We start from the raw sequence: 72,089 nt of genomic DNA, 5'->3' as shown, positions 1-72,089 counted from the left end.
AGGTATGATCATGTATATAGGCATCACGTCTGTGACAAGTAGACCGACTCCTGCCTGCATCTTCTACTATTACTCCACACATCGACCGCTATCCAGCATGCATCTAGAGTATTAAGTTCATAAGAACGGAGTAACGCTTTAAGCAAGATGACATGATGTAGAGGGATAAACTCATGCAATATGATATAAACCCCATCCTTTTATCCTCGATGGCAACAATACAATATGTGTCGTTTCCCCTATTGTCACTGGGATCGAGCACCGCTAGATTGAACCCAAAGCTAAGCACTTCTCCCATTGCAAGAAAGATCAATCTAGTAGGCCAAACCAAACTGATAATTCGAAGAGACTTGCAAAGATAACCAATCATACATAAAAGAATTCAGAGGAGATTCAAATATTGTTCATAGATAAACTTGATCATAAACCCACAATTCATCGGATCTCGACAAACACCGCAAAAGAAGATTACATCGAATAGATCTCCAAGAGAATCGATTGAGATCCAAAGAGAGAGAAGAAGCCATCTAGCTAATAACTATGGACCCGAAGGTCTGAGGTAAACTACTCACACATCATCGGAGAGGCTATGGTGTTGATGTAGAAGCCCTCCGTGATCGATGCCCCCTCCGGCAGGACGCCGGAAAAGGCCCCAAGATGGGATCTCACGGGTACAGAGAGTTGCGGCGGTGGAAATAGGGTTTTGGCTCTTGTTCTGATGGTTTGGGGTACGTAGGTATATATAGGAGGAAGAAGTAGGTCGGTGGAGCCACGAGGGGCCCCCGAGGGTGGAGGGCACGCCCCCCTACCTCGTGGCCTCCTCGTGTGTTGCTTGACATCCACTCCAAGTCCTCTGGATCACGTTTGTTCCAAAAATCACGTTCCCGAAGGTTTCATTCAGTTTGGACTCCGTTTGGTATTCCTTTTCTACGAAACACTGAAATAGGCAAAAAAACAGCAATTTGGGCTGGGCCTCCGGTTAATAGGTTAGACCCAAAAATAATATAAAAGTGTATAAATAAGCTCATTAAACATCCAAAATAGAATATAATATAGCATGGAACAATCAAAAATTATAGATACGTTGGAGACGTATCAAGCATCCCCAAGCTTAATTCCTGCTCGTCCTCGAGTAGGTAAATGACAAAAACAGAATTTTTGATGTGGAATGCTACTTGGCATAATTTTCAATGTAATTCTCTTATTTATGGTATGAATATTCAGATCCGAAAGATTCAAGATAAAATCTTAATATTGACATAAAAATAATAATACTTCAAGCATACTAATAAAGCAATCATGTCTTCTCAAAATAACATGGCCAAAGAAAGTTATCCCTACAAAATCATATAGTCTGGCTATGCTCTATCTTCACCACACAAAATATTTAAATCATGCACAACCCCGATGACAAGCCAAGCAATTGTTTCATACTTTTGGTGTTCTCAAACTTTTCAATCTTCACGCAATACATGAGCGTGAGCCATGGATATAGCACTATAAGTGCAATAGAATGGTGGTTGTGGAGAAGACAAAAAGGAGAAGATAGTCTCACATCAACTAGGCGTATCAACGGGCTATGGAGATGCCCATTAATAGATATCAATGTGAGTGAGTAGGGATTGCCATGCAATGGATGCACTAGAGCTATAAGTGTATGAAAGCTAAACAATGAAAACTAAGTGGGTGTGCATCCAACTCGCTTGCTCACGAAGACCTAGGGCAATTTGAGGAAGCCCATCATTGGAATATACAAGCCAAGTTATATAATGAAAAATTCCCACTAGTATATGAAAGTGATATCATAGGAGACTCTCTATCATGAAGATCATGGTGCTACTTTGAAGCACAAGTGTGGAAAAAGGATAGTAGCATTGTCCCTTCTCTCTTTTTCTCTCATTTTTTTTCTTTTTTTGGGGCCTTCTTTTTTCTTTTCTTTTGGCCTTCTCCCCTATTTTTTCAGTCCGGAATCTCATCCCGACTTGTGGGGGAATCATAGTCTCCATCATCCTTTCCTCACATGGGACAATGCTCTAATAATGATGATCATCACACTTTTATTTACTTACAACTCAAGAATTACAACTCAATACTTAGAACAAAATATGACTCTATGTGAATGCCTCCAGTAGTGTACCGGGATATGCAATGAATCAAGAGTGACATGTATGAAAGTATTATGAACGGTGGCTTTGGCACAAATACAATGTCAACTACATGATCACGCAAAGCAATATGACAATGATGAAGCGTGTCATAGTAATTGAAATGGTGGTAAGTTGCATGGCAATATATCTCGGAATGGCTATGGAAATTCCATGATAGGTGGGTATGATGGCTGTTTTGAGGAAGGTATATGGTGGGTGTATGATACCGGCGAAAAGTGCACGGTATTAGACAGGCTAGCAATGGTGGAAGGATGAGAGTGCGTATAATCCATGGACTCGACATTAGTCATAAAGAACTCATATACTTGTTGTAAAAATCTACAAGTCATCAAAGCAAAGTATTACGCACATGCTCCTAGGGGGATAGATTGGTAGGAAAAGACCATCGCTCGTCCCCGACCACCACTCATAAGGAAGACAATCAATAAATAAATCATGATCCGACTTCATCACATAACGGTTCACCATACATGCATGCTACGGGAATCACAAACTTTAACACAAGTATTTCTCAAATTCATAACCACTCAACAAGCATGACTCTAATATCACCATCTTCATATCTCAAAACAATCATCAAGCATCAAACTTCTCTTAGTATTCAACGCACTTATAAGAAAGTTTTTACTCATCTTGGATGCCTATCATATTAGGACTAATTTCCCAATTTAAGCAAGTTACCATGCTGTTTTGTAGGACTCTCAAAATAATATAAGTGAAGCATGAGAGAACAATAGTTTTTATAAAACAAAACCACCACCGTGCTCTCTAAAAGATATAAGTGAAGCACTAGAGCAAAAACTATATAGCTCAAAAGCTATAAGTGAAGCACAAAGAGTATTCTAATAAATACCGAATCATGTGTGTCTCTCTCAAAAGTGTATTCAGTGAGGATGATTATGGTAAACTAAAAAGAAAAGACTCAAATCATACAAGACGCTCCAAGCAAAACACATATCATGTGGTGAATAAAAATATAGCTCCAAGTAAAGTTACCGATGGACGAAGACGAAAGAGGGGATGCCTTCCGGGGCATCCCCAAGCTTTGGCTTTTTGGTGTCCTTAGATTTACCTTGGGGTGCCTTGGGCATCCCCAAGCTTAGGCTCTTGCCACTCCTTGTTCCATAATCCATCAAATCTTTACCCAAAACTTGAAAACTTCACAACACAAAACTCAACAGAAAATCTCATGAGCTCCGTTAGCGAAAGAAAACAAAACACCACTTTAAGGTACTGTAATTAACTCATTCTTTATTTATATTGGTGTTAAACTTACTGTATTCCAACTTCTCTATGGTTTATAAACTCTTTTACTAGCCATAGATTCATCAAAATAAGCAAACAACACACGAAAAACAGAATCTGTCAAAAACAGAACAGTCTGTAGTAATCTGTAACTAACGCAAACTTCTGGAACTCCAAAAAATCAGCCAAAATAGTACTACCTAGGAAATTTGTTTATTGATCAGCAGCAACTGGAAACAATATTTTATCACGTTCTGGTGATTTTTAACAATTATTTTCGTGAACAGAAAGTTTCTGCAATTTTCAGCAAGATCAAATAACTATCATCCAAGAAGATCCTATAGGTTAAACTTGGTACAAACACTAATTAAAACATAAAAACACATCTAACCAGAGGCTAGAACAAATATTTATTCCTAAACAGAAGCAAAAAGCAAAAAAATAAAAATAAAATTGGGTTGCCTCCCAACAAGCGCTATCGTTTAACGCCCCTAGCTAGGCATAGTAGCAAGGATAGATCTAGGTATTGCCATCTTTGGTAGGCAATTCTTCAATAAGACATCTATCATCCTTTAGAGTTTCTTTCTTTCTATTAATTATCAAACTTTTAGGAACAAGATCGAAAAATTCATTTGTAGCAAATGGTTCCTTAATGATAGCAAAAAGATTGGAATGAATACTTATAGATTTAAGACCCGCAGTTTCTTTACTAGAGGATTCACCCTTATTTTTAGGAACATACATAAGCTTGGCAATTTTAGTTGGAGGACTTGGAGTATTCTTTACGGAAGAAAAAGCGGTTCCCAAGTTGGTAATGATACCCTCAAGTTTATCGATTCTAGTGGAATCTTGGTTTATTCTTTCATTAACTATGGGTTCCTTCTCCTTAATATTTTTCAAAGTGACTCCTACCTTAGATCCATATTGGGTAATTTGGTTGTGGATCTTTTTATCCAGATTTTCAATTAACTCTAAGGTGGCAACTTTATTTTCAATGATTTCAAGTCTTTGCATTACATGCTCCAAAGTTAACATAGTTCCATTAACCAAGAGAGGTGGTGAGCCAAATAAATCTATCATAGCATTATAAGAGTCAAAAGTATGGCTACCCAAGAAATTCCCTCCGGTAATGGTATCAAGAATATAACTATACCAAGGATTAGCGCCTACATAAAAATTGCGGAGAAGAACGGAAGTAGATTGCTTCCTGGTAGATCTATTTTGAGCATTGCAAATTCTATACCAAGCGTCTTTTAGATTTTCTCCCTCCCTTTGTTTAAAATTGAGAACTTCATTTTCGGGAGACAACGGAGAAGATAAAGGACTAGCCATGACGACAAGGCAAGCAAAAGAAAAAGAGGCGAACGAAAAAGAGAGGGCGAATAAAACGGCAAGGGTGAAGTGGGGGAGAGGAAAACGAGAGGCAAATGGCATATATTGTAATGCGGGAGATAAGGGTTTGTGATGGGTACTTGGTATGTTGACTTTTGCGTAGACCTCCCTGGCAACGGCGCCAGAAATCCTTCTTGCTACCTCTTGAGCACTGCGTTGGTTTTCCCTTGAAGAGGAAAGGGTGATGCAGCAAAGTAGCGTAAGTATTTCCCTCAGTTTTTGAGAACCAAGGTATCAATCCAGTAGGAGGCTACGCGCGAGTCCCTCACACCTACACAAACAAATAAATCCTCGCAACCAACGCGATAAGGGGTTGTCAATCCCTACACGGTCACTTACGAGAGTGAGATCTGATAGATATGATAAGATAATATTTTTGGTATTTTTATGATAAAGATTCAAAGTAAAATAAAAGCAACGGAAATAACTAAGTGTTGGAAGATTAATATGATGGAAAATAGACCCGGGGGCCATAGGTTTCACTAGTGGCTTCTCTCAAGAGCATAAGTATTTTACGGTGGGTGAACAAATTACTATTGAGCAATTGACAAAATTAAGCATAGTTATGAGAATATCTAGGTATGATCATGTATATAGGCATCACGTCTGAAACAAGTAGACCGACTCCTGCCTGCATCTACTACTATTACTCCACACATCGACCGCTATCCAGCATGCATCTAGAGTATTAAGTTCATAAGAACAGAGTAAGGCTTTAAGCAAGATGACATGATGTAGACGGATAAATTCATGCAATATGATAAAAAAAACATCTTGTTATCCTCGATGGCAACAATACAATACGTGCCTTGCTGCCCCTACTGTCACTGGGAAAGGACACCGCAAGATTGAACCCAAAGCTAAGCACTTCTCCCATTGCAAGAAAGATCAATCTAGTAGGCCAAACCAAACTGATAATTCGAAGAGACTTGCAAAGATAACCAATCATACATAAAAGAATTCAGAAGATTCAAATATTGTTCATAGATAAACTTCATCATAAACCCACAATTCATCGGTCTCAACAAACACACCGCAAAAGAAGATTACATCGAATAGATCTCCACAAGAGAGGGGGGACATCGTATTGAGATCCAAAAAGAGAGAAGAAGCCATCTAGCTAATAACTATGGACCCGAAGGTCTGTGGTAAACTACTCACACTTCATCAGAGAGGCTATGGTGTTGATGTAGAAGCCCTCTGTGATTGATGCCCCCTCCGGCGGAGCTCCGGAACAGGCCCCAAGATGGGATCTCATGGGTACAGAAGGTTGCGGCGGTGGAATTAGGTTTTTGGCTCCGTATCTGATCGTTTGGGGGTACATAGGTATATATAGGAGGAAGGAGTACGTCGGTGGAGCAACATGGGGCCCACGAGGGTGGAGGGCGCGCCCAGGGGGGTAGGCGCGCCCCCCTACCTCGTGGCTTCCTGGTAGCTTTCTTGACGTAGGGTCCAAGTCCTCTGGATCATGTTCATTCCGAAAATCATGTTCCCGAAGGTTTCATTCCGTTTGGACTCCATTTGATATTCTTTTTCTGCAAAACTCTGAAATAGGCAAAAAAAACAGTAGTTCTGGGCTGGGCCTCCAGTTAATAGGTTAGTCCCAAAAATAATATAAAAGTGAATAATAAAGCCCAATAATGTCCAAAACAGAAGATAATATAGCATGGAGCAATCAAAAATTATAGATACGTTGGAGACGTATCAATTACATCGAATAGATCTCCAAGAGAATCGAGGAGAACTTTGTATTGAGATCCAAAGAGAGAGAAGAAGCCATCTAGCTAATAACTATGGACCCGAAGGTCTGAGGTAAACTACTCACACATCATCGGAGAGGCTATGGTGTTGATGTAGAAGCCCTCCGTGATCGATGCCCCCTCCGGCAAGACGCCGGAAAAGGCCCCAAGATGGGATCTCACGGGTACAGAGAGTTGTGGCGGTGGAAATAGGGTTTTAGCTCTTGTTCTGATGGTTTGGGGGTACGTATGTATATATAGGAGGAAGAAGTAGGTCGGTGGAGCCACGAGGGTGGAGGGTGCGCCCAGGGGGGTAGGCACGCCCCCCTGCCTCGTGGCCTCCTCGTGTGTTGCTTGACGTCCACTCCAAGTCCTCTAGATCACGTTTGTTCCAAAAATCACGTTCCCGAAGGTTTCATTCCGTTTGGACTCCGTTTGATATTCCTTTTCTGCGAAACACTGAAATAGGCAAAAAACAGCAATTTGGGCTGGGCCTCTGGTTAATAGGTTATTCCCAAAAATAATAAAGAAGTGTATAAATAAGCCCATTAAACATCCAAAACAGAATATAATATAGCATGGAACAATCAAAAATTATAGATACGTTGGAGACGTATCACTCGCCTCTGCGTCAGCCTGTGCTGCGGTCACGGCTGCGGTAAGGCTCTTTGCGTGCTCGACGAGGTGCTCCTCCTCCTCCCGTAGGAACTCGATGTAGCGCGCAAGGTCGCTGACGCATGTGCGAGCCTCCACCTCCACCTCCCTCCTTCGGGCGGCGGTGGCGGAGTGGGTGATGATCCCGGCGGTCGATGGTGGGCTGGCGGCCACGGCGGTCGATGATGGGGTTGGGGCCACGACGGCCACCTCCCGCCTTCGGGCCGCGGCGGCGGAGCGGGCGATGGCCCTGGCTTTTGACGGTTGTGTGGCGGCAACGGCGGCCGGTAACAGCTGCCGACGGGCAGTGGTGGCGGAACGTGTGGTGGGTGTTCCGCGCACACCCAACAGGGACGCCATGCGCACTACACTACACCGCGGACTGAGCCTCCGCCGCGGTGTAGCCTCCCAGCTGGAGCTGTCCTCTGATGACGACGGAGTGGCTGAGCGATGACGACGGACCGGTGCCATTGGCGATTGTGGGAGAAGCAAACGAGATAAGCTACAGGGAGGGAGGGGAAAATGCTACGCAGGACTCGCCGGCCGTGAGGGTTTATATAGCAAGCCGGTAAGCATTGGAATTTTGGGGGATTCACTACTAGGAAAAGGCCTACTAGTGGCTCACCAGTTTTGCCTACTAATGGCGCACTACTGGTGTGCCACTAGTACCACGCCACTAGTATTTTTTACTAATGGCACACCACTGGTGCGCCATTAGTATAGGCCACAGTGCGCCATTAGTATTTCTGAATTTTGAAGGCGGGAAAATAGTAGTGGCGCACCGTCTAACCCCCACCGTGCGCCATTGCTATTTTTGAATTTTGAATTTGGATCTGGATCGCGATTTTTTTGCCCATATTTTGCTCGTTTTTTCAAATTTTGTTCTCGTTTTTGGATCTTGTACGTTATTTTGCTTTGCCGGAGAGGAGTTCGCCGGAGAGGAGGGCCGAGGTCACCGGAGAGGCGCTTGCCTACATCGCCGGAGAGGAGGAGGAGGTCACCGGAGAGGAGTTCACCGGAGCATCGGAGAGGAGGAAGGAGAAACCATGAGGGGAGGGGAGGAGAGGAGGGAGGAGGAGCTCACCGGAGAGGAGGGAGGAGGAGCTCACCGGAGAGGAGGGAGGAGGAGCTCACCGGAGAGGAGGGAGGAGAAACCGTGAGGGGAGCGGAGGAGAGGAGGGAGGAGGAGGTCGCCGGAGAGGAGGAGGGTAGTATGGTGGAGGAGAGAAGGGGAGATGGAGTGGAGGAGAGGAGGAGATGGAGTGGAGGAGAAGAATGAAGAGGTAAGGAGGAGAGGACCACGCCCAGCCATATATACGGCATAGTAATGGCGCACCGTGGGCAGGTGCGCCATTACTAACTTTTTTTATTTTTTTTATTTATTTTGAATTTTGAAGGCGGGAAGATAGTAACGGCGCACCATGGGCAGGTGCGCCATTAGTAAGTTTGAATTTTTCTGAATTTTTTTGCCTCTCCAGATCTTAAAAGCCCCGTATCTTTTTCTCTGTTAGGTTTTTGAGGATTTTGAAAATGTTTAACGGGGTTCCCCTAGTTAAATTCGGATGTAACTTTTCGAGTAGATGATTTTTCATATTAAAAACTTTTTCATCCGAGTTCGTATGCAAAAGTTATGCCCAGTTTACAAATTCTCGAGAGATTTTGCAAAAAAGTCGAAAATTCATGTTTGTAAATTTTGCTAACAACTAGACCACATATCACATGGGAATCTTATTTTCTTTTATTTTTTTGACATTTCTATCATTTTTTTAACTGAAAAGGCGGTCCAGGGGGGTGCATTCGGGGGAATGTTTGGGCCAAACTACTAATGGCGCACCGTGGGAGTGGTGCGCCATTACTAGTTCAACTAGTAATGGGGCACCACACCCACGGTGCGCCATTAGTAGTTTAAAAAATAAAATAAAATAAAAATTTGAAAAAAAATTGAAACATATTTACTAATGGCGCGCCGTGGGAGTGGTGCGCCATTACTAGTTGAACTAGTAATGGCGCACTATCCCCTGGTGCGCCATTACTAGTTTAAAAAAAATTACTAATGGCGCACCGTGGATGTGGTGCGCCATTAGTATTTGCACACTAATGGCGCACCAACACATGGTGCACCATTACTATTTAGTAATGGCACACCACATGCACAGTGCGCCATTAGTGTCCACTAGTAGAAGGCCCGTGCGTTGCTACGGGCAAAAGCCGAATTCCCATGCGTTGCCACGGAATAATAAAAATATGAGCACGTTGATCAAACTATTCTTCCAATTTAGAAATACGGGTTAAGCATGGTTACATTCAGATTTCATCATGCAACGACAAATATAAATTCTCTTCACTTTTTTCCTTCTGGCAATCTTCGTATGTCTTTAACTAACCAAATCGATCGCCACCACCACCCAAGAACTCATAACTGAATATATATCATCCATTTTTAAGTAGTATTAGTACTCTCTCTCTCTCTAAAGAAGAAATATAAGAGTGTTTCAATCACTAAAGTAGTGAATCTAAACCCTCTTATATTTCTTTATGGAGGGAGTACCAGTCAACTTCACGCATCCATGTGTCACTATTATAAGGTACACAAAGATTGACAGTCAATATTACAAGGTACATAAAGATTGACAATCACTATTACAAGGTATACAAAGATTGACAAATTCACGTAAGCCTCTTATTTCAGCAATAATAGCACAATCAATGCAACCTTCAAATAATAAGCTCATTGTATATAGGAAAGGTTCCATTTATCTTGAATCAAGATTTTTCAATAATAAGTTGGATATTTATCTAATGTTTTTGAAGCCGGGGGATATGTATACAATTAGTATCTTTATTACAAACACAATGGCCTGGTCGTGGTCACAGCAGCAGGCGTCGAGGTCTTCATGGTGCCACCGCTCTCCTTTCGCCTCTCCGCCAAGTTGAGAGACGGTGCGACGACGGCAAACCTGTCACCGGCCTTTAAGTCCGTCCGCTTTCACGCCGGCCACGGTGGTCAACCTCGCCCCAAGCATCGACTTCTTCAGATGCGCGATGGCAGATGCCTCGCTCTCCCTCGGAAACACCATGATGGACACAATCGACCTTGCCCTGCCCGCCGGCATGGTCGCCATCGCAAGCATCACCTTCCCGTCTAGCCCGCGCTCGCCGACCGCCTCTCCCACAACCCGCTCAACAACTACCCGGCTCCTGCTTCCATGAAAATGCAATATATTTCATAGTCACCAAAAGGCAACAAAAGTAAGATCACCAATTAAATCCTAGTATGATGAAACATTTATGCCGAAATAGATACGAAGCAACTCATAGATTAAAGTTAAATCTAGCAATATAGTACACGTGGCACCAGAGTAAACCCCATATTAAACAATGTGGTAGATAGTGTTTACCTGAATGCTGACAGAGGTATACCAAGTAACAAAGCTAGTCACAGCCAAAGCTCGATGCCTCCAAACCAAAGTTTAACTCCTAACAGGAAATGTCTCCAAATCAAGCTAGCTGCGGCCAAACTTTGAAACCTGAAAAAATGGAGGGGAAAACGAAATCAGGAAAGGCAAGAGAAAGAAAGTCATATAGGATAAAATTATCTCACTGCTCCAAACATATACAGTACTGCTAAGAAATCTCCTTATTAGTTCTTTTATAGAATTAGCCCACTGATGAGATAAGATAGTAAATATAGTTATTTCTTACAACAATCTTTGGAAGATTAGTATTAAACATATACATCGGGAATTCACAAAAAAAACATATACATCGGGAGAAGAAGTGGTTTTTTCCAAAGAACCAACTGAACAAAGAAACTACAATTAATAAAGTAACACATAGTCCGTGATGTAATTCGTAGCAGTACAGGTCCGCTGATGTTACCGCACAAACACAAATTACCTGAAGCCTGCCAATCAAATTGAGTACGGTATGTATTAAAAGAACTACTATGTGAGCTAAGGAAGCAGCATCGAGGACGCAAGGAAATACGATTGTCACTTGTCAATACATTCCCCTAATCTCCCGAATTATACACTACATGCTCATACACTTCTATTTTTGCATCCTATATTATGTTTGATAGCTCAGTTGTTCCTGAATTACACCAAATAGAATATCAATTCTTTTGGAAAAGGTAGACATCCATATAAAAGACATGGTGTTTAAATACTTTTATTAAAAGCCATAACTTAAGTTCACAGAGGCAATAGAACAAATTATCTATAGTTTCCTTGTGCTCTAGATTGTAGGTTCATCACAGGTGCAAGATAAGAAATTAAATTGCTTTGAAGAATATAAATATAGCAAATGAAGAAATCAGCCGCTGCCTACCGGACTCAGGTTTGCAGCATACAAACATATATACAGACCATGAATGTACTATGACTTCAGAAGAATATGCATTAATCCGCCATATTGTAGGGAAACAAATCTGGAGCACAAAGTAGAGAGAAACACCTGTAACACACGTGCATGATATAACACTACCTGAATGTAACAAAATATAATTGTATTTCTAATGGAACAAAATAGAGCTGTGGGCATTAACACTGTATTTGGGCATGGTACTCAAGATGCTTCTTTATTTTTTGTTCTTATTACATCATGTACACTTCAAAGAGAGGCGCCGACTCTACAACTTTTCAAGCATCAAACTATATAAGAGTAATTACCCGTGCATTTTGCCACTGTTTGTTAGAAATACATCACATCAGAGATGCAGAACCCATTTTCTCTTAGGTCAATAACAAACATTAAACCTTGGAGACGGGATTAGCAATTCCGTGGAACATTAACTTCTCCCACTGGTTCAATACACTCTTCAATTTTGATGCTTATTTTAGCAGCATGGTAAATGCCATTTGCTGCTTCAATACACTATATATGCATGGTTATGCAAATCAAAATTGAAAGATGGACTGCTACAGAAGTGTAGAAAACATGCATGGTGGTGTTGTAAGAGTGAATACTTATTTATGAGATAAATCGGCATATGAGCTGATACTGTATAAATTAGGAAGAAAAAATTGAACTATGCACCATTGAAAGACAAATTATGAAGTCCACATTTTTGCTGAGACATATTGCAGATTTATATTAGCATTCAACATCTATTCACAGAAGACAAAAAAGGTCAGTCGATTTGCAAAGCACACATCTGCATGAATATGTCACAAGTTATATGTTTGTCTTAAGGTTACAGAATGATGATCAATTCTCAGGGTAAAACTAACTGTAACATGCCTCTCATTATTATTTTTGTTAGAGAAGAAGTTACATTTGCTACGTACTAAAATTGTTGGGGTTCCAGACCTTGGGTTATCTGAAGTGTGGGTAAGTTGTAGAGGTTAACAGCATGGACATCATTCCAATTTTACGGCATGGGCAAAAACATGTCAGAATGCAAGTATGCAGGTCATGTATCCCATTGTTTCTGCTTCTGCAATGAATATGTTGAAAGGCGAGTTACCTATTAGGGAGAGACTCAGCTCAATGTCCGCAGCTGAAATCAGTGTATCCTCTTTCTGTCAACCTTCTGTATCTTTGAAATCTTCAAGCTCATGTCATGGTATTTGCTTCAAGGACAACAAACAAATCAGGTATGTGATCCAACAAGAGAAAGGCAATTTAACAAATCCATTCAGAAATTGAGAGGTTGATAGCATTTTACTTATGTGATGACTACCTCGACCAAAATCCATATATCTTGGAAGATGCAGGGCACCAATCAGAACCATATTAAAGCAGTAGACAGAGAGGTCCGCGAAGAAGAAATAAATGCAAGAACAGAAAAAGGGAAAAGGAAAAGGAAAGTGAAGTGTATTACTGTATTGATGCCACGACGAACATACGACCTCGACCCCTTATCACCTACAGTGCAACACGGAGGAATGAAGAAACAATTTCTAGTCCCAAGACTGATGCTGGATTCTACATTGTTGAATCTTTAGATGCATTGGTAAGTGGATATATAATGAAACTGCAACAATACAAAGCTAAATAGATTCTTATAAAAGGATTAAATAATCAACTAAAGGAATGTCTAAAGATGAAAATTATTTGCATCAGACCCATCGGAAGTAGCTTTTGCCATGTAGTTTATGAGCTAAAGCTGAGCATTTACTAATCGATAAAAGCATCAAGCATCATCAGCTATAAAACAAACTACATTTTCTAATAAGATGGCACAGGCATGAAATGCCGAAGAAGCAGTCATGAGAAATCTGGACCTTCCTCGAGTTGCCTTTGTGTAAATAGGAGGCATTTTTGTCTATGTAACCCTGAGAGCACAGAACCAAGCATGAGAAATCTGAACCTTCCTCGAGTTTCCTTTGTGTAAACAGGAAAATTGAAATCCTTTGCCACACATCTGAACCTTCCAAGAAGCTGCTATCAGGGTTACACAAAGGCAACAAAAACTACTCTGAAAATTTCATTGATAGCTAGAGATCTTGGTCCTGACAAGCAAAATAGGCAGTCATGTTTTTATTTAACAAAAGAATCTAGCATATTTACTTCAGTTTAATTAAACCTCCAACGGAGACTAACAAATGATGGAGGATGCAGCCATCATTGCAAAAGCTTCGCCAGCATCAAAAGTTGGAGCACCCCGCTGAACGGATAAGGTACTCTTATACTACATGCTCACATTGCCAAACACTCCATAAGAATAATAAACAATAACATTCAAATTTATTTCAAATGGTAGAATATTCATCAAATCAAACAAATCAATATTGCTTGACGTGATCTCACTCCTGCGCAGTGCTTGCTATGTGTTCATCATCTACTTACGCCTCATGGGTGTTTCGCTTCGTGGCTGAGGACTTCGACGATCAAGAGGCGTTTCTTTTGTACTCCCTCCGTTCCTAAATAGAAGTCTTTATATAGATTTCAATATGGACTACTTACGAAGCAAAATGAGTGAATCTACTTACGCCTCATTTTTCACCATGAATGTTATTTCGTGGTGAAAAATTTGCAAGTTGCTAAAACTTTTGATCTAATTTCATGTCTCAAAATTTCATATTTTTTTATTCTATTTTTCATTTTCTTTTAAATTTACTGTTCATGGATGGTGTAGGTGCATCTGGGAGTAGAAAATCCACTCTGTTATATTTTTATATTGCATGGTTTGTTTCATGTCTTGTAAGCTGGTCCTACAGCACCATGTACCTTGTATCGTGTTTCTTTTGCCTTTTCTATTTTTCAGGGTGACATTAATTTAATGTCGGGTCTATGCCTTCTTTCTAAAAAAATCAAGATGTTCATGTAAGCAATGTAGGAGCGATAACCCACCTCTCTTTGCTTCTCTTCTTTTCTCTTGTCCTGCTGCGCATTGAAAATATTCTCTGACTTCTTCGGAGTGACATCCATCCATTCCCAAATTCATGTGCAGACTCATGGCGAAGCTCCACACGGCTTGTTCAGATTTGACTATGCCATGACTTCTCAATTTTCTGACAAGGATTGGTGCAGATCTAAATAGGAAAGGTAACAAAAAATAATCATCAGAGTCATGTTGCACCAAAATCAAACAATTTCTCTATATCTCTGCCACTCAGTCAAAATGTGTATGCACTAAATTAGAGAGCACATGAGAAACTGTTTAAGCAGCATAAATGGATGATTACTACGGTTGTGAGCTCTAATTAAGCTAGGTGTTCAGGCATACAGTAATCAAAACAAATGGCACAACCGAACTAACGATGAGCAATATGATGCACATAGATTACAGGTGCCTGAATCTAACCTAGAGATAGAAGCTTGGTGATGCCTTCGGCAAGTTCAACGACCTCGCCGGCCCGCAGCACAGGGTCAACGGTGCCATGACAACAAAGGACCCTAGCTGAGGCAATCGTCCACGACGTGATCTTCCTCGTCTGCATTGTCGAAGTCTTCTCACCCCAGCCCCCGGTCGAGTTGCCGTCGATCGGGAGTTCCGAGGATTGAGTGGCTGTGCAGATCAAATCGGCGGGCATCAAGACCTGCAGCGCTCAGCAAGGAGCTATGCGGGGCGGCACCATGGGAGCCACACGAGCGACATGCGAGGTTGGGGCGCTCCTTGGCCGCGGGAGGCGAGCAGGGAGAGACAGAAGAGCGGCGGCGTGGTGGCGTGCTTCAATGACGGCGAGGTCGATGGTGGGAAGGCGTGACCAGATCGACCTGTCGCGCAGCCGGCCGCCACCGCTCGCAGACAGAGAGAGAGATGTGAGAGGGGAGGGACTTCCATGGGAGAGAAGAGAGGATGCGTTGACCTGTGGAGCTCGCCGTCGGATGCGTCATGTGTGTCGCCGCCGCCGCAAGGGAGACAGGTCATGGAGGAGACCGCGCGGGCGCGAGCGCCGTTGCGATGCGTGAGTTGTGGGAGAAGACCGGAGCGATGCAGGCGTGGCGGCGCGGGATCCGGCAGGTGGTCGGACGGGTGTGGCTGGAGGTGGGGGAGGGAAGGGAAGGAGGAGGCCGAGCCAAGCGGTGGCGGCGCAACCTCTATGAACCCTAGGCGTGAGAGGGGATCGAGCGCATAGGAGAGGGAGGAGAGGAGCGTCTCGTGGGTGCGGGCTGAATGATAAAAAAACCGGTTGAAAAAAAACCAGTCGAAAAAAACCCAGACGAAAGTGGGGGGACTATTCAACCAACTCGTCCATTAGGAGTAGAGATATTGGCTATAGCTGTTTTTGTAGTAGTGATTTCACCGAGTCGGGCGGGAAGCTTGCGTGGGAACCTGCGAGGTTGTGCGGGAACAGGCTCACCGACGATTCATTGGCGCCACTTTGAGCCACCGTTTGGCCAAAAGAACGCCCTCGCACGCTGCGCAAGCTTGCGCTGTAAGCCGTCTGCGACAGCGGGGTGACAATACGTGCGAGAGGAGGACGAAAGGACACGTACACATACGGTTAATACAAAAAAACGTTTGCGATTTAATTGCCGACTACACCCCGTCCTGGTTTATAAGTAGGATTTAACTAATAAAATACGAATGCATGTCGCCAAAGATTATATCGTTGGATTCGTATTTGAACATAGTTTCCAGTTATACAATTTTTGTAACATGCATTAACACTTTTTTGGTTAAATTTAAGGTTATATACCAGCAAGCGTTTGCCCGCAACACACACGGCTTATTCCATCACAAACAGCTCGGATGGATCAACTGTATGCCACATATTGCACACGCAACTCTAATCTGATTCATGCTTGATGTCTTCGACATCGCTCGCACAGTTTGTCTTATTTGCCACGTATCACTGTGCCGGCCTCTGCTCGCGTCCCTCGGCAAGCTCTGCTCGCCGTTAGGCGCCGCAGCGCGCAGTGCTCGCCCTTAGGCGCCGCGGCGCGTTCTGCTCGCGTCCGTTGGCGTGGATAGCTTTTCCTTGCGTGTTCAACTGCTATATGCATATATATATATATATGGTTGCTCGCCGTTGAGGCGACCACGGAGCGCTCTGCTCGTGTCTCTCCGCGCACGCTCTACCAGCGGTTGGGCGTGCGCACGATCACGTCGGGGCCCCATATGCATGCGGTTGCGCCGCACGCATTGCCACACGATGCAGTTACGTGCGACACGATGGAGTTACGCGCTGCAAATTAGAACTGCCATCAGGGTCTGCCGATATTCCTGGCCGTTCGTCTTCCCATTTAATTCCCGCAGCCATTATAACCTTAGTCTCTTCAACCTTTCGATCGCGCCCCACAACACAACAAGCACACCCATGTCGACACATAGAGAGGGGATGTCTCGCGGCGCTCCAATGGAGTTTGGCGAGCATAGAGTGGAGACCCACGCGAGGGAGACGGATCTCTCAGTGGTGTACACCATCGACCCGGCCATGATGGACGACTACATCAACAGCGTTGAGCAGTTGGTTGCTCGAGACAAGTACAAGGTGGTCGGCATGACCTCCAGTACACCGCTGGTCGTCCCGGCATAGATCACAAGGTTGCCGTCGCCCAGTTGTGCGTGCGCCATCATGTCCTCATCTACCACTACTGCATGGCCACAGAGCCTTGCGACCGTTTCAACAGGTTTGTCGACAGCACCGACTACAAGTTCGCCACGGTGGAAACCACCGATGATGTAAAAGCGCTCAGTGTTACGGGCTTGGCCTGCAAGAGCCTTGTCGAAATCCGTGACCACTACAGGGTCTGGGGCAGCACGAAGAAGGACTCCCTGGTTGAACTCACCTCGGCCATCATCGACCCCTACTACGTAAAGATGAAGCAGGATGCCCAGAGAACAAGTCCCGTATCCCGGCACAGGGCCTAGATGCGGCAACTGGATGAACCTCACCTCAAGTTCGGGGCCAAGAACGTGTACACATGCTACGAGATGCACAGGTGGATCGTTGACATGAGGAAGTGCCTCGTTACCCAAATCGACGAGCCCGGATCGAGCCACAAGCAGAGCAAGCGTCATAAGAAGTAGATGATGATCAGATGGTCGTTTATGCTAGTTAATCATGCATGTAATATATAGTTTACTTTATTGGTGTGTGGAAATATCATGTGTGTAGTAGCCACCTATGTAATTATGCACGTAATAGTTTACTTTGGTGTGTGCAAATGCCATGGTTGTAGTAGCCACCTATGTAAGTGGATGTTTAATTTGGTTATGCAACCATGTCCTTATATATATATATATATATATATATATATATATATACATATATATATGTTGTTGTTCTGTATGTAATCCCATCGCACAACACACACGTCTTATTAGCAGCAACCCTCTGTGTTATGATCGGTCTTCGCACACATTTCTGATTACAGACCTGTTTGTCGCGTATCACACACATCTTGTTAAGTTGAACCGTTTCTATTCTCTTGTCTCAACACAAACAGTTCATCCAAGTGAACCGCATGCCATATATCTCACACACCTTGATCTGGCTGGTCGTTTCTTTTGTGTTGCCTAATCACAAACAGTTCATCCGAGTGAACCATATGCTGTACATTGCACACACCTTCATCTGACTGCCCGTTTCTTTTGTTCCTCCTCATTGCAAACAATTAATTGTACTGAAGTGTATGCCCTGCATCGCACACACAACTACAATATGAACCATGTTTGATGCATCCTCCATCGCAAATGTTTTACACCTTTTTTGATGGTTTTTTACACCATCGTTTACAATTATTGCATCGCACACAGTTTCGTCGAAGGGTCTCTGATCGTAGTGTCGCGTTAGCAGCATCCTGCAGTAGCGTAATGTGAGGAGTGGGGATTTCCATGCAACGGATGCACTAGAGCTGTAAGTGTATGAAAGCTTTCCTAATGCAGCTAGGTGGGTGTGCATCCAACTTGCTTGCTCATGAAGACCTGGAGCATTTGAGGAAGCTCGTCATCAGAATATACAAGCCAAGTTCTATAATGTAAAGATCCCACTAGCATAATCATGAAGTATATGAAAACTCCCTACATGAGGTACATGGTGCTACTTTGAAGCACAAGTATGGTAAAAGGATAGAAGCATGCCCCTTCTCTGTTTTTCTCTCTTTTTTTTTCTTTCCCCTTTTTATGGGTTCTTTTTGGATTCTTTTTTAGAACAGTCGACCTCATTCTCACCTTTTCGAGGACTCATAACTGCACCATTCTTTTCCTCACTGGGACCATGCTCCAATAATGATGATCATCACACTTGTATTTACTTACAACTTCAGGACAGATATAATGAGTCTTATATGTGATAGAGCATATCATATCACGGGATTTGGATGCATCGGCGAAGTTTGCACCGAGTCTAGAGGTGAGAACGGGCAATGCACGGTGTCGAAGAGGCTAGCAAAATATTGATAGGTGGGAGTGCTTAAGTCCACAAACTCACATTCATATACTTATTGTGAAAATTTCAAATCCCTCGAAGCAAATTACTACTCGCATGCCCCTAGGGGGGGTTGCAGGAGTTAACCATTGTGCGCCCCCAATCCAAACAAGACAATGGATTTCAATCAATAATAAATTATGCTCCAACTTCATCGGAAAACTAGAGCTATGCGTGCATGCTTTGGGAATCGCAAACTTCATCATTGATACTTTTACTAAACTACAATCACCCACTAGTACACCCACATATTACAATCTTAATACCGCAAAACTATTGCAAGGAATCATATATACCATTCAATGGTCTACAAGTTTTATGCTGGATTTTATGACTAACTATGTGAATGACCAACTCCTATTAACTCTCTAAGTAGATATAAGTGAATCAAGAGAGTTTAATTATTTCTGCAAAATACTTATCCAAGATCTAGCAAATATAAGTGAAGCAAAAGAGCATTATACAAATAACAGTTTTATTTCCAAATGTAGAGAAATGAGCATCCAAACATCAAATGATATAAGTGAGGCGCATGAAGCATTCTACAAAGTCTTACTCAAAAGATATAAGGGAAGTGCAAAGATCATTCTATAAATCAACCAAGGACTATCTCATGCCAGCATGGTGCATCACTAAAATAAAAATAAAAAGCACATGACGCTTGATATGTCTCCAACGTATCTATAATTTATGAAGTATTCATGCCATGTTTATTATAATTTTGTATGGTTTTGGTGCACTTTTATATGTTTTTTATGGATTAACTTATTAACCTAGTGCCCAGTTCCAGTTGTTGTTTTTGCATGTTTTTTGTTTCGCAGAAATACCATACCAAACGAAGTCCAAATGCGATAAAAATATACGGAGATTTTTTATGGAATCTATGTGCCCGAGGGATCCACAAGACAACAGGGTGCGACCTACCCCCAGGATGCACCCCCTTGCCTTGTGGGCACCTCAAAGGTTGGTTGTAGCCCTTCTTTTGCCACAAGAAAGATAATTTCCAGATAAAATCCCCTCAAAATTTTATCCCAATAGGAGTTACGGATCTCCAAGAATATAAGAAATGGTTTTCGGCCAGAAAATAGTAGTGAGAAACATAAGACAACATAGAGACCCAATCTAGGGGAGAGCTCCCTCTCCCCCCTCCCCCCGGAACACCGCCGGGGACGTCTCCTCCATCAGCATCACCACCAACTTCTCCTCTGTTCCCATGGTGATGTGTGAGTAGTTCACCCCCGAGGCTGAGGGTATGTACCAGTAGCTATGTGTTTGATCTCTCTCTCTCTCTTGTGTTCTTGATTTGGCATGATCTTGATGTATCATGAGCTTTGTTAATATAGTTGGATAATATGGTGTTCTTCCCTCTCTATCTTGTTGTGATGAATTGAGTCTTGCTCTCTGAGGTTTTGTTATGTTGTATTGAATATTGGATTTGAGATCACTTGATGTATGTCTTGCATGTGGATACCCATGGTGACAATGGGGTATTCTACTGAGTTACTTGATGTATGTTTTGGTATTCAGCTTGCGGATTCCTGTGGGACATTAGGTTAATCAATGCATAGGGGTTGACACACGTTTTTGTCCTACGTTCTTCGATAGAAACTTTGGAGTGATTCTTTGTCGTGCATTGAGGTATTGTTATATGATTCAATTATGCTAGCATTGTTGAGAGATTGCACTGGTGAAAGTATGATCCCTAGGCCTTGTTTTCAAGCATTTCAATACTTCTTGTGCTCCATTTTATCACTTGCTACCTTGCTGTTTTTATATTTTCAGATTACAAAAAATCAATACCAAACGGAGTCCAAATGGAACGAAACTTTTTGACGATTTTTCTTGGACCACAAGACACCCTGGAAGCTTCGAGATGAGGCTAGAAGAGCCACGAGGAGACGACAAGCTCAGGGGGCACACCAAAAATACTTTTCCACCACCGCAAGTTTCTATCTCCGTGAGATCCCATCTGGGGACCTTTTTCGGTACTCTGCCGGAGGGGGATTCGATCACAAAGGGCTTCTACATCAACCTTGCTGCCCTTCCAATGATGTGTGAGTAGTTTACCACAGACCTACAGGTCCATAGCTAGTAGCTAGATGGCTTCTTCTCTCTCTTTGATCTTCAATACAATGTTCTCCTCAATGTTCTTGGAGATCTATTCGATGTAATCTTCTTTTGCGGTGCGTTTGTTGAGATCCTATGAATTGTGGGTTTATGATCAGATTATCTATGAATATTATTTGAGTCTTCTCTGAACTCTTTTATGCATGATTTATATAGCTTGTATTTCTCTCTGATCTAATGATTTGGTTTGGCCAACTAGATTGATTTTTCTTGCAATGGGAGAGGTGCTTTGTACTGGGTTCAATCTTGCGGTGCTCAATCCCAATGACAGAAGGGGACATGACACATATTTGTATTGTTGCCATTAAGGATAAAAAGATGGGGTTTCTTCATATTGATTGGATCTATCCCTCTACATCATGTCATCTTGCTTAAGGTGTTACTCCGTTCTTGTTAACTTAATACACTAGATGCATGCTGGATAGCGGTCGATGTGTGGCGTAATAGTAGTAGATGCAGGCCGGAGTCAGTCTACTTTTGACGGACATGATGCCTATATACATGATCATTTCCTTAGATATCGTCATAACTATGCACTTTTCTATCAATTGCTCAACAGTAATTTGTTTACCCACCATATGCTTTCTTTCGAGAGAAAAGCCTCTAGGGAAAACTATGGGCCCCGGGTCTATCTTTATCATATTATTTTCAGATCTATAAAATCAAAAACACAAAAATACCTTGCTGCAATTTATTTACTTTTATTTTATTTCACGCTTTTACTTACTTTTATATCTATCACTATCAGATCTCATCCTTGCAAGTAACCGTGAAGGGATTGACAACCCCTTTATCGCGTTGGGTGCAAGTATTTGTTTGTTTGTGTAGGTGCAATTATTGGAGACTTGTATGTTCCTCCCACTGGATTAATACCTTGGTTCTTAACTGAGGGAAATACTTATCTCTACTTTGATGCATCACCCTTTCCTCTTCAAGGGAAAAACCAATGCAAGCTCAAGAAGTAGCACTCTATCCCAGTGACAGAAAGGGACAAGACACTACTTGTATTGTTGTAATTAAGGGTAAAATGATGGGGTTTATTCATATTAGTTGAGTTTACTTTGTCTACATCATGTCATCTTGCTTAAGACGTTACTCTGTTTTTATTAACTTAATACCCTAGATGCATGCTGGATAGCGGTCGATGGGTGGAGTAATAGTAGTAGATGCAGGCATGAGTCGGTCTACTTATTTCGGACGTGATGCCTATATACATGATCATATATAGCCTTGAATATCGTCATAACTATGTGTTTTTTTATCAATTGCCCAACAGTAATTTGTTCACCCACCGTATGTTATGTGTTTGAGAGACAAGACTCTAGTGAAAACTATGGTTCCCGGGTCTAGTTTTATCATATATATAGAAAACCAAAATATCCTTGTTGCAATTTTATTTATTTTATTTTGTTTTGCAATTAATCTATCTACCACTACAAGATTTGATCCTTGCAAGTAACGAGTTCAAGGGGATTGACAACCCTCTTGCCCGCGTTGGGTGTAAGTATTTGCTTTTGTGTGTGGAGGTGCTATTCACGAGGCTTTGCGTGATTCTCTTACTCGATTGGTACCTTGGTTCTCATTGAGGGAAATACTTATCTCTACTATGTTACATATCCTCTTCTCTTCGGGGAAAATCCCAACGCAGCTCACAAGTAGCAGTGAGTGACTTTGGACCATGAGCCTGGTTCGCTTCCTTGCGATATGGATCGTATTGTTCATGCTCATGGAACCAATCATGAACACTGGATCAAAAGGTTGAGCCCTTTTGCTTTGTGCCATGAGACTGATTGACATTAGTGGACAACCAAGATCAGACAACAATTCATCCACACTAAAATTGAAAATTTCTCCAATGCCCTTCTTTTTTGGTTCACCACCGGCCAACCAATTGTCCAGTCCGGCTACTCAGTGTACATGCCCGATTGCTCGCTGTAGGTGCTCGGCTGCTGGTAGTACGTGCCCGACAGCTTGTTGTACATGCCCCGCTCTGACTGGGACTCATCAACTTGTTTGTCCTCGAAGTCGCTTCCATCGTGGATGATGTCCAACATATCCCCATCATCAGCAGACATCGTTCCTAGGTGAGACAAACCGACAAACAAAGAGAAGACACCTAGTAGATCCACGTCTTACATTCGCGGCTGAAGAAGGTGCAACAATGGCTAGTCGAAGAAAAGCACATGACCTGCGGAGGTGGCATGATAACTCACAAGTGTAGGGGGTTGCAATAGTCTTCAAGGGAAGTATTACAACCCAAATTTATTGATTTGACACAAGGAAATCCAAATTTTTTTATTTATAAGCCTTTGCAGTTGAGTTGTAAGTTCTGATCAATGTTATTATTATGCTCATCATACCTATTTTAAACTGGTTTATTTCATAAAAACCGACATATCCGTTCCGATATTCGTAGTAATGACTAATGAACGCAAAAGATCCCAACATGCTCTCTTAATGTTGTTTCCAAGGGAAAATGGGATATACATGGACTAAATCAAGCAAATATATGGAAAGGAGCAAATAGAAGATAAGAGAGATCAAGTGGGAGGTGCAGGAACCGTTCCAGAGCACACGACGACATCTGGTACGAGCGCACGCACTTGTACCAGGTGCCCACGACACTGTGGCGTCCAACCCTCCAACTTTTATTAAAGGGCCAACCGCAAAATCGGATCAGGGCAATCGTTGAAACATCCATCTTCATCACCAGTAGCATCCACAAACCATAGCCGCCACATTTCCCATCTCCATCTCCATAGCCACCACCATCACCATCACTGCATCATACATCCCCAAGTTAGCCTTACCTTGTAATCGTGTAACACATTCGGCAACCATTGTAAGACATATTATCAATAAAGCAGTTGTCTTGATGTGTTCTTCAATGATTTCTTCTTGCGATCCGATTGCCATGTGTGAGTAATTCTATTGAAGGGATTGATGGAATGACTTGGAACTAATGTCTTGTATGTGTGAAATAAGGTTGCTCCATAGTTGTCTCTCTCACTTTCTCTGACCTTGCAGGTACCCAGGATCACCGAGTTCGGAGTACGAGGAGGCTAAGGGTAGAGAGACCATGAAGCGCTATTCTGAACACCAGTGACAAAAAGTTTAGTATGGTGGCATGAATCCTATATCTTGGAACCAAGAGGTGCAGTCATCAAACACCCAATGCTTTTGTCTGATTCTATCTTAATTATAGAGCAACCTCGCGTGATAGGTAGGGCCTTCGGTTGGACAACTAACTCTTGATGGAGGGTGTGTTCCAGTCAAGACGTAATTTGAACACATTCCCCACTTCGATACGTTGCAAGCACATCTTGACGGCTGTCTTTCAGGGCATAAATTAATATCACAATGTTCCCGTTTGCAAGTACATGGTTGTAAGAGTTAAGTCCTCATACACATGCCTATTTTTATTACAAGTGTTCATAGTTGCAAGTTGATTATGATCCGTCTAAAAGCCGGAATTTAATACTCTTGCAAAAGCTTGTTAGAAACCCTTGTCTTCAAGGTGCACGTCCTCTCGTGGGTTAGATAACTCAGGTTCACCTCTGGGGAAAAAGGCGAGAATCCTTTTTCCTATCTGTTTACCGAATCACTAAAGGGACTCATCAAATTCTACCACACCTGGAAAAGAATACTTGCCTGGCATAATAATTTATTAATAGAAAAAGCAATGTAATGAATGATTTTTTGATTGCAGACTAATAACAAAAACAACAACTCCTAGCAGTTGCCAAGAACAAAAGTAACACAAAGAGAGTAACAAGTATGGAAAGCATAGGCATAGGAGTGGATAGTGGACATTGCATGAATGGAATCATATATGTAATATTTGTAACCCAAGGTGATAAAAAACTAGTCCAAACTCATCAATAATATGTAGGCATATATTCCGTATGTATTTGGACGTGCTTGCAATAAGAACTTCCAGAACATCTTTTGTCCCACCCTCCCATTTCAGCTAGATCCTAATGTAAATTAAGGGTAACTGAGGCACTCATTTTAGAAAGCATTAATAATATATGGATACATGTAATCCTCAAACCATATCCATCCCCAATGATACCCCTGATTACTATCACTTCAGCGTCTAGGGTTCAGAACTATAATAGGTGCATATAAGTTGTAGATAAGATCCAAGACAGATATATATTCATGAAAACATAAAGTTTTCAAATATAAACGCATGGCACTCAGTCCCTAGTGTCAAACATTAACAATAGGAAAGTCATAGCAACATCAATTTCAGAACATAGATGGAACTAGAGATCAAACTATAACAAATCTGACATCTATTACATAGAATATCTCATCCACCCCCATGTGCCTACGAGGATATTACTCACACATGAGAGAGGAGATCATGATGGTGGTGATGACGATGGCGATGAATTCCCCTCTCTTGAGGCCCAGACCAGTCTCGAGATTAGCTCTCCGGACGAAGAACATAGGTGGCGGTGGCTCCGTGTCGCAAAAAATTCTCAGAAAAAATCACTTCATTTTTAAGTCATGAGGGTTTATATATCCAAAGCAGAGCGTAAGGCGGTGCCCTGAGGTCCCCACATGTTAGTCCCATGCACCCCTACGCTGTGTGGCCACCTGGTGGCCTCCCTCTTGGTGCCCTTTTGACTCCATTGCCCCTTTCTTCCAGAAAAAATTCACTAAAATTTGGTGCTCAATCTAGGAAACTTTATTTCTCCACAAAAGTAACACCAAGGAGAATTCTTAATAAAAAAACATCTGGTCAGATTAGTTTATCCAAATCATGCAAGTTAGAGGACAAAAACATAGCAAAACTGCTTGAAAAAGTCGATATATTTGAGATGTATCAGCTCCCCCAGGCTTAGCTTATTGCTTGCTCTCAAGCAATTTAGTTGATAAACGGACGCGACAAAGAAAACTTTAATGATCACTTTTTTATGTGTACACACATTAATTTAGTCCATGATCACTTTATAAACTTATTATGAACGTAACCCATGAATAACTGAAACTTAACAACCAAGTTCTTTTATGATAAGATTCCAACTAACTAGTAAGTTATAATAAATCATTTCAAACATCAACAAGATTGAAATGGATATGATGCAAACATGACAACATGGTATCCCTCCAGTCTTTTTGTGAAGCAAAAGATAAATGCAAGACATCAGAGAAGTTCAAGTAGTGACTGAATATTATATTTAGTATAGAGCATCATATTCATGCATCACATAATGTTACTTAGACAGAATACATGTCAAACTAAAAATGATAAATTTCCTCTCGAAGTAGGTGCTCTAGGAAGGTGATGACACAACATAAAAGTAAATAGATAGGCCCTTCGTAAAGGGAAGCAGTGATTATCATGTGCTTAAGTAGTTTTGAAAAGATGGATCAACTTCAGCTACCCAAGTTTTGAGTTAATTACAACGCCTTTAATGAGGTGCAATACATCTATCACCCATTTCCCCTTATGATGGTGCGGGGGGTTTTTCCTCTATCTTTTATTGAGCTTATATTTTTGGAGAGGAGATGGTTCCTCCCCTTTTCTGATTTTTTGTTTGGCTGGCCTTCTACATCTTTTAATTTGGTGGACATTCCCACATATTTTATGCTCCACTTTTGCACCATTATAAGTTCGTGGAATCAAAATGTATTACAACACATTAAATTTTTTGATCATTGAAAAGTGTTTATCAATTTTAAGTCATGCACCAATGACAATTTACATGGAATTGGAATAACCTTACTCAGACATGATAGGAAGATATGGTGGACTATTTATGGAAAAAAATTGGATAAGGATTTTAGATGTACAAGTAGAGTTCCCACTTAGTACACGAGTACTATCAATATATAGACTGGGAAGCAACAAACTAGAGAGCATATTCATCATAATCATGTTGGGGAACGTAGCAGAAATTCAAAATTTTCTACGCATCACCAAGATCAATCTATGGAGTAATCTAGCAACGAGGGGAAGGGGAGTGAATCTACATACCCTTGTAGATCGCGATGCGGAAGCGTTGCAAGAACGCGGATGAGGGAGTCGTACTCGTAGCGATTCAGATCGCGGTTGATTCCGATCTAAGCACCGAAAGAACGGTGCCTCCGCGTTCAACACACGTGCAGCCCGGTGACGTCTCCCACGCCTTGATCCAGCAAGGAGAGAGGGAGAGGTTGGGGAAGACTCCATCCAGCAGCAACACGACGGCATGGTGGTGGTGGAGGAGCGTGGCAATCCCGCAGGGCTTCGCCAAGCACCGCGGGAGAGGAGGAGGAAGAAGAGGGGTAGGGCAGCACCAAAAGGAGACGTTCTCATGTCTGTATGGCAGCCCAAACCTCAAGTATATATAGGGGGAAGGGGGCTGCGCCCCCCTTAGGGTTTCCACCCCCAAGAGGAGGCGGCCAGCCCTAGATCCCATCAAGGGGGGCGGCCAAGGGGAGGAGAGGGGGGGCGCCCCACTAGATGGGCCCTAAGGCCCATCTGGACCTAGGGTTTGCCCCCTCCCACTCTCCCATGCGCCTTGGGCCTTGGTGGGGGGGCGCACCAGCCCACCTGGGGCTGGTCCCCTCCCACACTTGGCCCACGCAGCCTTCTGGGGCTGGTGGCCCCACTTGGTGGACCCCCGGGACCCTCCCGGTGGTCCCGGTACATTACCGATTTCACCCGAAACTTTTCCGGTGACCAAAACAGGACTTCCCATATATAAATCTTTACCTCTGGACCATTCCGGAACTCCTCGTGACGTCCGGGATCTCATCCGGGACTCCGAACAACATTCGGTAACCACGTACATACCTTCCCTATAACCCTAGCGTCATCGAACCTTAAGCGTGTAGACCCTACGGGTTCGGGAACCATGCAGACATGACCGAGACGTTCTCCGGTCAATAACCAACAGCGGGATCTGGATACCCATGTTGGCTCCCACATGTTCCACGATGATCTCATCGGATGAACCACGATGTCGGGGATTCAATCAATCCCGTATGCAATTCCCTTTGTCCATCGGTATGTTACTTGCCCGAGATTCGATCGTCGGTATCTCGATACCTTGTTCAATCTCGTTACCGGCAAGTCTCTTTACTCGTTCCGTAACTCACATCATCCCGTGATCAACTCCTTGGTCACACTGTGCACATTATGATGATGTCCTACCGAGTGGGCCCAGAGATACCTCTCCGTTTACACGGAGTGACAAATCCCAGTCTCGATTCGTGCCAACCCAACAGACACTTTCGGAGATACCCGTAGTGCACCTTTATAGCCACCCAGTTACGTTGTGACGTTTGGCACACCCAAAGCATTCCTACGGTATCCGGGAGTTGCACAATCTCATGGTCTAAGGAAGTGATACTTGACATTAGAAAAGCTCTGAGCAAACGAACTACACGATCTTGTGCTAGGCTTAGGATTGGGTCTTGTCCATCACATCATTCTCCTAATGATGTGATCCCGTTATCAACGACATCCAATGTCCATGGTCAGGAAACCGTAACCATCTATTGATCAACGAGCTAGTCAACTAGAGGCTTACCAGGGACATGGTGTTGTCTATGTATCCACACATGTATCTAAGTTCCTATCAATACAATTCTAGCATGGATAATAAACGATTATCATGAACAAGGAAATATAATAATAACCTATTTATTATTGCCTCTAGGGCATATTTCCAACAGTCTCCCACTTGCACTAGAGTCAATAATCTAGTTCACATCACCATGTGATTAACACTGACAGGTCACATCACCATGTGACCAACACCCAAGAGTTTACTAGAGTCAACAATCTAGCTCACATCTCTATGTGATTAACACTCAATGAGTTCTGGTTTGATCATGTTATGCTTGTGAGAGAGGTTATTAGTCAACGGGTCTGAACCTTTCAGATTCGTGTGTGCTTTACGAATATCTATGTCATCTTTGTGGATGCTACCACGCGCTACTTGGAGCCATTTCAAGTAATTGCTCTACTATACGAATCCGGTTTACTACTCAGAGTCATCCGGATTAGTGTCAAAGTTCGCATCGACGTAACCCTTTACGACGAACTCCTTTTCACCTCCATAATCGAGAAAATTCCCTTAGTCCACTAGGTACTAAGGATAAGTTCGACCGCTGTCATGTGATCCATTCCCGGATCACTATTGTACCCCTTGACCAACTCATGGCAAGGCACACTTCATGTGCGGTACACAGCATAGCATACTGTAGAGCCTACGTCTAAAGCATAGGGGACGACCTTCGTCCTTTCTCTCTCTTCTGCTGTGGTCAGGTCTTGAGTCTTAATCAATACTCACACCTTGTAACACAGCCAAGAACTCCTTCTTTGCTGATCTATTTTGAACTCTTTCAAAATCATGTCAAGGTGTGCGTTCTTTGAAAGTATCATCAAGCGTCTTGATCTATCTCTATAGATCTTGATGCCCAATGTGTAAGTAGATTTATCCAGGTCTTCCTTTGAAAAACTCCTTTCAAACAACCCTTTATGCTTTCCAGAAATTTTACATCATTTCGGATCAACAATATGTCATTCACATATACTTATCAGAAATGTTGTAGCGCTCCCACTCACTTTATTGTAAATACAAGTTTCTAACAAACTTTGTATAAACCCAAAAACTTTGATCACTCCATCAAAGCGTATATTCTGACTCCGAGATTCTTGCTCTAATCCATGGAAGGATCGCTGGAGCTAGCATACCTTTTAGCATCCTTAGGATCGACAAAAACTTTCTGATTGTATCACAGACAACCTTTCCTTACGAAAACTGGTAAGGAAACTTGTTTTTGACATCCATCTGCCAGATTTCATACATGCAGCTAATACTAACATGATTCCGACGGACCTAAGCATCGCTACGGATGAGAAAATCTCATCGTAGTCAACTCCTTGAACTTGTGAAAATACTCTTTGCCACAAGTCGAGCTTCATAGACGGTAACATTACCGTCCACGTCCGTCTTCTTCTCCATTTATCTCGGATTTCATGGCTTCTAACCATTTGTCGGAATATGGGCCCACCATCGCTTCTCCATAGCTCGTAGGTTCAGTATTGTCCAACAACATGATATCTCAGACAGGATCACGTACCACTCTGAAGTAGCACGCATCCTCGTCGTCCTACGAGGTTTGGTAGCGACTTGATCCGAAGTTTCATGATCACTATCATGAGCTTCCACTTCAATTGGTGTAGGTGCCACAGGAACAACTTCCTGTGCCCTGCTACACACTAGTTGAAGTGACGGTTCAATAACCTTATCAAGTCTCCACCATCCTCCCACTCAATTCTTTCGAGAGAAACTTTTCCTCGAGAAAGGACCTGTTTCTAGAAGCAATTACTTTTGCTTCCAGATCTGAAATAGGAGGTATACCCAACTGTTTTGGGTTTTCTATGAAGATGCATTTATCTGCTTTGGGTTCGAGCTTATCAGCCTGAAACTTTTCCACATAAGCTTCGTAGCCCCAAACTTTTAAGAAACGACAACTTAGGTTTCTATAAACGGTGTCGTCTCAACGGAATTGCGTGGTGCCCCTTTTAAAGTGAATGCGGTTGTCTCTAATGCCTAACCCATAAACGATAGTGGTAATTTGATAAGAAACATCATGGTATGCACCATATCTAATAGGGTGCAGTTATGATGTTCGGACACACCATCACACTATGGTGTTCCAGGCGGTATTAATTGTGAAACACTTTCCACAATGTCTCAATTGTGTGCCAAACTCGTATCTCAGATACTCATCTCTATGATCATATCACAGACATTTTATCCTCTTGTTACGACGATCTTCAACTTCACTCTGAAATTACTTGAACCTTTCAATAATTCAGACTAGTGTTTCATCAAGTAAATACACTCAGCATCTACTCAAATCATCTGTGAAGTAAGAACATAACGATATCCACTGCATGCCTCAGCACTCATTGGACTGCGTACATCAAAATGTATTACTTCCAATAAGTTGCTCTCTTGTTCCATCTTATTGAAAACGAGGACTTTCAGTCATCTTGCCCATGTGGTATGATTTGCATGTCTCAAGTGATTCATAATCAAGTGAGTCTAAACGATCCATCTGTATGGAGTTTCTTCATGCATATATACCAATAGACATGGTTCGCATGTCTCAATCTTTTCAAAAATGAGTGAGTCCAAAGATCCATCCACATGGAGCTTCTTCATGCGTTCTATACCAATATGACTCAAATGGCAGTGCCACAAGTATGTGGAACTATCATTACTATTTTATATCTTTTGGCACGAACATGTGTATCACTACGATCGAGATTCATTTTAGGTGCAAGACCATTGAAGGTATTATTCAAATAAACAGAGTAACCATTATTCTCCTTAAATGAATAACCGTATTGCGATAAACATAATCCAATCATGCTCAACGCAAACACCAAATCTCGATAGTAGAGGGAGCATGCGATGCTTGATCACATCAACCTTGGAAACACTTCCAATACATATCGTCATCTCACCTTTAGCTAGTCTCCATTTATTCCGCAGCTTTTATTTCGAGTTACTAACACTTAGCAACCGAACCGGTATCTAATACCCTGGTGCTGCTAGGAGTACTAGTAAAGTACACATTCATACAATGTATATCCAATATACTTCTGTCGACCTTGCCTGCCTTCTCATCTACCAAGTATCTAGGGTAGTACTGCTTCAGTGACCGTTCCTCTCATTACAGAAGCACTTAGTCTCGGGTTTGGGTTCAACCTTGGGATTCTTCACTAGAGCAGCAAACGACTTGTTGTTTCATGAAGTATCCCTTTTGCCCTTGCCCTTCTTAAACTAGTGGTTTTACTAACCATCAACAATTGATGCTCCTTCTTGATTTCTACTCTCGCGGTGTCAGACATCGCGAATAGCTCAAGGATCATCATAACTATCCTTGATATGTTATAGTTCATCACGAAGCTCTACTAGCTTGGTGGCAGTGACTATGGAGAACTATCACTATCTCATCTGGGAGATTAACTCCCACTCGATTCAAGTGATTGTGGCACTCAGACAATCTGAGCACATGCTCAACGATTGAGCTTTTCTCCCTTAGTTTGCAGGCTTAAGAAACTTGTCAGAGGTCTCATACCTCTTGACGTGGGCACTAGTCTGAAATCCCAATTTCAGTCTTCGAACATCTCATATGTTCTGCGACGTTTCAAAACGTCTTGTGCCACAATTCTAAACCGTTAGCATTACGCACTGAACTATCACGTAGTCATCAAAACGTGTATGTCAGATGTTTCGCAACATCTACAGACGACGCTGAGGTTCAGCACACCGAGCGGTGCATTAATGACATAAGCCTTCTGTGCAGCAATGAGGACAATCCTCAGTTTACGGACCCAGTCCGCATAATTGCTACTACCAACTTTCAACTAAATTTTCTCTAGGAACATATCTTAAACAGTAGAGCTAAAGCGTAAGCTATGACATAATTTTGCAAGGACCTTTTGACTATGTTCATGATAATGAAGTTCATCTGATTATGAACTCCCACTCAGATAGACATCCCTCTGGTCATCTAAGTGAAACATGATCCGAGTTTAACTAGGCCGTGTCCGATCATCACGTGAGACGGACTAGTCAAGATCGGTGAACATCTCCATGTTGATCGTATCTTCTATACGACTCATGCTCGACCTTTCGGTCCTCCGTGTTCCGAGGCCATGTCTGTACATGCTAGGATCGTCAAGTCAACCTAAGTGTATTGCGTGTGTGCCGAGGCCATGTCTGTACATGCTAGGCTCGTCAACACCCGTTGTATTCGAACGTAAGAATCTATCACACCCGATCATCACGTGGTGCTTCGAAACGACGAACCTTCGCAACGGTGCACAGTTAGGGTGAACACTTTCTTGAAATTATTATAAGGGATCATCCTACTTGCTACCGTCGTTCTAAGCAAATAAGATGCAAAAACATGATAAACATCACATGCAATCAAATAGTGACATGATATGGCCAATATCATCATGCTCCTTTGATCTCCATCTTCGGGGCACCATGATCATCCTTGTCACCGGCATGACACCATGATCTCCATCATCATGATCTCCATCATTGTGTCTTCATGAAGTCGTCACGCCAACGATTACTTCTACTTCTATGGCTAACGCGCTTAGCAATAAAGTAAAGTAATTTACATGGCGTTATTCAATGACACGCAGGTCATACAAAAAATAAAGACAACTCCTATGGCTCCTGCCGGTTGTCATACTCATCGACATGCAAGTCGTGATTCCTATTACAAGAATATGATCAATCTCATACATCATATATATCATTCATCACATCTTCTGGCCATATCACATCACATAGCACTTGCTGCAAAAACAAGTTAGACGTCCTCTAATTGTTGTTGCAAGTTTTTACGTGGTTTGTAGGTTTCTAGCAAGAACGTTTCTTACCTACGTATGACCACAACGTGATTTGCCAATTTCTATTTACCCTTCATAAGGACCCTTTTCATCGAATCCGTTCCGACTAAAGTAGGAGAGACAGACACCCGCTAGCCACCTTATGCAACTAGTGCATGTCAGTCGGTGGAACCTGTCTCACGTAAGCGTACGTGTAAGGTCGGTCCGGGCCGCTTCATCCCACAATGCCGCCGAAACAAGATAAGACTAGTAGCGGCAAGAAGAATTGGCAACATCGACGCCCACAACTACTTTGTGTTCTACTCGTGCATAGAAACTACGCATAGACCTAGCTCATGATGCCACTGTTGGGGAACGTAGCAGAAATTCAAAATTTTCTACGCATCACCAAGATCAATCTATGGAGTAATCTAGCAACGAGGGGAAGGGGAGTGAATCTACATACCCTTGTAGATCGCGATGCGGAAGCGTTGCAAGAACGCGGATGAGGGAGTCGTACTCGTAGCGATTCAGATCGCGGTTGATTCCGATCTAAGCACCGAAAGAACGGTGCCTCCGCGTTCAACACACGTGCAGCCCGGTGACGTCTCCCACGCCTTGATCCAGCAAGGAGAGAGGGAGAGGTTGGGGAAGACTCCATCCAGCAGCAACACGACGGCATGGTGGTGGTGGAGGAGCGTGGCAATCCCGCAGGGCTTCGCCAAGCACCGCGGGAGAGGAGGAGGAGGAAGAGGGGTAGGGCAGCACCAAAAGGAGACGTTCTCATGTTGTATGGCAGCCCAAACCTCAAGTATATATAGGGGGGAAGGGGGCTGCGCCCCCCTTAGGGTTTCCACCCCCAAGAGGAGGCGGCCAGCCCTAGATCCCATCAAGGGGGGCGGCCAAGGGGAGGAGAGGGGGAGGCGCCCCACTAGATGGGCCCTAAGGCCCATCTGGACCTAGGGTTTGCCCCCTCCCACTCTCCCATGCGCCTTGGGCCTTGGTGGGGGGGCGCACCAGCCCACCTGGGGCTGGTCCCCTCCCACACTTGGCCCACGCAGCCTTCTGGGGCTGGTGGCCCCACTTGGTGGACCCCCGGGACCCTCCCGGTGGTCCCGGTACATTACCGATTTCACCCGAAACTTTTCCGGTGACCAAAACAGGACTTCCCATATATAAATCTTTACCTCCGGACCATTCCGGAACTCCTCGTGACGTCCGGGATCTCATCCGGGACTCCGAACAACATTCGGTAACCACGTACATACTTTCCCTATAACCCTAGCGTCATCGAACCTTAAGCGTGTAGACCCTACGGGTTCGGGAACCATGCAGACATGACCGAGACGTTCTCCGGTCAATAACCAACAGCGGGATCTGGATACCCATGTTGGCTCCCACATGTTCCACGATGATCTCATCGGATGAACCACGATGTCGGGGATTCAATCAATCCCGTATGCAATTCCCTTTGTCCATCGGTATGTTACTTGCCCGAGATTCGATCGTCGGTATCCCTATACCTTGTTCAATCTCGTTACCGGCAAGTCTCTTTACTCGTTCCGTAACTCACATCATCCCGTGATCAACTCCTTGGTCACACTGTGCACATTATGATGATGTCCTACCGAGTGGGCCCAGAGATACCTCTCCGTTTACACGGAGTGACAAATCCCAGTCTCGATTCGTGCCAACCCAACAGACACTTTCGGAGATACCCGTAGTGCACCTTTATAGCCACCCAGTTACGTTGTGACGTTTGGCACACCCAAAGCATTCCTACGGTATCCGGGAGTTGCACAATCTCATGGTCTAAGGAAGTGATACTTGACATTAGAAAAGCTCTGAGCAAACGAACTACACGATCTTGTGCTAGGCTTAGGATTGGGTCTTGTCCATCACATCATTCTCCTAATGATGTGATCCCGTTATCAACGACATCCAATGTCCATGGTCAGGAAACCGTAACCATCTATTGATCAACGAGCTAGTCAACTAGAGGCTTACCAGGGACATGGTGTTGTCTATGTATCCACACGTGTATCTGAGTTTCCTATCAATACAATTCTAGCATGGATAATAAACGATTATCATGAACAAGGAAATATAATAATAACCTATTTATTATTGCCTCTAGGGCATATTTCCAACAAATCATGCATTGTGAATAAGCAAGCATTAAACGGTAACATGGATATGATACGATATTCTAAATGCATAAGATCTTTGAGGCTAAATGGAATAGATTAATCATGGGTAAACATGTGCCAAGTCAAACTACTTGAATACTTCAAAGGAGAATACCATGCACATTATGCCAGATCTTAATGCATGTTAACACTCAAGATAACTCATTATAAAGGCTCCTAGTTAATTGAAACTCAACATGAGAAAACATGTATCACTAAATTCTCATTATGCACAGGATGACTATACTAAAAAACTTGGGAAGCAATCATGAATGTAACATCTATACATTAACAAAACAAACATGATCATACCAGCTTTCTCCGCCATAGCTACTTCGCCAAATATTCTTCACTATTGCCTTCTCACTAGCACAATTTGAATAGCATTGATAATCATAATATAATTCAAGTGTCACCGCGATTGAAGCTAGAACTACTGAGAACTGTACAAAGGAAATATATTTGGTCTCTTCATTAGTTCAACAATAAAGCGCATAAGAGTCGAACAAATTTTTCTCTCTTCAAACACAAGACTCTATAAGACATAACTGATAAATCTTTTGGGATTTTTGTTTTTGCAACTTTTAACACAAAGATGAAAGAAACAAAAAACAACAAAGAAAAGCCAAAAAGAAAAACTAAAATAAATTAAAAGAACAACAAAAGAAGAAATCCTTTTTTTTGAACAGTAACGACAGCGGGAGAGGCTCCCACTGACTTTGTATTACTCACACCACAACAATTACATCATTACAAGTGAGGGGTATCCGAGGGCCCCCCTCAAACCAAGCAAGAGAAAAGAGTGTATCTATGTTACATGTTTTGTATATAAGAGTCTAGGAAGGGGCGAAGCTCTTCTTTACAGTTGTGCACAAGCAGGCTTAGTAGGTTTTTGAATCTATCTAGCCATGCCGTGAAGGAGTGAGGCACCCCTCTGAAATACTCATTGTTCCTCTCCTTCCAAATGCTCCATGCAGCCAGCAAGAAAATATCCATGAACAGCGGCTGACTCCATTGATTTCTACCAGCATGCAACAAAGATACCCTATTACCCACATTCGGCCAAAACAATCCCACTCTGGCCCAACATCACTGGCTAAATGGGCATGAGAAAAAGAGGTGTTCAACCATTTCCTCCAGCGGGTTTTGGCACATCATGCATGTATAAATGTTGTCCACTACAGTGTAGTGTCTCCGTTTCAACATGTTCCTTGTGTTTAGACGGTCAACCAGCAACAGCCAGCCAAACAGCTTGAATTTGATGGGGCTCTTAGCTTTCCAAAGCCACAGAAAGGCCTCATCGGCTATCGTTTCCCTGAAGCAGTGGTTGTAGTATTTGCTGGCCGAGAACTTTCCTCCAAGGGTACAAACCCAAGAATCAGCGGAATCCCTCTCCGGCACAACATGCCTGGATCGTTGCTGAATTTCTCTGACCTCCTGTCTCGCTTGGGTAGACAGAGGTAGATGGAAAAGCATAGCGGGGTCAGTAGCCGTCAGAACAGTTCCCACCGACTCATCCTCGTTTGTGCAAAAGGAAAAGGCACGGGGGAAGACCTCGGAGAGTGGTGCATCATGATCATGTTTAATCCAGACATCCTTCCAAAACAAAGTTGAAGATCCGTCCCCAATCGCAACCTGAGTGATGCCACGAAACACATTACTGAGCTGCATGATATCACGCCACCAGGAAGAGCCAATCGGGTCTGCTACATGTGGCACTCGACCCACATAGTAAGCGTCCCATATTAGAGTCACCCACGGGACATCGTGATGATTGTAGAACTTGAAAAGGTGTTTGAGGAGGAGTGCGACATTCTGCGTTTTGATGTCAATCACCCCAAGACCACTGTTGCGCTTCGGTCTACAGACCAACTCCCAAGCAGCCAAAGAATTATTTTTAACTCATGTCTCTGTGTTTTTGGCCCACAAACAGTATCTACGCAGCTTATCAATGTGTTCAATCACCTTGGGGTGCAGCTTAAGTGTACACATGGCATAGATCAACATCGAAGTAATGGTAGAGTTTACCAGAGTGAGTTTGGCACCAGCTGAAAGCAAGGAGAGGGCCGTGGAGAGCTTTCTCTCAACTGCACAAACCATTGGCATGAGCTCAAGCAGGGTTGGTTTCGTCGTTCCGAAGGGAAGACCCAGGTATGTGAAGGGTAGGGATCCGACCGTACAGCCAAAAATTTGCGCTAGGGCATAAGCTTGTTGCAAGCCAAGATTTATGCGAATCAACGTGGACTTTTGGAAGTTAATCTTCAGACCAACAGAGTCAGCATAATCAACTAGGATGGATTTCATGCGGGCGACTTGATCGGGACAGGCTGGCATGACCAGTATCGTATCATCTGCATATTGGATGACCGGATAATCACCTCTTCGGTTGCACGGGAATGGTAACTCGATCAAGCCCTGAGCGAAAGCGTCATTGATTGCTGCTTGGAGGAGGCCAGCTGCCAGTACAAATATGAGGGGTGATAGGGGGTCGCCTTGCCTCACACCACACTTACATGGGAATTTCCTACCTGGGACCCCATTCAACAGCACCGAGGAAACACCAGGGGAGAAAATGGATTTCATCCAACCCAGCCATCTTTCATCAAACCCCATATGTTTCATGATCTGTAACATCGGTTCATGTTCAATCGTATCAAAAGCTTTGGTAAAGTCCAGCTTAAGCAAAATAATCTCACTCGAAGATGTTTGGCACTGATGAATGTATTCAAAAGACCATGCAAGGCAATCATGTATGGTTCTACCTTTGAGGAACCCATGCTGGTTTCTGTGAATGATTTTAAGGATTACTTTCTGTAGGCAATTGGCCAGGATCTTCGTGATGATTTTTAAGCAGCAGTTGAGTAGAGTGATCGGTCTGTAATCGTTGGCAGTCTCCGGGGAGGAAGTTTTTGGGATTAGGGTGATGTATCCCTCACTAATGCTAGAAATATCAAGGTTGTCGTCATGGAAATCATGGCACATCTTATAGATGTCCTTCTTGATAATGTGCCAGCAAGATTTGAGGAAACAGCCATTAAAACCATCGGGTCCAGGGGCTCTGTCGGCTGGCATTTCCTTTACAACAGCATCAATCTCGTCAGTGGAAAAGGGCAGCGATAACACCTCCAGTCCCTCAACCTTTTTGATGATCCATTGCAGGTCGAATCGCATGTGTGTTGGTTTAGAAAAACCCAGACGATCTTTATACGTGTTGAACAACACACCTTCTTTCCCAACATTATCAGTGATCTCCACATCTCCTTCTCGCAGACTAGCAATGGAGTTATGCCTAAACCTCTCCGTTGCCAAAGATTGAAAGAGTTTGGTATTTTCATCAGCAAACCCAAAGTATCTGATTGTGCATATCTTTCTCCAGTATTCATTTTGATTTTTCAGGAGACGGTTTAGATGATCTTTCAGGATTCGCCTGAAATTCGCTTCCTGCACAAACAAATTTCTCTTGTCCTCCAGGTCATCCAGGTTGGTCAGGGCGTCATTGCTGTTCTGGATCATAACTTTCAGATTAGAGACGCCTCTGCTCCAATGCTTGAGGTCATACCTAAGTGACTTAAGTTTTTTGCACACCATCGCCACTGAGTTTGGGGCGTAACAAGGTTTTTCCCATGATCGTGCAACAACTTCAGAGAATCCAGTGCAGTTAACCCAGAAGTTTTCAAAACGGAACAGCTTTGACTTTGGGATTTTGGATTCAATTGAGAGTACACACGGGATATGATCAGACACCGGTTTCCCCAATGGTAGAACCATTGTGTTTGGGAAAGAGGTGGTCCAATTCGAAGAAGAAAAGAGCCAATCAAGTTGTTCCAAAAGTGGATCATCTTGCATATTACTCCAAGTGAAAGCCCTTCCTTTGACCGGAATTTCCATCAATGATTGCGTTCGAATTATCTCATTGAAAAGCAACATATCATCAGCGTCCCCCTGGTCTGTTTCTATTATCCGTGGAACGTATGAAATTAAAATCTCCCAATATTAGCCAATTTTCAGTATCTGGAATATGAAGATCAAACAGCCAGGAAGTAAAATCTAGTCGTCTCTGACCAGTACATGGTCCATAGACATTCACCAAATTCCAGGAATCATTCGACTGTGTGGACACAAAAGAAACCCCCACCGCAAACGATTCCACATGCCATGGTGTGCCCACAAAAACTGAACTATTCCAGACAGTGAGAATACCACCCGAGGCCCCAATCGAAGGTGCAAACACAAATTTATCAAATCGCTTGGGGCAGAAAGATTTAATAAACACTAAATCAAAAGATTCCTATTTAGTTTCTTGGTACATAGCACCGAACAGCCACTAATATCGATCGCATTCCTAATGGCCAAAAGTTTACTATCAGAGTTAATCCCTCTGATATTCCACAACAGAACATTCCAAGATTTATTCATGAGCATAAAGAAGATCGGACAGCCTCATCAGAGGCAGTCTGCTGGGCAGCCAGCAGCTTATCTTCAGAAAGATCTTCGGATGCAATTCCACATCGAATGCCCACCTGCTGTAGATCCTGAATGGAAGTAGGGGCGGGCACTCTTCGGTTGAAGCCTGGACAGGGGCCGCGGCCATGGAGATTGCTTGGACAGATGGAGCGACTCTGGCCTTCACCCTAGATCGGGTCTGTTTGACATCAGTGATCTGGTGGACCTTGAAGCCGTCATACTCGAACGAGTGCTCCTCTGGACTGCAGTGGTATCAAGTGGAACTTTGCCATGACGGGGTGCAGCTTCATTGAACAGTGAGGAAGACGCAATCAGATGAAGTGCATTATCAGGAGGTGGGGCAGTGGAATCCGCCTGTTGGGTATAGGCGTCAGTTTCCAGCACCGAAACCCCATCCTGGGACTCCCGCAACTGAAACTGAACAGAATCTTTCAGAAAGACACTAGCAGAAACCACAGTGTTACCATCGGCCATGTGCGAAGAAGCAATGCAAATTCCCAACTGAAACTGAGAACTGAAAATCCTGAAGAAGTAGTCAGGTTCCGGCTGTAGGTTGAGCATCCAAGCCACACTGATTGCCTCCAGTTGTCTCTGTATAAACTTGAAGGGGTTTACAGGAAAGCATGTGTTCTGGGCCGGCGCCTCGGTGAGGGCACGAGTATAGATGCGTTTCAGCATAGAAGCCAACCACAGCAGTAGTTCACAGTCCATGACAATAGCAACGTTGATGGACTCTCCCCCAACTCTGACAAAAGCAGTCCTGGCAGCAAGATTTCCAACGATGAAACTGTCGGCCAAGTTTTCAACAGCAGCAATTTCATCTTCAGAGGACCAAACATCAGATAAGTTATCAATGACATTGTGTTCAGGGTCCACTCCATCCATGAGTGAAGGGCCATCATACTGAAAAAAGGACCTGAAACTAAAACCTGTGTACGGTGGAGGAATCACAGGCCAAGCTCTCCAACCATTCTCCTGAAGTTGTTCTTGGGCAGGAGGTGCATTCCAAGCAGCATCATTCTGAGCTTGCTGAGCTTCCATCTCATCCAGGCGAGCCTGTTGCATGACAGTATAATACGGAAGCTCATACGGGTGTGGCGAGGCATTGAGCAAGGGTGGTGGTTCCTCTGTGCCCATCAGTCCTGGAATAGTATTGCGACCATTGAGCACATACACAGGAACAGACCAAGAGCGACCCAAACCCGGCAATAAACCAACTCTGGTAACTAAAAGACTGTGTGGGACTTCGGCCATATCCTTGATATGGCATTTGACAAGAACCCGCGCCTTGTTTTGCCCGGGGTGAGGCCAAACCAGAAGTTTACCAAAGTTAGATACTGCTTTGTGCACATAATGCTCAGTCTGATAATCCATAGGAAAAGCAAGTAACATAACCCGGACCTCATACTCGAACGCAGGCATACGCATATTCAGACCCTCATCATGGGGAACCAGATTGAAAGTAGAGTCCTCAGTCAAAGCATGAGGAGCCTCTCTAATCGCTGCATCTCTGCTCTCCATATCAGAAAAAACCACGCAAGCAATTCCCAGCGGATAAACGAAATCATCAAGCAACTCATAATATAGGTCGACTATGATAATGCGGCAGACCTCAGCAAGCCAAAACTCCTTCTGATGATCAGGAACAGGCGGGTCGATGGTGACGATGGCATACCTATCATGGTTGAGCGGTGGCTCATCCACCACCATGACATGTCGCTGGACGCGATGAGCAGGCCCGCGGTCAAACGTCGATCCATCCGGAGCAAAGGCGAAGGGACGCACCGGAAAGTTCGTCGTAGCCGCCGGTGAGGGAGGGCGGCAGATTGGAATATGGGCGGCCGGCGAAGAGGAGCAAGCTGTGGTTCTTGGCAGAGGCAGGGGTGACAGAGGTGGCAAACTCGAGGAGGACGGCTCTGTTGGGTAACGTAGCAGAAATTCAAAATTTTCTACGCATCACCAAGATCAATCTATGGAGTAATCTAGCAACGAGGGGAAGGGGAGTGAATCTACATACCCTTGTAGATCGCGATGCGGAAGCGTTGCAAGAACGCGGATGAGGGAGTCGTACTCGTAGCGATTCAGATCGCGGTTGATTCCGATCTAAGCACCGAAAGAACGGTGCCTCCGCGTTCAACACACGTGCAGCCCGGTGACGTCTCCCACGCCTTGATCCAGCAAGGAGAGAGGGAGAGGTTGGGGAAGACTCCATCCAGCAGCAACACGATGGCATGGTGGTGGTGGACGAGCGTGGCAATCCCGCAGGGCTTCGCCAAGCACCGCGGGAGAGGAGGAGGAGGAAGAGGGGTAGGGCAGCACCAAAAGGAGACTTTCTCATGTGTGTATGGCAGCCCAAACCTCAAGTATATATAGGGGGGAAGGGGGCTGCGCCCCCTTTAGGGTTTCCACCCCCAAGAGGAGGCGGCCAGCCCTAGATCCCATCAAGGGGGGCGGCCAAGGGGAGGAGAGGGGGAGGCGCCCCACTAGATGGGCCCTAAGGCCCATCTGGACCTAGGGTTTGCCCCCTCCCACTCTCCCATGCGCCTTGGGCCTTGGTGGGGGGGCGCACCAGCCCACCTGGGGCTGGTCCCCTCCCACACTTGGCCCACGCAGCCTTCTGGGGCTGGTGGCCCCACTTGGTGGACCCCCGGGACCCTCCCGGTGGTCCCGGTACATTACCGATTTCACCCGAAACTTTTCCGGTGACCAAAACAGGACTTCCCATATATAAATCTTTACCTCCGGACCATTCCGGAACTCCTCGTGACGTCCGGGATCTCATCCGGGACTCCGAACAACATTCGGTAACCACGTACATACTTTCCCTATAACCCTAGCGTCATCGAACCTTAAGCGTGTAGACCCTACGGGTTCGGGAACCATGCAGACATGACCGAGACGTTCTCCGGTCAATAACCAACAGCGGGATCTGGATACCCATGTTGGCTCCCACATGTTCCACGATGATCTCATCGGATGAACCACGATGTCGGGGATTCAATCAATCCCGTATTCAATTCCCTTTGTCTAACGGTATGTTACTTGCCCGAGATTCGATCGTCGGTATCCCTATACCTTGTTCAATCTCGTTACCGGCAAGTCTCTTTACTCGTTCCGTAACTCACATCATCCCGTGATCAACTCCTTGGTCACATTGTGCACATAATGATGATGTCCTACCGAGTGGGCCCAGAGATACCTCTCCGTTTACACGGAGTGACAAATCCCAGTCTCGATTCGTGCCAACCCAACAGACACTTTCGGAGATACCCGTAGTGCACCTTTATAGCCACCCAGTTACGTTGTGACGTTTGGCACACCCAAAGCATTCCTACGGTATCCGGGAGTTGCACAATCTCATGGTCTAAGGAAGTGATACTTGACATTAGAAAAGCTCTGAGCAAACGAACTACACGATCTTGTGCTAGGCTTAGGATTGGGTCTTGTCCATCACATCATTCTCCTAATGATGTGATCCCGTTATCAACGACATCCAATGTCCATGGTCAGGAAACCGTAACCATCTATTGATCAACGAGCTAGTCAACTAGAGGCTTACTAGGGACATGGTGTTGTCTATGTATCCACACATGTATCTGAGTTTCCTATCAATACAATTCTAGCATGGATAATAAACGATTATCATGAACAAGGAAATATAATAATAACCTATTTATTATTGCCTCTAGGGCATATTTCCAACAGTCTCCCACTTGCACTAGAGTCAATAATCTAGTTCACATCACCATGTGATTAACACTGACAGGTCACATCACCATGTGACCAACACCCAAGAGTTTACTAGAGTCAACAATCTAGTTCACATCTCTATGTGATTAACACTCAATGAGTTCTGGTTTGATCATGTTATGCTTGTGAGAGAGGTTATTAGTCAACGGGTCTGAACCTTTCAGATCCGTGTGTGCTTTATGAATATCTATGTCATCTTGTGGATGCTACCACGCGCTATTTGGAGCCATTTCAAATAATTGTTCTACTATACGAATCCGGTTTACTACTCAGAGTCATCCGGATTAGTGTCAAAGTTCGCATCGACGTAACCCTTTACGACGAACTCCTTTTCACCTCCATAATCGAGAAAATTCCTTAGTCCAGTAGATACTAAGGATAAGTTCGACCGCTGTCATGTGATCCATTCCCGGATCACTATTGTACCCCTTGACCAACTCATGGCAAGGCACACTTCATGTGCGGTACACAGCATAGCATACCGTAGAGCCTACGTCTGAAGCATAGGGGACGACCTTCGTCCTTTCTCTTTCTTCTGCTGTGGTCAGGTCTTGAGTCTTACTCAATACTCACACCTTGTAACACAGCCAAGAACTCCTTCTTTGCTGATCTATTTGAACTCTTTCAAAATCATGTCAAGGTGTGCGTTCTTTGAAAGTATCATCAAGCGTCTTGATCTATCTCTATAGATCTTGATGCCCAATGTGTAAGTAGCTTTATCCAGGTCTTCCTTTGAAAAACTCCTTTCAAACAACCCTTTATGCTTTCCAGAAATTTTACATCATTTCGGATCAACAATATGTCATTCACATATACTTATCAGAAATGTTGTAGCGCTCCCACTCACTTTATTGTAAATACAAGTTTCTAACAAACTTTGTATAAACCCAAAAACTTTGATCACCCCATCAAAGCGTATATTCTGACTCCGAGATGCTTGCTCTAATCCATGGAAGGATCGCTGGAGCTAGCATACCTTTTAGCATCCTTAGGATCGACAAAACCTTTCTGATTGTATCACATACAACCTTTCCTTACGAAAACTGGTAAGGAAACTTGTTTTGACATCCATCTGCCAGATTTCATAAATGTAGCTAATGCTAACATGATTCCGACGGACCTAAGCATCGCTACGGATGAGAAAAACTCATCGTAGTCAACTCCTTGAACTTGTGAAAATACTCTTTGCCACAAGTCGAGCTTCATAGACGGTAACATTACCGTCCACGTCCGTCTTCTTCTCAAAGATCCATTTATCTCGGATTTCATGGTTTCTAACCATTTGTCGGAATATGGGCCCACCATCGCTTCTCCATAGCTCGTAGGTTCAGTATTGTCCAACAACATGATATCTCAGACAGGATCACGTACCACTCTGAAGTAGCACGCATCCTCGTCGTCCTACGAGGTTTGGTAGTGACTTGATCCGAAGTTTCATGATCACTATCATAAGCTTCCACTTCAATTGGTGTAGGTGCCACAGGAACAACTTCCTGTGCCCTGCTACACACTAGTTGAAGTGACGGTTCAATAACCTTATCAAGTCTCCACCATCCTCCCACTCAATTCTTTCGAGAGAAACTTTTCCTCGAGAAAGGACCTGTTTCTAGAAGCAATTACTTTTGCTTCCAGATCTGAAATAGGAGGTATACCCAACTGTTTTGGGTTTTCTATGAAGATGTATTTATCCGCTTTGGGTTCGAGCTTATCAGCCTGAAACTTTTTCACATAAGCTTCGCAGCCCCAAACTTTTAAGAAACGACAACTTAGGTTTCTCTAAACGGTGTCGTCTCAACGGAATTGCGTGGTGCCCCTTTTAAAGTGAATGCGGTTGTCTCTAATGCCTAACCCATAAACGATAGTGGTAATTCGATAAGAAACATCATGGTATGCACCATATCCAATAGGGTGCAGTTATGATGTTCGGACACACCATCACACTATGGTGTTCCAGGCGGTATTAATTGTGAAACACTTTCCACAATGTCTTAATTGTGTGCCAAACTCGTAACTCAGATACTCATCTCTATGATCATATCACAGACATTTTATCCTCTTGTCACGACGATCTTCAACTTCACTCTGAAATTACTTGAACCTTTCAATAATTCAGACTTGTGTTTCATCAAGTAAATATTCTCAGCATCTACTCAAATCATCTGTGAAGTAAGAACATAATGATATCCACTGCATGCCTCAGCACTCATTGGACTGCATACATCAAAATGTATTACTTCCAATAAGTTGCTCTCTTGTTCCATCTTACTGAAAACGAGGACTTTCAGTCATCTTGCCCATGTGGTATGATTTGCATGTCTCAAGTGATTCATAATCAAGTGAGTCTAAACGATCCATCTGCATGGAGTTTCTTCATGCATATATACCAATAGACATGGTTCGCATGTCTCAATCTTTTCAAAAATGAGTGAGTCCAAAGATCCATCCACATGGAGCTTCCTCATGCGTTCTATACCAATATGACTCAAGTGGCAGTGCCACAAGTATGTGGTACTATCATTACTATCATATATCCTTTTTGGCATGAACATGTGTATCACTACGATCGAGATTCATTTTAGGTGCAAGACCATTGAAGGTATTATTCAAATAAACAGAGTAACCATTATTCTCCTTAAATGAATAACCGTATTGCGATAAACATAATCCAATCATGCTCAACGCAAACACCAAATCTCGATAGTAGAGGGAGCATGCGATGCTTGATCACATCAACCTTGGAAACACTTCCAACACATATCGTCATCTCACCTTTAGCTAGTCTCCGTTTATTCCGCAGCTTTTATTTCGAGTTACTAACACTTAGCAACCGAACCGGTATCTAATACCCTGGTGCTGCTGGGAGTACTAGTAAAGTACACATTCATATGACGTATATCCAATATACTTCTGTCGACCTTGCCTGCCTTCTCATCTACCAAGTATCTAGGGTAGTACTGCTTCAGTGACCGTTCCTCTTATTACAGAAGCACTTAGTCTCGGGTTTGGGTTCAACCTTGGGATTCTTCACTAGAGCAGCAAACGACTTGCTGTTTCATGAAGTATCCCTTTTTCCCTTGCCCTTCTTAAACTAGTGGTTCTACTAACCATCAACAATTGATGCTCCTTCTTGATTTCTACTCTCGCGGTGTCAAACATCGCGAATAGCTCAAGGATCATCATAACTATCCTTGATATGTTATAGTTCATCACGAAGCTCTACTAGCTTGGTGGCAGTGACTATGGAGAACTATCACTATCTCATCTGGGAGATTAACTCCCACTCGATTCAAGCGATTGTGGCACTCAGACAATCTGAGCACACGCTCAACGATTGAGCTTTTCTCCCTTAGTTTGCAGGCTTAAGAAACTTGTCAGAGGTCTCATACCTCTTGACGTGGGCACTAGTCTGAAATCCCAATTTCAGTCTTCGGAACATCTCACATGTTCTGCGACGTTTCAAAAACGTCTTGGGTGCCACAATTCTAAACCGCACTGAACTATCACGTAGTTATCAAAACGTGTATGTCAGATGTTTCGTAACATCTACAGACGACGCTGAGGTTCAGCACACCGAGCGGTGCATTAAGGACATAAGCCTTCTGTGTAGTAATGAGGACAATCCTCAGTTTACGGACCCAGTCCGCATAATTGCTACTACCAACTTTCAACTAAATTTTCTCTAGGAACATATCTAAACCAGTAGAACTTAAAGCGCAAGCTATGACATAATTTGCAAATACCTTTTTGACTATGTTCATGATAATGAAGTTCATCTGATTATGAACTCCCACTCAGATAGACATCCCTCTAGTCATCTAAGTGAAACATGATCCGAGTTCAACTAGGCCGTGTCCGATCATCACGTGAGACGGACTAGTCAAGATCGGTGAACATCTCCATGTTGATCGTATCTTCTATACGACTCATGCTCGACCTTTCGGTCCTCCGTGTTCCGAGGCCATGTCTGTACATGCTAGGCTCGTCAAGTCAACCTAAGTGTATTGCGTGTGTGCCGAGGCCATGTCTGTACATGCTAGGCTCGTCAACACCCGTTGTATTCGAACGTAAGAATCTATCACACCCGATCATCACGTGGTGCTTCGAAACGACGAACCTTCGCAACGGTGCACAGTTAGGGTGAACACTTTCTTGAAATTATTATAAGGGATCATCCTACTTGCTACCGTCGTTCTAAGCAAATAAGATGCAAAAACATGATAAACATCACATGCAATCAAATAGTGACATGATATGGCCAATATCATCATGCTCCTTTGATCTCCATCTTCGGGGCACCATGATCATCTTTGTCACCGGCATGACACCATGATCTCCATCATCATGATCTCCATCATTGTGTCTTCATGAAGTTGTCACGCCAACGGTTACTTCTACTTCTATGGCTAACGCGCTTAGCAATAAAGTAAAGTAATTTACATGGCGTTATTCAATGACACGCAGGTCATACAAAAAATAAAGACAACTCCTATGGCTCCTGCCGGTTGTCATACTCATCGACATGCAAGTCGTGATTCCTATTACAAGAATATGATCAATCTCATACATCACATATATCATTCATCACATCTTCTGGCCATATCACATCACATAGCACATGCTGCAAAAACAAGTTAGACGTCCTCTAATTGTTGTTGCAAGTTTTTACGTGGCTTGTATAGGTTTCTAGCAAGAACGTTTCTTACCTACGTAAGACCACAACGTGATTTGCCAATTTCTATTTACCCTTCATAAGGACCCTTTTCATCGAATCCGTTCCGACTAAAGTGGGAGAGACAGACACCCGCTAGCCACCTTATGCAACTAGTGCATGTCAGTCGGTGGAACCTGTCTCACGTAAGCGTACGTGTAAGGTCGGTCCGGGCCGCTTCATCCCACAATGCCGCCGAAACAAGATAAGACTAGTAGCGGCAAGAAGAATTGACAACATCGACGCCCACAACTACTTTGTGTTCTACTCGTGCATAGAAACTACGCATAGACCTAGCTCATGATGCCACTGTTGGGAACGTAGCAGAAATTCAAAATTTTCTACGCATCACCAAGATCAATCTATGGAGTAATCTAGCAACGAGGGGAAGGGGAGTGAATCTACATACCCTTGTAGATCGCGATGCGGAAGCGTTGCAAGAACGCGGATGAGGGAGTCGTACTCGTAGCGATTCAGATCGCGGTTGATTCCGATCTAAGCACCGAAAGAACGGTGCCTCCGCGTTCAACACACGTGCAGCCCGGTGACGTCTCCCACGCCTTGATCCAGCAAGGAGAGAGGGAGAGGTTGGGGAAGACTCCATCCAGCAGCAACACGACGGCATGGTGGTGGTGGAGGAGCGTGGCAATCCCGCAGGGCTTCGCCAAGCACCGCGGGAGAGGAGGAGGAGGGAGAGGGGTAGGGCAGCACCAAAAGGAGACTTTCTCGTGTCTGTATGGCAGCCCAAACCTCAAGTATATATAGGGGGGAAGGGGGCTGCGCCCCCCTTAGGGTTTCCACCCCCAAGAGGAGGCGGCCAGCCCTAGATCCCATCAAGGGGGGCGGCCAAGGGGAGGAGAGGGGGAGGCGCCCCACTAGATGGGCCCTAAGGCCCATCTGGACCTAGGGTTTGCCCCCTCCCACTCTCCCATGCGCCTTGGGCCTTGGTGGGGGGGCGCACCAGCCCACCTGGGGCTGGTCCCCTCCCACACTTGGCCCACGCAGCCTTCTGGGGCTGGTGGCCCCACTTGGTGGACCCCCGGGACCCTCCCGGTGGTCCCGGTACATTACCGATTTCACCCGAAACTTTTCCGGTGACCAAAACAGGACTTCCCATATATAAATCTTTACCTCCGGACCATTCCGGAACTCCTCGTGACGTCCGGGATCTCATCCGGGACTCCGAACAACATTCGGTAACCACGTACATGCTTTCCCTATAACCCTAGCGTCATCGAACCTTAAGCGTGTAGACCCTACGGGTTCGGGAACCATGCAGACATGACCGAGACGTTCTCCGGTCAATAACCAACAGCGGGATCTGGATACCCATGTTGGCTCCCACATGTTCCACGATGATCTCATCGGATGAACCACGATGTCGGGGATTCAATCAATCCCGTATTCAATTCCCTTTGTCTATCGGTATGTTACTTGCCCGAGATTCGATCGTCGGTATCCCTATACCTTGTTCAATCTCGTTACCGGCAAGTCTCTTTACTCGTTCCGTAACTCACATCATCCCGTGATCAACTCCTTGGTCACATTGTGCACATAATGATGATGTCCTACCGAGTGGGCCCAGAGATACCTCTCCGTTTACACGGAGTGACAAATCCCAGTCTCGATTCGTGCCAACCCAACAGACACTTTCGGAGATACCCGTAGTGCACCTTTATAGCCACCCAGTTACGTTGTGACGTTTGGCACACCCAAAGCATTCCTACGGTATCCGGGAGTTGCACAATCTCATGGTCTAAGGAAGTGATACTTGACATTAGAAAAGCTCTGAGCAAACGAACTACACGATCTTGTGCTAGGCTTAGGATTGGGTCTTGTCCATCACATCATTCTCCTAATGATGTGATCCCGTTATCAACGACATCCAATGTCCATGGTCAGGAAACCGTAACCATCTATTGATCAACGAGCTAGTCAACTAGAGGCTTACTAGGGACATGGTGTTGTCTATGTATCCACACATGTATCTGAGTTTCCTATCAATACAATTCTAGCATGGATAATAAACGATTATCATGAACAAGGAAATATAATAATAACCTATTTATTATTGCCTCTAGGGCATATTTCCAACAGGCTCCGCACCCGATTAGGGTTTTTGGCAGGTCGACTTGACTGCCCCTGGCGGAGGGAGTCATAACGTCAAGCAATGAGACGATGCCACGTCCGACGGGTGCGGGATTTTTTGCTTCCGAATCCAAACCATATGTGCTCCTGAATCCCTATAAGCACGGGTCGTACGAGTCACCATAGGATTACAAACCGTAGAAGATCTCTTTCCACTGTTGGGTAGGATTGTACTAGATATGGTAGCGTGGGGTGGGGTCGGAGCCCAACAAAGCTTGGGTAACTTATGACAAACATTGGGCTTTCGGGCCCAATGGCCAATAACTTGACACCGCGGGCATCTCAAGAGCCCAGGGCAGCTAGCAGACCGGTGCCCCGAGACTGAACAGACCAAACATGTATGGGGTGGCAAAGGCCGGCCCGATATGCATGGCTCATGACGTGCAGCATCTGATGATACGATAACAGCCCTTGATCGATTGAAAGATACCAAACATGAACACGTATCAGTCATATCACCACATCGCTGACAGAAAGTACCTGTGCAAACTGGTTCCGGATGGCCAAATCGATCACAAATGGAACAATGTTGAAGCCGAGCATAGATATAATCCTTAGATGGCACTGATCCAATATCCAACATGTGCATAACACAATCATTATCATAACCCGCTTGTCAGCCATCAAGAATATGATGCAATTTATCATCTGGAATGGAATCCCATAAAAGTTGCTTAAACCGATGACCCTGATAAGATGGCAGCTTATCTGATGACCCCGATCTAATTGGCAAGTTAACGGCCCCAATCCGAAAAAGATTATGATTATCCCGAGAAAACAAAACCAAAAACCTACCAAAAGAAATCTCCGGTGGGGTATCCTCGCCGGAATGTCTCACCGTCGGCCTGGATGTCAACCCAAATTTTTCAAGGACGGAGATAGAAGCCGAATCAAGATCCACATCTGATTTGGAAGATGGCCATTTGGATTTGATAGCCGGGCCTGGTGATGAGGCCAAATCATTGATCTCAGTGTCAGCATGCCAATCATGAGGTCTATGGTGAGATTTGGCTCCACGATGAAGATGAAAGTGACATACGAAGTCCGGCCAAATGCGATCTCTTAAGCCATAGATGAAATGACCAACACGATTAGATGCCACCGAAAATCGAAAACGACGATCACCCAAGCAGAGCACCTTAAAACGATCACTGATTCCACCAATACAAGATTGGAGGGCCAAACCAACAGATTCCACCGAGAGAGGAAAAGAGGCCGAAGAGAAGGAAACTTCAAGGAAGAACTCCTTGGAGTTGGGGTTGGGGACGAAGTGGACCGTAGATCCAAAACATGAACGCACCTGGCCCTCGACCTTAAGGCCGGGGGAGAAGTCCCAATGGAGGAGGCCATCCATTGGGGTCGCCGGGGATGGAGATTAGGGCAGAGGGCCAAAATCGCCATGGGAGTCGCCTTGGGAGGGTGGGAGGGTGGGAGGTGCCATTATTCAAGAAGGAGTTTTGAAACAAAAAAAGAATTCAAAGAAACACAAATAAAATACTTTTGGAGTTTTTAGTTTTTCTTAAAAAGGCAAATAGGAATGCAAAGAGAAGAAAAGAGAAATATTTTTGAGATTTTTCAACATTTCAAGAAAAAGGCAGTCAAATAAAGTTTCAAAGAAAAAGGAAAAAGAATGAGGAAATAATTTTGTCGTTTTTCTCAAAGAACTTCGGAAAGACAAAAGCAGAATAAAGAATGAGAAGTCTTTTTGGGTTTTCTTTTCTTAAAAGTAAACAACAAGAAATCAAAAAAGAAGGAAGGCAATGCCAAAAAGAACACAAAAGAATACAATAAAAATAAAGCGAAGAACAAGAAGAAATATTTTTTGGATTTTTGCTTTTTAACAGAACTAGCAACCGAAGCAAATGAAAACCAAATACGGATATACAGAATTCATCAAGTGCATTGACAAATGTATACGATAGCATGAATGAAATGCCGATAAGGAAACATACTCCCCCAAGTTTAGCCTTTTGGCCTAAGTTGGGCTCAATCCCATGGCTGGCAATCCTCGTGACCTTCGTAATCTCCCTGATCCGTGTGGTCTCCATAGTTCCCATAGAAACTGTGGTGGTAGCTGCTCCGCATGTCTATGTTAGCTGCCCATGGGCACGACTCATGCACTCTTCCTCTTCTACCCGAGCCTTGTATGCATTCAAGTCACATAAACAGGTCTCACGGAGTCCGTGAGCGAGGAGGACCTTGTCTCCCTTGAACTTGAAGGGCCCACGAATTTCACAAAGTTACTGAAGCCCTTCTTCATATTCTCAACTTGGATAGGTAAGGTTCCAATCATAAGAATTTTATATTTCTTTTTAGACGGAATAATGGGCAATTCAAATTCACCAATGACGATAGTCATAATTTCTGCAGCCTTTTGGGATCCATTTCTTTTATCATTCTTCTTTGAAAAACAAAACATATGTTCATTGCCATTCACATGAAAAGTAAGCTTCTTTTGTTGCAATCAATGATAGCTCCGAGTGCCCTTCTGGATATGTGACTCTTTTCTTCTAGAAAAAAATCAGTAACATTTTGGGCTCCATCTGAAAAACTTTATTTCAGCACAAAAATAACATCAAGGGGTAATTCTGCAATGCCAATCCGGGTTAGTTTTCTCCATATAATGCAAGTTAATTACAGGAAAGAAACATAACAAAAGTGCTTGAAAAAGTAGATACATTTGAGATATATCTTGGCCGGGGACTGTTGCTGATGACCGAGCTGCTTGGCGGCGTATTAATATGGGCTCGGTGGCGTAGTAGTATATCCGCCGGCCAGACGGGCTTGTCTCTGCGTCACCGGCTTGGGCTTGCGTGAGATGAGCCTCCTCGTGTTTCTTCTTATATGGAAATCATGAGCCCAATGGCCAGCGGTCATGCAGTAGTGGCACTTGTCCTACCGACATCAATACCGGTACGACATTTACCTTTTCTGTCACAAACTCCACCGTGACATTGGGCGTCAGACGAGCCACTCCTGCCTGCGCCCTATTGACATCACGCTTCAAGAGTGCACACCATTCTTCCTCGATGAGCAGCAGCCGCCCACCGGCTTCGGTCTCGCTATCTGGATCGACCCATTCCACCGCCACCTTGAGATGGCCAGTGAGCTCCTTGATCGCGAGTATTTCGAGGTCCACAAGTAGGGATGACAATGGGCAATGGGTACCCATTGCCCGCGTACCCGGCGGGTAAAAACCCTATTAGGGCAAGGGTATGGGATAAAAGATAACCCATGGATATATAAATAGGAAAATATTAAACTCATCGGATAGAGTGGGTACGGGTATGGGACAGCAATAACCCATACCCGTGTACTCATATATATATATACCACCTTAAAATTTATTGAGTGAGCCTTCAATATTCATTTGTCTAATTAACTTCCCAAAAATCAGTCTAATCCAGTAGCCCACTGCCCACGAGATAACATGAATAGCCCACGTTTTTCTCAACAAAAAAAAACATGAATAGCCCACATAGGCCAAAGGCACGTACATGGAATGACAGAACCAATCCCATATATTTCTCTTTCTCTCCGGGATTAACGTGATTATTAGGTGATGTGAATAATGAATACGTGATCCTGTCCCATATTTAGATAGACAGAGATTGATATCCTCCTCATCTCCTCGCCTCCTCGGCCCGTTGGCCCTCGCTAGTCGCCGCCCCCAGCTGCTCTGCCTCGTCGTCGCCTGCGCATCCAGCCGCTCGGACGCCATGGACCTTGCGGATGATGACAATAGCTTGCGCGAGCGCGAGGATAGCGACCGGGAGAAGCAGATGCAGCTCACACTCATGGGGACTGAGTCAGAGGGCGGCGACCACCACGGCCGTCGGCCAGCAGCATGGCACGACCACCCCGATCCCGTCGTTGGATGGTGCATCCATCTCCGTCCGCCAGGAAAGGGCCAAGTTCATGGCCGACGTAAAGGTCCTCCAACTCCTGCTTCGGCATCCAAGGCACAGCACCGTCGCAAGTCGCAACACAAGTTACACAACCACGTAAGCCGGCCGCCTCGCCCTAGCCCGCTTAGACGATCCTCTGCTGCCAAAAAAAAATAAGAACAAGAACAAGCTTTTTTTGCTTGGTGAGTTTCAGTTCTGTGTATGATTTTATGAATATGAGCATTGATCTTGTAGTTTTTTATAGGGACTGTCTGTTTTACATTTGACTTAAATTCAATTCGCTTTCAGTCATATTTTTTGGCCATCCAGAATTTGACAAATGTCATCTGTCCTCTGTTCCTTCCTGTCCTCTGAATGTCGTTGTCCTTGTCCCACAATAACTAAACGGGTCCCAGGTTTCCAACCCTGCATTTCACTAAGCACTTCTCCCTAGAAACAGCCCCCTCTCCTACTTCTCAGCATCTGCACGAAACATGGGGGAAAGTAGCTGAATCTTTGCAAGAAAAATAAGAAAGCATAATAGAAAAGGAGCATGGGGTCTTGGAATAAATTACACTATAAAATTAGAATTTTTTACAGTAATTGCAGTGAAAACAGTAGAATTACATTGTAGAATTACTGAAGTTACACTGTAAAATACATAGAATAAATTCCAAATGAATTTACAACTGGAACTTAGACGGGAATTACAGTGTGACTTCAGTAAATGCACTGTATATCCATGTAACTGGAATTTTCGGAACAGAGAATAGTGAGTTATAGGGTTACTGAACATTGAGTTAGACTGTAAAATTAGAATTTTTTATAGTAATTACAGTGGAAACAATAGAATTACACTGTAAATTACATAGAATAAATTCCAAATGAATTTATTACTAGAAATTAGATTGTAATTACACTAGAGATTCAGTAAATAGAGTACACAGATATATTCAGTGACACAGATATTCAGTTAAAAGTGGCACATAACTGAAGTTACAAAAAAAATGAAAAAAAAACACTGAAAATTATAGTGTTTGATGACTATGCTTCGAAAAATACATCTAGCTTGTCACTGTAAACAACTTGAAAATGCTAATTCAGAAAATAAATAGAGTACACTAGATAGAAATACCAGCAATACACTACTGACTGCTTTCATTCTTTTCAAAAAAAGTTTGAGCATCAAGAAGGTAAGCGAACAAGCAACTACAGGGGTCATACCAGCAAGATGAAGATGCACTACTTCATGTAAGATGAAGACAAAATGATTGACTTACTTCTTTTGCTATTTGAACCCAGTAACTGTCATATGCATACAATACAGAAAAATAAATATAAGTCTTAGACTAGAGAAAACCACCTAGATGTATAGTTCAAATTACTTAGCTATGCATTGCAATTACAACTTTGTTGATGCTGTAGATAGCTCAAAAAACACTGTAATTCAAGAAAAAATACATTAGACTTGCTAGAAACACTACTGAGTACTCTCAATTATTTTTTAAATTTCAGCATCAAAGAAGGTGAACCAAACGAAGGTGAAGGAAGAATGCGAGGACAGGAGACGTTCACTGAACTTCTTCAAGGGCAAATGATATCCAAGGTAAAATGGAAATAAAAACATGGCAAAAGGGCACAGCCTAGAAACACAGAAATTATACTTCATTATTGATTCCCCACCACCCCTACCTAGCAGGAAAATTATTCTGGATTCCAGGGAGAAATGGCATGGGGTTCCTGCCTGTAAGCTTTCCGCAATCTCGCCATCTGTATCACTAACCATAGTCAAAAGTGATTTTGATGAAGCAAGCATATTAGTTGTGTGAACACCATAAAAAGACTAACCATGGTCAAAATATTTAAATCATGAAGAAATCAGCACTGCAAATGATTTATATCGATCCAATTACAAAATTAAATGGATATATAGTGTAATTACAGTGTAACTACACTGACATTACAGTGTAAATTACATAAAATAAATTCCAAATGAATTTACAATGAAATTACACTGAAATTTTCAGAACATAGAATAGTAAGTTACAGGGTTACTATACATTAAGTTAGACTGTAAGTACACAAATATTCAGTTTACACTAGAAGTGGCACATTACTCTACAATTTACAGTTTGAAAACACTGTTACTTAACTGAAAAAAAACAGTCCGCCAACTAAACAACATGAGACTCAACTGATCAGGAGGATTACACATTACAGGATTGAATGCGCATTAATTTAGACTGCAAGTAAACAGACATTCAGTTAAAAAAATTATGCTAGAATAGTATAGAAAACATAGTAAATCACTGTAAGTTCCACATTACTGAGCTTAAAAAAAAGGAAGAAAGCACTAAAAATTACAGTGTAAGATAGACTAATATAGACTGAACTACAGTACAAAAATCACTATAAAATTAAGCTGAAAAATTCACTGAACTCAAAGGCTTTGAGTTTTTACACTGGAGTACACTGCAATTAAGCTGAAAATCCACTCAAAATTACACTGCAATTTACAGCCAAACCACTATTACTGAATTCAAAACATTCAGTCCACCAAAAAACACACTATGAGACTCAACTGACAAGGTGATTCAGCATTTGCATCCATACATCTAGGGGCTGTACATCTACATCCAAATGCAGGCCATACCAAAATCAACCTACCAAACTAGCAGACGCCAAAAGGATCATATCAATTTACAGTCCAGACATCTAGGTACTAGACTCAGCATTTGCATCCATACATCTAAGGACTGTACACATCTAGGGACTATCAAATAGACAGGAGGGTTCCACCGCTACATCTACATCGGACCATACATTTGCAACAAAAATACCACAAAACATCCAAACATCTAGGATCCACCGCTACATGCGGGAACTACAGAACACTCAGCCAGACTAGCAAAATCCAACAGAAAATGTAGCGAAATGAAGACAGGGGGGGGGGGGGGGGGGGGGGGGGGGGGGGGGGGGGAGGATACTTGCAAACCAACCTCAATTGGGTGGAGGGTGGGGGGCACAGGGCTCGGAGATCACCACAGGAAAAGAGGAGCGGTACGAAATCAAGCGAAACAGAGAACACAGCACAGCCAAATCGCCATGGCCTCGACTTCGCCTGTTCCCTCAGCGCGCGCTTGAGGAGAAGCAAGCCGGGGCCATCTCTGCCTGCAAGCTCTCGCCACTCGAAATGGGGAAGGAAACAGAGAAAGGCGAGAAAAAAAATTCAAAAATAAAAGAGACCGACGAGGACACACGACCCCGCGAGTACGGGTCTCCCGGCAGAAGGTTGCGGGCCCGATAAGAACCAAACAGCCCGAGAGCAGGAAGAGAAAAAAAAAAGAAATGCACGAATCTTGACACAGGGATTTGACGGATAAAAAACGAATGAAAGCGAATTAACTTCATCCGACTGTAAATTAGCAAATCTGTTTTTATATGCATGATGTGATGCATCCGTGTATATAACTATAAGCATTGATTTCTTCTTATACATGATGTATACAATATATAGTTGTTGTGATGTATACAATTTTTTTGTATATAGATTTTGGATGATATGTAGGAGATTCCAGTACGTAGTGTATACAATTGGTGAATTTTTTTATAGAAAAATATTGTAGTTTCTCCTTTAAGATCACCCCATTCATCCCCATATCATTGTTGTTTCAACATCTAACATAGCCACGAGGGTCTCAGCCCACTTGATATGCTCTTTAATGCACCCACTTTAGTAGTGCTTCACCTCCCAAGAGCAATTGTACTAGTGTAAAACAACGACTGTTAGCTCTTCTATCTTGTTCCTGTGAATCCAAAAATAGTAGATTATATCCAGAAGAAATAAAAAATATTATAATTAGTAAATTATTACAACAAAAAAATAGGATCTTGAAAACGGAACCTCAACCTAAGTAAAATTTATAAATGCAGATCGTCTCCCACTCCTCACATTTGTTTACAAACAAATTCAGAATATACAGTACCAACCCAATAATTTGATTCCAAAAGCACTGGATCATCCTACACTGTTGGCTAAGCTGCCTGCTTGCTCTCGAGATACTGACTTTCATGAAATGACGGGATCCATAATTAAGAAGATATCATGTAGAAGAGATACTTTGGTAGAGCCAACATTAGTACCATCAACTGGACAGCCAAACCTTCTTTCCATTGATCCTATGGTACAGCATATTGTTAACATTAAGGTTCATTAAGAACAATATATGTCAACAAAGAACTAACAATAAATATATCTGGTATTCTTTAACGATGTTTATCAAAGAATATCAAAATAGGTAAGATATTGATCTTACAATTTTCATTCTCTACATTAAGGTTCCTGATGGTCTTCAGAGTCTATTAGACTGTTGGAAAAATATCCATCCAGCGCGGGAGTACCTGAGACGATGGTGCACCATGGATGGCTTCCAGTATGGCGGGGATGGGAAGCAGACGACGCCAGATCCCGTTGTGCCCATGATCCGGTGATGACGTGGACGACGGGTTCCTTTTGGTGACTACCTTGGTCTGTTGCGGTCGATTGACCACGCCAACGGGGTCCAAACAACGGCAGGTAGGCACATCGACCTCATTCCTGAATGCCCAGGGAGCTGTGGCATGGCTCCTCAGACCCTCTCCTCCAGTGCGACACACCTTGGGCAGGGGTGTGATGCCTCGCAATGTTGGAGTGCACGCAAATCCTACGAAGGCACTGCGGCAGCCTGCTTTTGTGGTCGATAATGGCGATTGTTGCCAAATCGTGTCGTGCGAGAGCTTTGGTGGAGGATTAGCCGCACATTGCCTATTGCCATATATTGTTTATACGACTGCCACTTGCCATAAGATTTACCTGATGATTGCCAAAATTGCCTAAAATAGGTTCCCATAGTATCCCTAAAATCAGATCCGAAACAGATTGGTTTCTCATTTCCTGTTCACAGGCCATGCGTGTCGTAGCCCTCATGTTACGCCGCATCACACCAATCCACACATAATGCTCAGTTTCTAACTATGTCCAAACCCATGAAAAGAAAATTAAGATATTGCAATTAATTCGTATGCTACAATAAAGGAGGAGGCGTGGAAGGAGGAGCGGTTTGGCAAGTTCAGATTGGGAACGGGTTGTGAATCCCACCCTGCACCTTAATGAAAAAATGGAGGGGGGTGGGGGTAAGAAGCGACGATACCACTTACCAACTCCCCAACTAGGAGTAGAGAAACATATGAGAATACAATTAAAAGAAGCATATGAAAATCTCAAATTCTAAATGGCGCTTACCGAAAGTTCATGAGGCCAATCTCGAGGGAAGGGACGTGGCGTCTATATATTGAATCCCACTGATGTTGTATCTTACCAACGTAGGCAGGAATAGCAACAACATATGGAAAAATTTAATCAGAATGAGACACTGAGTTGTATGGAGTAATATGCAAAAACAAAGTTAAAAATGATGCACCAGTGATGCTTTTGTCCTGTAGCGAGAATATGACCGCAAACTGTGGAAAGCACGGTGGACAAATTGTCGATGTTATCCTGTGCGTCGACATCATAACCTCGGTCCTAGCATTTATTGTGATGACAAACTCCATGGCTAGATACCAGAAATGTCCGTCTGGTATTTCCGTGGGGTTGAACCCGACGCGAGTGAAGTCATATGTCATGCTGGTTTGTAGCATTGTGTTGAAGCGAAATGCTTGCTTGTTGTATGCGTTCGCTTCCATTTTTGTTCCTAATATTTTTTATGAATCATAACAATAATCAAAGAACAAAACTGTTTATCAAATGTGTATATTAAAAAACGTGATCTAAGTAGCGATGAGTAATGCTTTACTTCCTGATCCAGTAGTATACACTGAAGCTAAACATTCCCTATTGCATTCTACTTCATTTGGGCCTTCCACAAGACCCTAGCATGAATGTTCCAACAATTCTGATAAATATGCTCCATCTGGATGCTTTGAAAAGTCAAGTTCATATGCATAGAATAGAATGAATGGATGAGGTAAATAATATAGTGTTGATGGCAAACTGCCATACAGGCTGATTCATCTATCTTGCCTGTTCATCAGAGGGATGATAGGTCGAGTGATGACAGGAACCGGCGGCGATGCCATCACCCTCTTAGAGGTCGTCAATCTGTATGAGATTACCATGGACGTGTAGGAGATGGCTGAGCCTATGTAGAAAGATGGAGACATATATGGTGGTGCGGGGCATTTTTATAAGCATAGTGGGCGACGGGAAAACCAAATAACTTTCAAATTTTGGTTTTGGCGATCTAGGTGCCCGTGAGTGTAAAATCTCTCGTACGACCCCCATTCTTCGAGCGATCGCAATAGTCATTTGATCAATATTTGGCAAACTAATAAACATTATTTATTATTTTTAGTAACCAAACAAACTCGTATTTCCCTGTAATTAAGATCAGTATCTTTCAACGAGCATGGTTTCCATTTGACCAGCAAAATTGCAATAGTCATTTGATCAATCTTCGGCAACCTAATAAATATCAGTAATGCGTAAAACAGGTATGTGCAAAATCACACAATGCTTTCAACTTATGTTCACAATTTCCTGTCTTGCTGATGCTATCTTGCATGCAATCCAAGACAAAGTATACTTTTTTTGCAAAAAGAAACACATAGTATATTTTAGTGAGAGGAAAGGAAACTTTTCTTATTCACGCATGAGAGACATGACGTGGGTGCATTCAGGGAAAGAGATATATTACGTGACTACCGAAGTATTGGGAGGCTGGCGTTCATTACACTGAGATCCGGATTTATTGTGTTACTAACAATAAATGAACAATATTTATTAGGTTGCCAAAGATTGATCAAATGACTATTGCGATTTTGCCGGTCAAATGGAAACCATGCTCGTTAAGGGATACTGGTCTTGATTATAGGGAGATCCGAATTTTTTTGGTTACTAAAAATAATAAACAATGTTTATTAAGTTGCCAAAGATTGAACAAATGACTACTGCGATCGCTTGAGGAGTGTGGGTCATACGAGAGAGATTTTTCACCCACGGGCACCTAGACCGCCAAAACCAAAATTTGAAAGTTATTTGGTTTCCCACCGCCCACTATGCTCATAAAAATGCTCTGCACCATCATATATGTCTCCATCTTTCTACATAGGCTCAGCCATCTCCTCCACGGCCATGATAATCTCATACAGATGGACGACCTCTAAGAGGGTGATGGTATCGCCGCCAGTTCCTGTCATCCCTCGACCTATCATCCCTCCGATGAACAGACAATATAGATGAATTAGCTTATACGGCAGTTTGCCATCACCGCTCAATTATTTACCTCATCCATTGATTCTATTCTATGCACAGACTTTTCAGAGCGTCCAGATGGAACATATCTATCAGAATTGTTGGACCATTCATTCTAGGGTCTTGTGGAAGGCTCAAATGAAGTATAATGTAATGGGGAACGTTTACTCAGGATGTAAGGCATTACTCGTCACTACTTACAACACGTTTTTAATATACACATTTGATAAACAGTTTTGTTCTTTGATTATTGTTATTATTCATAAAAAAATATTAGGGAAAAATGGAAGCGATCGCATACAACAACCAAGCATTTCGCTTCAACACAATGCTACAAACCAGCATGACGTATGACTTCACTCGCGACGGGTTCAACCCCACGGAAATACCAGATGGACATTTCTGGTATCTAGCCATGGAGTTGGTCATCACAATAAATGCTAGGACCGAGGTTACGATGTCGGCGCATAGGATAGCATCGACAATTTGTCCACCATGCTTCCCACAGTTTGGGGCCATACTCTTGCTACGGGACTAAAGCATCACTGGCGCATCATCTTTAACTTTGTTCTTGCATATTACTCTATACAACTCAGTGTCTCATTCTGACTAAATCTTTGCCGATGTTGTTGCTATTCTTGCCTACGTTGCTAAGATACAACATCAGTACGATTCAATATACAGACGCCATGTCCCTTTCCTCGAGATTGGACTAATGAACTTTCGGTAAAAGTGAGGAGATGGCTAAGTTTAAAAAAGTTAAGATAACAAGAAAGTTGATTCTTGATTGCCAAACTAGGTGGAACTCCACTTTCATGATGCTAGAAGCAGCTTTACCATACAGAGGTGTTTTCAAACGCGCAAATCAAGTTGAGAAACAATATGAGCATTTACCTAGTGCCAAAGAATGGGAGTTTGCTGCAGAGATGGTGGAGAGACTTGGATTATTCTATGAGATAACTAAGTTGTTCTCGGGAACTGATTATGTGATTTCTAATGTTTACTTCCCTAAAATATGTGAGATTAAAATGAAAACGAGACAGTGGGCCACTTCTAGCAATCCAACTATAAAAAAACTCTCTGAGGAAATGACTAGTAAACCTGATAAGTATTGGAAGGACATTCAAGATCTAATGGGATGGCTACACTTCTTGAACCTCGTTACAAGAGGCATATGTTGACAGCTTGCTTTGCCATGCTCCATGGAATTGACCATCTTCTTATGAGTCCGTGGAGTTGGTTGATGGATTAGTTGCTAGGCTGCATTCATTCATAGAGGAGTATGAAGTGGAAGTAGATGAATATCAGAGTGCAAGCCTTTTTGACACAAAACCTGTGAGCTAAACCTCCCTTTTCTTACCCTAGCAAAGAGAGACAAAAACATGTGCAAATAAAAACTCTAGTCAAATACATTTCGGTCAAAAAAGTATCCACATTAAGCACTTCATTTGGACACTACTACCCGCTCCCATTTGCATCAGGTGGTCAGTGTTGTCAAATTCACAAAGTTCTGATTCTAAAAAAAATTAAAAAATCACTAAGTTCTCAGAGGATGTTTCGCGACCGGGGTTTTGAGAAAATGCTGAGCTTTCTTGAGATATACCGAGCTGATTTGGATATCGGCTGTTTGCAGATCGACCCATTGGGTGAGCTCTCTACTCCAGCATCGACAGCATGACCTACCCCTGAGCCCCCCAATATTTGAAGCAGCTTGATTGAAGACGCTTTTGCCCCCTCAGTTCCATAAACCGACAGATCAACAAGGGCAGGGATGACACCTTCCTTCATCACAAGAAAACGATCCGCCTCGGTGCTGCGGGAACATACCGTATGAAGGATAACAGATGCATGCTCCTGCTCACTGCGGCTTCCTGTGTCTAGATGATCTGAAATGGAACCGATGCAATGCTCTGATCTGATGATAAGATCAGCAGCTTGTTTCACTTCGCATAAGTTCCTCAGAATCTTCAGGCAATACTCGGTCAAGCTTACTTCACTGAGCAATGTAGACAGCTTGGCAATTATGCCTGGAGAAACCAGCAAGGATTTTACATCATTACTGGATGACAGTTCGCAGATCATCTTTAGAGCAAGCTGCAAGCACTCATTATCTCCAGTATCCAAAGCTCCAATCACAGAAGGAGCCACAAGCGAGGCCATGAGAGGAGATTCCCGACAAATTGGATGATGCAGCAGTTCATGAAGTATCAGCAAAGCTTCCAGCTTTAACTCGGAATCAAGGAACGATACAATCAGCCGCACTGCATCTTCAGTGATAGATAAAATTCTTGTCCTTGATGAAAATAAAAAATTAAACATTACAAATATCCATTTTTAACTAAACTAAAACTACATAATAGTATCTTAGGCCTTTGTGCAAAAGCATATGACAGAATTCCTAACTTTTGGAGCATGGAACTAGTTTAATTGAATAGAAAAACAGAGAGAGCATCAGGTGATCCAAAACTAGGTCTTATTACGACTTGCGATTTACTGCTGAGAATTATTATTTTTCTTTTAGAAAGAAAATATCTTCTTTTCAACATCAACTAATATCTGCAAATGGAGAATATAAATGAAGATATACCCATACCTGCTATTGCAAAGAAACGTAAGGAAAAAATAAATTCCAGTTTTCTGAGCTTGTAATGTGCTGCTGAGATTGTCATTCTTAAGAAATTCAAGGAATGCTTCTAAAAAGCCATTGGAGATCATGGACTGCCAAACCTCATTTTCACTATTCAGGACAGTTTTTAAGTCTTTGACAGCCTGCCTTTGCAGTTCCACCGGGAGCTCTGAGAGTTCTTGAAACAAATTCAGAAACATTTCCTTATCAAAGTTGCAGAAGGACAGATACAACTGGCAATTGACATTTGAATAAAACTGGGTAAAACTAGTTTTTGGCACATCCGTTTCCCTGACTGGGGATGATAAGTAACTAGCACCAGATAATGCAACTGATGAACCGCTATGCTCGACCATGTAATCAAAGTTTTTGTGAGCAATCAGGGGCGCCGAGATATCGTGCAAACTTGATAGGGAGTAATTATGAAATTGCTCGGGCAAATAAGTGCATTCAAGCTTCTGTTCTTTGCACCAGTTGTAAATAACAGCCTGCATACAAGTATTTGGAGTTATTGTAAAGTTTTCTAACTTTACTTGTGTCCTAGGACAAGTATCGTATCCTTTACTGAACCACCTCTCGATATTTTCTCTTTCATAAGTTTGTCCAGAGGCTATTATCACAGGATCATGCATCAGCTTCATAGATATTGGGCAGCAGAGCTCTGGAGGTGGTGTAGCAAGTCCTGACAAATTATTCTGATCATCATATCTCCCAGTCCCAGAGTTCACACCTGGAATGCATTTTCTGCGTGCACCGGTGTCACTAGAAATTACATTTGTGCATGTAGTTTCATTCGCAGTTCCATCCTTTGCACCTGTCTCAGGCTTGCTGTTCTTTCCGTACTTCCTGACTAGATACAGGAAAAAACTGAGGATACCTTCCTTTTTGGGATCGTTGCCATTGATCTTATCTAGTAATTTCTTGATTGCCCGTCTTTCGATTAACATAGCTTTCTGTGATGTCAGATTTAACTTTGAACATGCTAGAAGGAATGTATGCATTTCAAGTTCTTCGGTTGCATCCGAATGTCGAAGCATCTTCAAGACCGCTTTGCCAGCTTCTTCTTCTGCTGGATCAACAAGGAATTTCATATTTCGGAGATCATTATGTACGTCAGCAACCTGTTACAAATAGTGAGGTGTAAATATACTATTTAAAACCTGCAATATCAATATTGGCGTAGTAATAATAAATGCAGTTATTTGGTAAGCAGAAATTTCTGCAGACAACGCATGCCTATATGCAGCAAATACTGGATACACCTCCAACTAAAAATATGTGAATGCGAGTTTCCCATACTGATGCTACTTTGATTGATATTCCAAGAAATGGTTCGCCAGAGAATTACTCTTTTTTACAACTAGTGAGCAAACCATGTACTACCTTTGTTCCAAAATACTTAACGTGGTTTTAGTTCAAATTGAGTTAATGATCAGCCTAGAAAAAAATTTGCCTGCTATTGAGTGATCTATCAAATTGAGTAAACTAGCCTGATCAGCCAACATGGACGGGACCATATTCTGAATCAGGAACAAGCTCCGCCTCATCGAGTTTCTAATCCTTTCGCATCGCATTGCTGTCGCTTCTCCTGTAATAGCCTGAAATGTGTGTGCTCAATATCAAAAGACAATACTTGAGAAGCCAAGGAAAATCATTTTATGAAGAAAAATGTTCAGAAAATATGAATTAAATGGTTTTACATCCTGAATGCAGAGTGGCATACCAAATAAAGACTACTGCACTCAATGCAGTTTTGGATTATAAGTTTCCCTTTGTCAACTATGCTGTACAGATTGCAAAGTTCCTCTATGCCCGCTTTACATCCTGGTTGAGCAGCTTCTATTGATGGAAGAATAGAAGTAACTTTATCCAACATCATTTTCAACTCACTGCACATCAAGCTGTGAACCTACAAAAACAGAGTCAGAGAAGAATAATCATAATAACTGAAAACTAGCAAAATGTGAGGGTTTGGACAGGTACCTGGTGAAAATGATATAACAAAATAAATATTACCATGAATATATGAAATGGTAGTTTAAAATGCTGCGCTTTTAAGTTGTTACTACACCTGCCAACTAGCACGAAAGCTAAATGCAGTATGTGCTTGATGAAAGAAATTCCACTATTTCAGGCTTAATAATTTGAGACAGTGATATTGTGATGCGAATCATAGTTGGATACAGCATTTAGCATATATTGCACGGTATTGTTTAACATATTTATTAACCATACACAACTACTCTTGCATATGATGGGAAGTACTGGATTAATGCCTGAAAAAACTCATGACCATTTTACTGTACCGCAGATCTCCCCAGATCTAAGAAAGAATGACATGACGAATTACAAGCAATCAAATAATGAGCGGACACGAAAATATGAACTTCACCTTACAACAAAATACGAACAGTTATATGCAAGTAGAAATAGTTGTCAAACAAATGGAAATGCTAGCAATCTAATATCTGCACCTTAGGATGTGAGTTATGCTCAGGTGTACCAAACATTCCATCAATATTATTCTCCATCTGTCAAAAGCCATGAGAGATTGTCAAAATAGGCTGAAAAGGCAAGTTAAAATCAACAGTCAAATAAACCCTACATGCAAACTTTCATTGTTTTGTTATTTGTAACACAATCACTCAATCAGTATCTTCAGCAAAAGAAAGGAGATGATGACAGTATGTAGGCTGCAAGTGCATAATACTACAAAAGGTAAACCATGTAAAATTTTCAAAAAACATTGGTATATCAGATATTTCCCTAAATTAATATGTCAGATATACTGTTATCAGGCATATTCCTGGTCACTGTCTAACACCATTGTCTTGCAATTCGAAGGTAACCTAACATTAGCACGAGTGGCCAATAATCAAGCATGAAAACAATTAGTTATGCCACAACTGGTAGAGTTCATACATGGTGAAATGCCAATAGTTTGGCCAACCAACTACTTTCTTTGGAAAACATTCTTTTATAGTTGGAACTAGATAAATCTAGTAAATCACACAAACACTTTAAGATTTCTAGTACATGTAAGAAAAATCTTTGAATACAATATCCCTTTGACCATATCCGAAATAAAATAGGAAGAACTTTAGTTGTCTTAGATAGAACATATGTACCTTCTATACATTTTGAAAGTTATTATCCACGTCCCGTCGCATCCACCGTGGTTAAAGTTTACTTTTCTATTTGTTTTTTATCATATGGAATAGCATTTTTCTCGAAGACTGTTTTCACATTGCTCCAAAAACATGTGCAATTTTTCAGGCACTTGTTACTATTTACTAGGTGGATCGATCGATTTCTTGTTTTCTTTTAAAATCAGTGTAGTCTATATTAGCTGGAGTATGGAAGCAGTTGAAGGCACTGAAAATAAAACCAACAAAAACAAATTTGACCCCATAAGTATGGTGTGTATCATTCCCAGGTGACAAATTAACGTTGGACTAGAAAGACAAGTATAATTCAGAAAAACCGATAACAACAGTCGTTTATTTTAATTGTTTAACTAGTATGGGTTTAACTATGAAAACACAATATATACTACATCCTGTTTTCCTAAATGTAAGACGTTTTGGCAGTTTAATTTGAACTGCCAAAACATCTTACATTTACAAACAGAGGTAGTAGTAGCGAACCCAGGTACAAAAAAGAAGAATCTGAAACTTGAGGAAGCAACTCACCTCTGTAACCTCCTCCCCTTGTTTCCTGAGCAAAAGAGGAAGGTAACCTGTATTGATTCGTTGGATCAAACGGAGCCAAGCAACCAGCGTTGGAGAGAAATGCTACCCAGAGATTAAGCAAAAACAATGAACAACCACAGGAGCTTCTCCTTTCGTGAAACTTGTGGGCTAAAACCAAGAAAACTTCATTTTCCTGTAATTATAGGGCACCAATCAAACACGGGGAAACCATAAAACCCCGCCAATCAAAATCAGGAAAGTGAAAAGATGAAAGGAGAGTCCGAAAACCGAACCTGTCAAGCAACAAGAACCTCCTTCTGATCCCCAGCTCTTTTCTTCAGAGGAAACCCTCGCGCGCAGGAGCCTGGCCCTGTTCCGGGAAGGAGGCCAGAGGAACTGACTGGGGAGGGCGCAAGGGGGCGAGGTGAGATCACGATGGCCGCTGCCCTGCCGCGTAAGCCAGAAACCGTTGACGATCGAAGAAGGGGGGTGGGATCGAGGAGGACTCCTCGTCACCTCGCACGTTTATCCTCTCGCTTTTCTCGGGCAGGCCTCGGTGCGCAGCCGGGGGGACTGTGGAGTGCGCTGGGACGTGGACGCGACGGCGGTGCTCTGTTTCCCGGGCATGTTCAATGCGCTCTCGGTTGTCGTCCACTACGCATGGCGCGCACCGGGATTAGCATGCGGTTTTTACGTGTGAGATGGTGGCTTAGTTTGGTTATTAAGAGAAGATCTCGGGGTCATCTGTCATGGGCGACAGGGCATTGCGCTTTCAGATTACTTTCAGACTTTACTCCTGGGTTGGCCGCTTCCATTTGTAGCCGCCTGTTCTACAACCACTACAGAGAGCCCACGGCGCCTTCTTCGTCGAGATGCCGGCTCGTAGGGCCCGCGTGGTACACTCCCTCCCAGCTGTCGTATCGTATCATTTTTTCTGCGGGAGCCGTCTTGTCACCTTTTTCGTTCACAGGGAGCCGTCTTAACACTTCATTAGCCGTCCCTCCCACAGTTCACAAATGTTAAATTACTGGGCCCCGCTAGGCATTGGACGACTGGACTTGATCGTAAGATCAGAACGGTCTACCATTGTGCAGCAGAAAAATCTCTGTGCAACACCCTTTTTATATATGTCTATTATAAGACATTATCGTCATTTTTTGGCCTAATCTGAGACATCGATGAGACCATGTTTGGTTGAAGGGTTAGATATGAGTGGGCTGGGACCATCCAGATTTTGGGAATGAGATGACTCAGTTTTGGTGTTTGGTTAAGATGAGTGGAATGAACACATTTTATGTTCGGTTGAAGGGATAAAGGTGGTTTGGATGTGGTCCTTGCATAAAATAATCACAAGATATAGAGACATCATGACATACATAAAATAATCATGTGAGGAGCCAAATAGAAATTGAACCGTTCGGTTCGACCAATTTTCTGGGTTGGGATGGTTCAGTATCTTCAGATCATATTCTACTATTTTTTTGTTGCAACCATTCAAGTGTTTACTAACCGAACAACTGGGTTTTTATTTTTGGTTGCAACCGTTAGATTATTATGTGTGATCACAATACTAAATCATGTAAATTAAAAGTAAAATATTATATGCTATAAATTATCATGTTGGGAACTCATGGATTGTTTTTTACAATTCGTATCTAATCATGGTAGCACAACGAATTTCTATATGAATAACGCTTTTAAAAATAGACTTTTATTCCAAAAGAAATGTTATTGACGTGTTTGCAAAATCTTTTACTCCCTCCGTCCCATAATATAAGAACGTTTTTGATACTCTTTTTCAAATTCAAACTTGAAAATACAGATAAAGTTAGTTTGATGTTATTTTTAACATTTTCAAACTACAAACTTTAAATAACTTAACATCCTATGAAAAAAATATAAATCTGAATTTTCTATAGGCTTTGAATATTTCTCTCAACGAACATCGATACTCCTTTCGCTCCATAATGGAGGAAAACATTTACATTTAGAATGCCAAGAATACATCATTAGATTCATCGTAATCGTAAGATGTAGTCTCATATTTTATATTTTTGGTATTGTAGATATAAATAGTTTTCTCCAAAACCTTGTTCAAAGTTTAGAAAGTTTGACTTTGCAAAAAAAAACTATATGCACTACATTATGAAATAAAGGGAGTATTGCTATGCGTACAATTTTTTCAACAGCGTACTAATTCTTTTGAGAAAAATAAAAAATGCTTTCGTGCATGCATTCAACAGTATTCATGCGAGGAGAAAATTGCTACTGCAGTAATATAGGCTGGAACAGGTAAACATAGACATCAGTGAAGATTTTTGCCTTTGCGAGGATGGGCAACTCGGGCGACTGCGACGCCCCGCGCGGCGACTTGCCCGGCGCGCCTGCCTCGCCGCCGTCCGCCCTCCTCGCCGAGGCCTCCGGCGACCCCGCCGCCCCCTCCCCGTCTGCTCCTTCCCCCCGTCCCCTGGACCCCCTGGTCGGGTGGTTTGGGCGGACCTGGCGGAAGACGATGACCGCGGCGCGGGCCAGCCGGTGGAGTGTCGCGACCGCGCCCCCCCCCCCGCCCGCCCCGGCTCGCCCGCCGTTTCCCCGCTCCACTGGCGGCCTTACTCCCGGGGGTGGGAGTTCGGCTGCCCGGGTGCGGGCTCGGCCCCTCCGCCGGCTGCCGCGTTCCCCTCCGGTGGCTGCGGGGAAAGGCGACGCCTTCGGCGAGGGGGCTGGCCGTCGCCACCGGTGCTCCTACGGTTGGGGTGTGGCCGGGCGGGCGGAGCTCGGCCCTGCCCAAGCGTCCTGGAGGCCCTCCGGTAGGCTCGCCCCGGCTCGTCCGGCTGCTCCGCCGCCGTCGAGGGTCGCCGGCGCCCCGTTGCTCTCCCAGCGCTTCCCTTTCCGCCCCTTCATTGCATTTTTCGGTTCGTCCCGTCTCTGCTGCACACCCTCCCCCCGCCGTCTCGACGCGCCATGCCCTCCGAGCCGGTCGTGAGCCGGTCGTCCGCCGCGCTCTCCTCGCCGGCGGCGGCCGGAGGAACCCTAGCCGGGCACGGGGTTTCCGCCTCTGGGCTGGGCCTGCCCGTATCGGGCCCGGGGCGACTTTTGGGCCTGCTTCCCACCCTCCCTCCCCAGGTGGCCGACCCATCTGGGCGGCCTGTGGTGTGTGGGCCGGCCCAGCCCCCTGGCCGCAGCGCCTCGGCCTCGGCCCAGCTCCCCCTCCCCCCCGCTCGGGGGCGGATTTGGCTTCCACGAGGGTTTCCCCTCCAGCCGCAATCCACCCCCCGCCCCTGTCCCGGTCGCCCGCTCCCTCGCTTCCCTCCTCCCAACCCCGTCGCCGCCGGCACCACCCTCTTCCCCTGCGACGCCGCCGCCCCTCTCCATGGCCTGCGACTGGGGCGATGGTGCCGGGCGCCCCAAGCGGCCCCTGGATGAGCCCCGGCAGGCTGGCCGTGTCTCGCCAGAGGGCCAGCGCCGCGAGGCCGACCTCCGCCGCCAGCTGGCCTCCCGCGACGCCCGCCGCTCTCCTGCTCGCGAGGCTCGCCGCTCCCCCTCCCGTGACTCCCGCCGCTCCCCTCCCCGTGACTCCCGACGCTCGCCGCCGCGGGACTCGCGACGTTCGCCGGCACGTGCGGATGGCCGCCTCTCTCCGGTGCGGGCTGATGGCCGGCGCTCCCTCGCTCGGGAGAGCCGCCGCGACCGCCCCCGCTCCCCCTCCCCCGCGCGTCGCCGCGGTCGCTCTCCGTCGCCCTCTCGGCCCCTGCCCAATGACGCCGCCACCACTCGCCGGTACCAGCCCCCCAAAAATCAACCGAGCATGCCTCCG

At 43.6% G+C, this 72,089-nt stretch overlaps 1 protein-coding gene and 2 long non-coding RNA genes across 5 annotated transcripts; all 3 read right to left on the bottom strand.

Moving 5' to 3' along the window:
- Positions 1-10,636: 10,636 nt before the first annotated feature.
- Positions 10,637-15,114, bottom strand: LOC123170224 (uncharacterized). Of its 2 annotated transcripts, XR_006485102.1 has the most exons (5): positions 14,949-15,114; positions 14,495-14,676; positions 12,666-13,066; positions 11,528-11,627; positions 10,637-10,725 (listed from the first exon to the last, which is right to left on the bottom strand). It is a non-coding gene; the product is annotated as an uncharacterized lncRNA (long non-coding RNA). The 2 variants fall into 2 exon arrangements; XR_006485101.1 differs by lacking the exons at positions 14,495-14,676; positions 14,949-15,114 and having other exon boundaries at positions 12,666-13,700.
- Positions 15,115-54,903: 39,789 nt separating this feature from the next.
- On the bottom strand, positions 54,904-57,913 carry LOC123170234 (uncharacterized). The gene is made up of 3 exons (XR_006485109.1): positions 57,666-57,913; positions 56,359-56,436; positions 54,904-55,149 (listed from the first exon to the last, which is right to left on the bottom strand). It is a non-coding gene; the product is annotated as an uncharacterized lncRNA (long non-coding RNA).
- Positions 57,914-63,342: 5,429 nt separating this feature from the next.
- On the bottom strand, positions 63,343-68,936 carry LOC123167584 (U-box domain-containing protein 7). 2 transcript variants are annotated; one of them, XM_044585415.1, is made up of 8 exons: positions 68,569-68,936; positions 68,411-68,468; positions 68,276-68,322; positions 67,058-67,114; positions 66,307-66,492; positions 66,074-66,181; positions 64,551-65,704; positions 63,343-64,250 (listed from the first exon to the last, which is right to left on the bottom strand). In XM_044585415.1, the coding sequence occupies exons 4-8, from the start codon at positions 67,112-67,114 to the stop codon at positions 63,503-63,505; spliced, it is 2,253 nt and encodes a 750-aa protein (XP_044441350.1). In that variant the 5' UTR covers positions 68,276-68,322; positions 68,411-68,468; positions 68,569-68,936; the 3' UTR covers positions 63,343-63,502. The 2 variants fall into 2 exon arrangements, with proteins under 2 accessions (XP_044441350.1, XP_044441349.1); XM_044585414.1 differs by having other exon boundaries at positions 68,276-68,468; positions 68,569-68,935.
- Between the last annotated feature and the right edge of the window lie 3,153 nt (positions 68,937-72,089).

This window comes from Triticum aestivum, chromosome 7D, assembly GCF_018294505.1.
Source record: "Triticum aestivum cultivar Chinese Spring chromosome 7D, IWGSC CS RefSeq v2.1, whole genome shotgun sequence".
Classification (NCBI taxonomy): domain Eukaryota; kingdom Viridiplantae; phylum Streptophyta; class Magnoliopsida; order Poales; family Poaceae; genus Triticum; species Triticum aestivum.
The sequence above is the reverse complement of the archived record's forward strand: the minus strand, read 5'-3'. Positions and strand labels throughout refer to the sequence as shown.

Coding starts and splice junctions, on each gene's coding strand:
- LOC123167584 (XM_044585415.1), bottom strand. CDS start 67,114: ATGGAGAATAATATTGATGGAATGTTTGGTACACCTGAGCATAACTCA. Junction 66,493..67,057: donor AGCATAACTCACATCCTAAG/GTGCAGATATTA, acceptor CTGTTTTTGTAG/GTTCACAGCTTGATGTGCAG. Junction 64,251..64,550: donor ACGTTTCTTTGCAATAGCAG/GTATGGGTATAT, acceptor ATTTTCATCAAG/GACAAGAATTTTATCTATCA.